Source organism: Schistocerca americana, chromosome 9 (genome assembly GCF_021461395.2).
Source record: "Schistocerca americana isolate TAMUIC-IGC-003095 chromosome 9, iqSchAmer2.1, whole genome shotgun sequence".
In the NCBI taxonomy this organism is placed as follows: domain Eukaryota; kingdom Metazoa; phylum Arthropoda; class Insecta; order Orthoptera; family Acrididae; genus Schistocerca; species Schistocerca americana.
In genome coordinates, this window is record NC_060127.1 from 142,979,267 (window position 1) to 143,051,355 (window position 72,089).

General features: G+C 44.4%; 1 protein-coding gene across 1 annotated transcript; it reads left to right on the top strand.

Annotated features, from left to right (window-relative positions):
- Window positions 1–8,172: 8,172 nt before the first annotated feature.
- LOC124550752 (proline-rich receptor-like protein kinase PERK13) lies at window positions 8,173–42,662 on the top strand. The gene is made up of 3 exons (XM_047125475.1): window positions 8,173–8,416; window positions 19,636–20,021; window positions 42,369–42,662. The coding sequence occupies exons 1-3, from the start codon at window positions 8,173–8,175 to the stop codon at window positions 42,660–42,662; spliced, it is 924 nt and encodes a 307-aa protein (XP_046981431.1).
- Window positions 42,663–72,089: the final 29,427 nt, after the last annotated feature.

A 72,089-nucleotide genomic window follows, 5' to 3' on the forward strand; every position in this document is an offset into this window, starting at 1 on the left:
CTCACCCCCCCCCCCCCCCCCCCCCGACTCCCTGCCATCTGTCGCCCACGCCGTCCGTTGAGGCCGAGCGGTTCTAGGCGCTTCAGTCTAGAAGCGCGGGGCACCGCTAAGGTCGCAGGCTCGAATATGGCCTCTGGCATGGATATGTGTGATGTTCTTAGGTTAGTTAGGTTTAAGTAGTTCTAAGTTCTAGGGGACTGATGACCTCAGCTGTTAAGTCCCATAGCGCTCAGAGGCATTTGAACCATCTGTTGCCCCCACCCTCGCTATCACATTACCACAACCTTAGAATCTAACTTAACTGTATAATGAAAGACTTTTCTTGAAACACTTTCCTTTTTAAAATTATGAAAGATGAATGGTATTTAACTGGTGTGTGTGTGGGGAGGGGGGCGGAGGGATGCTAGAATGTGAGACGAAGGAATTCATGGTGAATCGCTTTCCACAATTCCTCAGATGTTGTTGTTGTTGTGGTCCTCAGTCCAGAGACTGGTTTGATGCAGGTCTCCATGCTACTCTATCCTATGCAAGCTTCTTCATCTCCCAGTACCTACTGTAACCTACATCCTTCTGAATCTGCTTAGTGTATTCATCTCTTGGTCTCCCACTATGATTTTTACCCTCCACGCTACCCTCCAGTACTAAATTGGTGATCCCTTGATGCCTCAGAACATGCCCAACCAACCGATCCCTTCTTCTAGTCAAGTTGTGCCACAAACTTCTCTTCCCCCCAATCCTATTCAATACCTCCTCATTAGCTATATGATTTACCCATCTAATCTTCAGCATTCTTCTGTAGCACCGCATTTCGAAAGCTTCTATTCTCTTCTCGTCCAAACCAGTTATCGTCCATGTTTCACTTCCATACATGGCTACACTCCATACAAATACTTTCAGAAATGACCTCCTCACACTTAGATCTATACTCGATGTTAATAAATTTCTCTTCTTCAGAAACTCTTTCCTTGCCATTGCCAGTCTACATTTTATATCCTCTCTACTTCGACCATCATCAGTTATTTTGCTCCCGAAATAGCAAAACTCCTATAGTACTTTAAGTGTCTCGTTTCCTAATCTAATTCCCTCAGCATCACCCGATTTAATTCTACTACATTCCATTATCCTCGTTTTGCTTTTGTTGACGTTCATCTTATATCTTCTTTTCAAGACACTATCCATTCCGTTCAACTGCTCCTCCAAGTCCTTTGCTGTCTCTGACAGAATTACAATGTCATCGGCGAACCTCAAAATTTTTATTTCTTCTCCATGGATTTTAATACTTACTCCGAATTTTGTTTTGGTTTCTTTCACTGCTTGCTCCGTATACAGACTGAATAACATCGGGGACAAGCTACAAACCCTGTCTCACTCCCTTCCCAACCACTGCTTCCCTTTCATGTCCCTCGACTCTTATAACTGCCATCTGGTTTCTGTACAAATTGTAAATAGCCTTTCACTCCCTGTATTTTACCCCTGTCACCTTCAGAATTTGAAAGAGAGTATTCCAGTCAACGTTGTCAGAAGCTTTCTCTAAGTCTACAAATGCTAGAAACGTAGGTATGCCTTTCCTTAATGTAGCTTCTAAGATAAGTCGTAGGGTCAGTATTCTCAGATAAGAAAGCTAATTATCCCCAGTAAGGGTAGACACTTGTTACAAAAACGTACTTCCCTTACATTACTCCTCTCGACTGTGCCACTTGCTCAACCTGCAAACTGCAACACCATTTAAAATCAATTAAGTTAAAATGTGTGCACTCCACTTACTATTTGTAAACCAGTTGATTGCAGCACTCCACACTTCTGAACTGGCAGAAGTTGGAAGACTTCAGGTTGTTAATGCTTTATGGCCGACCACAGCCACTAATAGTAATAATAATAATAGTAATAATAATACCGTGCACAGCTCTATATGTAGTTTCTGCTGTTTCGTGCTGTCCATTAATTAATTAATCTGAGATACTTAGCATTTGCTACGAATATGTCTCACTTCGATTATCAGCGATGTACGGGTCAAAGCACAACATGCACTACGTGATCAAAAGTATCCAGACACCCCCAAAAACATACGTTTCTCATATTAGCTGTATTGTGCTGACACCTACAGCCTGGTACTCCATATCAGCGACCTCAGTAGTCATTACATATCGTGAGACAGCAGAACGGGGCGCTCCGAATTCCGAACGTGGTCAGGTGATTGTATGTACTTGCGTCATACGTATGTACGCTACATTTCCACATTCCTAAACATCCTTAGGTTCACTTTTCCGATGTGTAAGTGAAGTGGAAACGTGAAGGGACACGTACACCACAAAAGCCTACAGCTCGACCTCGTCTGTTGAGTGACAGAGACCGCCGACGGTTGAAGAGGGTCGTAATGTGTAATAGGCAGACATCTATCCACACCATAACACAGGAATTCCAAACTGCATCAGGATTCACTGCAAGTACTATGACAGTTAGGCGGGAGGTGAAAATACTTGAATTTCATGGTCCAGCGGCTGCTCATAAGCCATATATCACGTAGGTAAATACCAAACGACGCCCCACTTGATGTAAGGAGTGTAACATTGGACGATTGAACAGCGGAAAAACGTTATGTGGAGTGGCGAATCACGGCACACAATGTGGCGATCCGGTGGCTGGGTGTGGGTATGGCGAATACCCGGTGAACGTCATCTGCCAGCGTGTGTAGTGCCAACAGTAAACTTCAGAGGCGGTGGTGTTATGGTGTGGGTGTATTTTTCAAAGAAAGGTCTTCTACCCCTTGTTGTTTTGCATGGCATCATCGCAGCACAGGTCTACACTGATGTTTTAAGCACCTTCCTGCTTCCCATTGTTGAAGAGCAATTCAGGGATGGCGATTGCATCTTTCAACACGATCGAGCACCTGTTATAATGCACGGGCTGTGGCGGAGTGGTGACAAGACAGTAACATCCCTGTAATGGACTGGCCTGCACAGTCCTGACCTGAATCCTATATAATACCTTTGGGATGTTTTGGAACGCTGTGCCAGGCCTCATCGACCGACATCGATACCTCTTCTCAGTGCAGCACTCCATGAAGAATAGGCTGCCATACCCCAAGAAACTTTCCAGCAACTGATTGAAAGTATGCCTGCGAGAGTGGAAGCTCTCATCAAGACTAAGGGTGGGCCATCACCATACTGAATTCCAGCATTACCGATGGAGATCGCAATGAACTTTTAAGTCATTTTCGGCAAGGTGTCCGGATAATTTTGATGAGGATCCTGTGTAGTGGATGGGCTGTGTGGGGAACCTGTAACCTCCATTAAGGAAAGGTAACTATTGACAACTTGTATAATCAGTATTAAAGTCTTACAAAATTGCGATAATAGTAATGACCTTTAGAAGAATAAGTTAGTTTCGTGAATGAGAGTCGAATCGTTTAGTTTTTACCCATCAGAAAATTTCATTCTATCCCTCAGGGGGTAATTACCTCCAGGGCAGGAACTACTCTACTAGAAGATTCTCTGCTGGGGGTTGACTGTCTGGGAAGGAATAGCTCTGGGTAGTCGTCTGACCTTGATAGCTCTTGAGGTCCGCTCGCCGTGTTTGGATGGCGTATTTTTACTTTGGGGTGCGTGCATATGCCTTGCGGTAGTGGTCCATACTTTGGGCTATACGAACGTTTCCTGCTGCCATGGTTGGCGGACGTGGATACTTGAAGCGTCCTTAGTTCGCCAGGTCTGATGCGGGAGTCACGGTTGAGAACCGTTTCTGCTCTGCAGTGAAATGTCCGCCGCGATTCGTGAGAGCTGCCCTCCTTTGCCACTGAAATTCGTTTGATGTTATTGCCGTAAACTGATTTGGCTTGTACTGCTGGCCCTTGCTTTGCACGAAGCCCTTACCGGTAACAAGGGCCTGCCTGAGCTAAACATTCGTTCGATTTTTATTTGATTTATCAAGGACTTGCTCTTACCTACACTAGCGGCGCGTGTTGTATTGTGTGATGTCCTTGATCTTTGCCTCCACTATTCGTGTTCTTGATTTCTAACTTTAGGACCCTTTGAAATATTATGTCAGTTGGCTTTGATTTAAAAGATTTGTCTTTACCCGCATTTCTGGTGTGTGCATATTCCGTAAATACGACGGTGTACTGAAAAGTAATGCCTCCGAATATTTGATTCCGTTCCCAATATCCGTCGATGTATTACAAGACATGCACATTACTCGGTCGAATTTCCCGCTTCGTTGACACAAGCTGAATCCTCCGAAATGTAGCGTTTGACATGGATATGTGTGATGTACCTATGTAGGTGTGTGAGATACAGCTCAGAAAACTGAAATGACGAGTTCGGAGTGTTCGTCCACACTTGGAGCACACTCTCCTTCAGCAGACTACACGTGCTGTGCGACAGCTACTACATTCAATAAATAAAATCACAGCAGCCGTATCATCAAACAAAATTTATGTCAAGCGACTAGTTTCGGCACAACACTTACGCCATCTTCAGGTGCACTATAAACCAAAAGTGTACTTCCATTCCTTGACCCACGCATTGTAGAGCCCACGTAATATTATTAGTCGCGGACTGCACACATCAGGTGTGTATACTCTACAAAGTGTTTTCGCCAATAGTAACAATCTACGACAACTAGTATTACATTATGATGATACGGCTTTATTCATATCATCAGCCGCTGTCTCACGTCCGTGAGAGCGATGTCCTTCCACAACACCGCTACAATCCGATGCCTTGGAATCACTGTCATCGATCATCCTCCATACGGCGCCGACTTGGTCAAATCCGATTTTCATCTGTTTACAGAACTTAAAGAACACCTTCTAGGACTTCACTTTGATAGCAATTAAGCGGTGTAAGCAGAGGTGAGGTTGTAACTCCGTCAACAAAGTCAAACAGTGACAGTATCAACAAACGACCTCTGTTTGGGAGAAATGTTTTCATTACCAGGGTGACCACGTTGAGAAATAAATGCGTAGACACGAAGAATAAAGATGCAGAACTTTAATAACGTTTATTTTATTTAAAAAGCTTTAAGAATTTTCGTATTAAGAATTCGGAGGCACAACTTTTCAGCAGGCCCTTGTATCTTTAATATTTTTCACTGTCGGTTAAGGTTTAAAAGTCCCTGCGTGTGTCGTTATTTATTTAGATATATAGGCCTAATTCTACTCTGTTTGAGGCTCAAACGGTCTCATTTCTCTGCCCTCATTTCCGCTGTAGTTTTTGGGGGCCCACGAGCTATTTTTGTCATCTAAACTTAATGTACCTGTTTTCTGTGTGTGCGTTTTAGAATCTGAACTGAATCGATCGTCCGTTTCGGGCGTGGGCTGTGCTCATGCCGGTCACCGTTCATTGATTAATCCGTGGATTTCAGTCTACAGGAAAATTTGTTATCGTGTATATTCTGTTGTGTTGAACGGTATTGTAAGCACATTGTGGGCTTTGTTATATCGATTTCGGAGTGGGCGAACCTATTGTGAGTACCCACGAGATTATGTTCTAATGCTATACTGTCCAATGACTCTTTTTTTTGCTTTTAAATTCTCTATATTGTTATACAAACTATTGTTTTCTTTCTGCTCAGCATCCTACCGTTTCCAGATCTTATATCCCTACCACTTCACTACAACGCATATTTCATCGAGCTGTGTTACTTGGGAGTGTTACGTCATACGAAAGCTACTTTCCTCCTCATGTTTTAGACACCAAAGTACGATCTGCCAGAGAGGGTGAGTAGCAACCTGTGACTGTTGCTAGTCGCGCGGGATTAGCCGAGCGGTCTCGGGCGCTGCAGTCATGGACTGCGCGGCTGGTCCCGGCGGAGGTTCGAGTCCTCCCTCGGGCATGGGTGTGTGTCTTTGTCCTCAGGATAAATTAGGTTAAGCAGTGTGTAAGCTTAGGGACTGATGACCTTAGCAGTTAAGTCCCGTAAGATTTCACGCACATTTGAACATTTGTGACTGCTGATGACGCTGTAATTTACGTGAAAATCTCTTCACTGAATAGCTGAAGTGTGACATGGACAGAATTTCTATTCTGTGTCATGAATGGCAGCTTGTTCTAAATGTAGGGGAGTAGTAAAAAAATCCCATAAGTTCGAATTCAGTATTAGTGGGGTGCCGCTTGATACAGCCACGTCGATTAAATATCTAGGTATAACATTGCAAAATGATATGAAATGGGATGAGCACATAAGGACGGTAGTAGGAAATGCGAATGGTCGATCTCAGTTTCTTGGGAGAATTCGAAGGGAGTGTAGATCATCTACAATGGAGATCACGTATAAACTGCTAGTGCGATATATTCTTGAGTAATATTCGAATGTGTGGGATCCCCACCAGGTCAGATGGAAGGAAGGCATGGTGCATAGACTGATATCCTATATCAGCTCGGTTTGAAGGTCTGTCTCTCTACTTCTTAGTCGGTTTTAGTGCCATAATCCACGATTCCGCAATATACTTGTTCGAAGCAGGCATTTTCTCAAGATAGGTCTATGTTCTTCCAAACCGCGATTGTTAGCAAATAGACCAAAATCAGGTTCACTGTCATGATAATCTTCATCTGAATCTTCCTCCTCGTGGTACGCCATTATCTGGCAAAGCTCATCATTGCTTTCAGTCATTGCAGAAAAATCGTCATTTTCAATATCAGGTACATTACTCTTTCCCAGAACTTATAAAAATCTCTTCCACACTGAGATTTTTCTTTGTAATACCTAATCATTATTTAAATAATTCCAAGTAATTATTGGCAACAAGCTATTCCAAAAATCAGACCATACACTCAGAACGAACATACAAGGAAAACGTGGATTGTTCTAGCTTCCATCCATCGCTCACTGATCAGTCTGACTGACAGTTAGAGATAGCAAAATGAAAGCCAAAGTTTTAAATTCCGGGTTACAGAAACCGCTCACGCAACCATACAAACATTGCAAGGTAGTCTACGGTGCCGACAGTTCTCTGTCTGCCAACAACTAAAAAGTCGTGACCACCACAACCAAGAAGTGCCGCGGCTATCAACAGCGCAAAGAAATCTTACTAGTGGCCCCATCTATGGATCACCCCTGAGTTGGCTAACTTGACATAACATTAATTTAATTCCTTCCAACGCATAAAAAAAATACGTGACATCGTAGGTAATGAGAATGGGTGTCACTGAAAAATTAATAACAAGAACCTACGGCATTACATAGAGCTTTATTAACTAATATCAAGGTCAAGTGAGAACAAACATATAAAGAGAAAATTAAACTGCGTAACATTTCATTAATACGAACTCAGGTTTGCTGGTATCCTAACTGGAATTTACGTCAAAATGAAACTGAGTACTGTGGGTGGAAGGATGCCAATCTTGGAAAGCACACTCTATTGTATCGTTCCATTGATTGGTCTCTCGTGTCAAAATAAGCATGCATTGGACAATGGGACTGACTACTGCGAGTGCAAGGTTGCTATGAAGAAAAGATGGTCGTGAAAACGATTGATAGGCTACTGAATTTGCCGAAGCTAAGCATCGTTACCGAGATAGCCGTTGAAAGACGAGACGCTGTCGTCTGCGTGCAGGCGCTACCGAAACGTCGTACTTCGGTAGGTGACCCAACGTCCGCCGGTGATTGTCTCACGTCCGCGAATACATAAGTTTCGCCTAGACAAGGAAGCAGACAATTATATTATGTAATATACGTCACTTAAATAAATGATGACAAGAAACTGTCACTGGCATTTGTGCATACAACAAAAATGAAATACATTTTCTTGTTTGGTTTATGGGATAAGTTATGGATGGTAGCGTCCTTGAGCTCCACCTATTTCGTGTAGGTGACGACAGAATTTTTTTACACAAGACACTACGTAACACAGGTGACAGCACGGTAGTCTTGGTGAGAGCTGTGGGCGGTCTTACAGACTAGACCCAGGTGTGGGTCAGTGGATGTGGGCTGTAGTTGCCATGTCGCACGTCACGCCCTTGCAATGCCGCTGGCCACTGCGGGGTGTGGGCGGTACACACAGACCAGATCCTACACGAGGACCAACTGCACCCATGACAGCCACTTTTTGTCGCAATGCGGTACACTTCACGTCTCCCTCCAGCTGGGGCGCCGACAAGAGGTGGTACGTCTTTTAGAGCTGCGAGGTGCAGGTGGCCGGAACAGACTGCCGGTGGTCACGCGAACCACGCCCACATGTGGACCAACTCTCTGGCATCATGTACGAGCCCTCAAGGACATCCCGCGGCTGATGGAAACGCCCCTCCTAGGGCATTGTTCACGGGTAGCCGTGTTGACAGCAGCGCGTCCCTGGAGCCCCTACTCAAACAGCAGTTCGGCGGGACCACCAGCTGGCTTCGGCTCTTCCCACAGAAAGTCCGCGCTCGGGGATTCCCCAAGGTCACTTCTCTAATGTCACCAGTCAGCGAAACCAAGCGTGGTGCGTGGCGGTCCATTGTTCTCATCTACCGGCAGGGATAGTCCAGGTCGTCCGCCTGTCACAGCGTTGTGCCTGACAGGTTACACCACCTGTTTCTCTTCAATGGCCCTGGCCTCGTCCCGTGCCGGCCGCTTTCTCGTCCGACCTCCTTGTATCTCCCCGTACCTCCATGAAGAGTGCCTGCACAGTCCTCACCGAGACACTATCTACACCTTTTACAAAATCTTGTACATGGTTACAGTAGTGCATCAGATTCAGACTCACAAACAAAACTACAATATTTACAATCTAGATGATACTAAAAACACAAAAAAGATTAAAGTATTTATTCAACGATTACTACTGTATATATAGAGAAAACAAAATACAAAAATGTGGCACTCAGCAACTGACATGAAAAAGTCACAAAAATTACTCTAATATCTAACAGTAGACAGGGGTACCCCTTACTAATTACCTTATATGTAAATTCCCGTCCCTTATACTCTAATTGCACTTAAAAACTAACCTCCAACAACTTTCATATCCTAAACATTCAGGCATTCACAGTGGTAAACACAAACCGAGACCAAACCTGAATGATGAAGCCCAACACGCAACAGTAAGCCTAAAAACGTAGTATTCCTACGTGGTGGCGGCGTCTGGGAGATCTGTGAACATTTTAAAGACAAGCACAGGGGTCCACAGTAAGAAAACAAAGGGGCAACGCAAAAGAGACAGTGAAGACCGGCAGTGCAACCAGCATGAAGGGAAATAAAATTTCGATACTTACGTGTCCATCTGGCCCGACTTGCGACAACCGAGTCGCTAGATGCCGTCTTCCCCGTCTCGCTGAAATACTGATGTTTCGACGGCAGTTCTTCTCCGAATCTCCAGGTTTCTATGTTTTTGATTAGGTATTCCTGTGATCTCGGGAACGAATTGCCCAGCAGACTCTGAATTTTGACGAGGAAAGTCGGGCAAACGTCCAGACGTGTGCAGTTCTACCGAGAGCCAAGAAACACAAGCAATAAAACTATCGCTACAGTGGGACGTAACTGATATGCATGGGAAATACGTAGTCCTATTCCGTGTCTTGGTTTTGTTGTTGGGGTGCGAATAACTATTCCCCACTATCTTTTCTCCACGATGGGGCTGCACTCTCTCTCTCTCTCTCTCTCTCTCTCTCTCTCTCTCTCACACACACACACACACACACACACACACACACAATGACACAATGTATTTAAACGTGGAGGAGAGTTGAACCTCTCACTATACGGAAGTATGACCAAACGCACAGCAGCGAGGGAGGGCTCGGTGGCCTCCTTAGCATTTCACGAATCCGAATTCAGCACACCCAACTCAAGTGTGGCTAAGCGCACTCGAAGAAACACCACAAAGAACTGCCGCAACGCTCAAGGGCGTGCCGTTCTTACTCGAAACTGATCAGGTGCAACGCAACGAGTTCGTGCCCCACTCACTGTCATAAGCATTCGTAAGAGTGGTAAGCACCCCGCAACACCACCAGACCGGTCCAGCTTTCACACATGCCAGATGACGGTACCCCCATCAAGAAGTCAAAGGCCAACATCACACATATATCATTCATGACCCCAAACTCCGATAAGTACCACTTAGAATTATGGCGTTCAGATTCCAGATCAGTGCTCCATGAGAAAAGCAGTCACGGAAAAAAATAAAATAAAAAGCGATTAAGATGGGTGTGACACTGAAAAAGGACAAAGAAAAAAATGCAGTAGTCAGACACAAATGCCCCTTACAACCTTGTTTTCACTCAACCCATATAACCAAAAATAAGTAAATAAGTAAACCCTTTACAACACCTGATGTTTACACAGTCACATTTACAGTACATACAACAAACCATACCTGAACTTCTACTACTAAACAGATGTGTGATACATTACGAAGAGCCTATTCTATGAAGTGCTTCAACGAGATGAAGGCCGCTCGACCTTTTTGTCTTCAATGATTCCAATTCAGGGGCGTCCTCGTGAGTGATTTTGCGTATTTGGAGATTGCGAACCTCTTTCGTGTACCCCTGGCGTCAATTTCGTGGAGGGCTACGGTTACGCGTGTTGCGAGATGGATTGGATGTGAAATATTACTGTATCTCATTGCTACCTATCAGAACCCCTCGGAGAGCTTTAAACCCCAGGCCTAATTGACCAATTGTAAAGTGACCCGTTTCCAAATTACATACAAAAATAACCACTATTTCAGTATACATATAATTCGAAAATGATGCTTTGCTGATTAACATTGTTCTTATGTGAAAAACACAATATAAATGTGAAATTAATACTGTAACTAATCGAAAGAAATGTAGCACATGGTCAGGATGTACCAGTAAACCTATCATTATAAAATTACTACAGCAAATTAAATAGAACATATAAATAAAGCATGTTAATTGAATTTCCGATATATGTTAGCACTAACATTCACGCACTAGTTGATTTGTTATAAACAAATTTAGAAATGAAATTGTTACCTGTAACATAATTAGTCAGAAAAAGTTATATTATCTCGTAACTAAGTTGAAAATAGGTTCACCTTGTTCAGCTCTGAGATTGTAAATTTTTAGCAATGTGTATCTCATATTCGGTTTAACTTTTAACTGTGATTTTACATAAAATTGTAATTTTCATTGTAGGTAATTGTTAACAAAAGTATAAATAGAGGTCACGCAGGTGCCTTGGGGCACTCGTTTTCTGGCTACGGTTGCGAGCAAATGCACTGTAGGCTCACTCTTTTGTTGATTGTTGTGAACTCTGTGTCGTTTGATGTCAACTTTGGGTAGATGTGATGTAACCGGTACAGTTCACCAGGCTCGGACACCAGAGTCCTGGAAATGTATTGGTGTTAAAACTGCACTGTACTTTGGAATTTATTTGGGAGTTTTCCGCAACCCTTTTCATAGGCTGCACAGCGACGAGACGAATCCAGGAATCTTACAAGACCCAGAGAACTAAACAACTCTCACTGTTGGTAGAATTGACGTGAAAACAACAGCACATCGACTGGGCATTTCACTCAAATGTCAAAACATTTGCAACGCGGAGGTGGGGAAATATAAACATCTCAGGTGTACGAATCTCAACCGCATATCCTACCTGCCGATTCCTGTCTGGACCGCGCCAACCTCCAGTCGCTTTCTGGTTCTGTTCCCGCTCGCGCCAGTTTCGAACGTCGTGCCGCACATTATCCGCTGCTCGGCTCTGGTACCCGTAATCTGTGCGGTCGGGTTGCGGTGCTCTCTCCTCTGTCTCTCCCTGTGCACCGTGGCGCGCAGTGCGCCAACCCTTGTTCTTACGCAGTTGCTGGTTGTTGCTGTCATTGTTTCTGCGTTTCTCCCTTACATTGTGCCTCTCATATATCCATTCAAGCTCGCTGAGTAGACATTTGAAAGTTTCAGTGTCGTCTCCGCACATACCGACAAGTGCCTGTCGGTACTGCGTTTGGAGCTTCTATTAACAGAAACGCATAATTTCCTACGGGCTGCAGGATGCGTCCAAGAACTCGTTATTCTTTAATAACGCTTCGAACATTTACCGGTCCTTTGTCTCCTGAAGATTCGAGTTCAGGCCACATCGTATTCCCCTGTTTTGCTCTATCCTGCATTTCTCGTTACCGGTAGGTAGCGAGAAATACTTCTTTGAACTCTTCTAATGTGCTGCGCTTTGCCGCGACATCTCGCATTTTTTCGGCGGCCATTCCCGTGAAAGGTTCCCTCTACTACTTCAGTTTAAGACTACGCGCAACGGATTTATTTGCGGGACCTTTGCATAAATGCCCTAACTTGAAAGCTATGTCAAATCTGCTTGGTCCAATGATTGACATTCAAACATATACTAAAATGATTAAATAATTTTTTTAAACAGATATTAAATAAAATAATGAAAGGTTTGTCTACTCTTATAAAAAGCATGTTCCGACTCAAATTTGAATTTTATATAACGGTTTATTCATTAAACATTTCAGATAATTACACTACTGACCATTGAAATTGCTACACCAAGAAGAAAAGCAGATGATAAACGGGTATTAATTGGACAAATATATTATACTGGAACTGACATATGATTACATTTTCACGCAATTTGGGTGCATAGATCCTGAGAAATCAGTACCCAGTACAGACACCTCTGGCCGTAATAACGGCTTTGATACGCCTGGGCATTGAGTCAAACAGAGCTTGGATGGCGTGTACAGGTACAGCTGCCCATGCAGCTTCAACACGATACCACAGTTCATCAATAGTAGTGACTGCCGTATTGTGACGAGCCAGTTGCTCGGCCACCATTGACCAGAAATTTTCAGTTGGTGAGAGATGTGGAGAATGTGCTGGCCAGGGCAGCAGTCGAATATTGTATGTGTCCAGAAACGCCCGTACAGGACCTGCAACATGCGGTCGTGCATTATCCTGCTGAAATGTAGGGTTTCGCAGGGATCGAATGAAGGATGAACCACGGGTCGTAACACATCTGAACTGTAACGTCCACTGTTCAAAGTGACGTCGATGCGAACAAGAGGTAACCAATGGCACCCCATACCATCACGCAGGATGATACGCCAGTATGGCGATGACGAATACACGCTTCCAATGTGCGTTCACCGCGATGTCGCCAAACACGGGTGTGACCATCATGATGCTGTAAACAGAACATGGATTCATCCGAAAAAATGACGTTTTGCCATTCGTGCACCCAGATTCGTCGTTGAGTACACCATCGCAGGCGCTCCTGTCTGTGATGCAGCGTCAAGGGTATCCGCAGTCATGGTCTCCGAGCTGATTGTCCATGCTGCTCCAAACGTCGTCGAACTGTTCGTGCAGATGATTGTTGTCTTGCAAACGTATCCATCTGTTGACTCAGGGATCGAGACGTGGCTGCACGATTCGTTACAGCCATGCGGATAAGATGCCTGTCATCTCGACTGCTAGTGGTATGAGGCAGTTGGAATCTAGCACGGCATTCCGTATTACCGTCCTGAGCCCACCGATCCCATATTCTGCTAGCAGTCATTGGATCTCGACCAACGCGAGCAGCAATGTCGCGATACGATAAACCGCAATCGCGACAGGCTACAATCCGACCTAAGTCGGAAACGTGATGGTACGCATTTCTCCTCCTTACACGAGGCATGACAACAACGTTTCACCAGGCAACGCCGGTCAACTGTTGTTTGTGTATGAGAAATCGGTTGGAATCTTTCCTCATGTCAGCACGTTGTAGGTGTCGCCACCGGCGCCAACCTTGTGTGAATGCTCCGAAAAGCTAATCATTTGCATTTCGCAACATCTTCTTCCTGTCGGTTAAATTTCGCGTCTGTAGCACGTCATCTTCGTGGTGTAGCAATTTTAATGGCCAGTAGTGTATAAGACCAAAAAAATCACTTCTTTATACAAATCTTAACGCATCTGATCTTTACACAGCATGAAATTTGCAACAGATTCCACAATATAAATTCAGCTCATTTCACTTTCTTATTAACAATGTAAAATTTGACGTATCTGACTTTGTATTTAGATTTATCGTTAACGCATCTGAAATTTCTACTAAAACTATGGTCTCCTACAGAATGGTATCTCTTATTACCACAAATCCCCACTTTTGGAACGGAAGAAAAGGATATTTCACAACTGTATCCATTAATCAAGATGCACACACAATTACTGCACCAACTTATGCACAGGAGAAACGTAAGGATCGAGTCGTTAGCAGTCCCGATATTCACCATTCAGTAACTGTCTCTACTCAGTATTATTCCAACGAAAACCAAAATTATCACATACAAATTCCGCGCCTATTTGATTGTTCACTTTAATAGCCACTATTGTACTGCTGCCTTCTGCCGACAGAACTTCACCCACTGAAATATGAAAACCTTTCCAAAATCACACATACAAAATACGCACACTCAAGTTGAACTACTTACTTTGTTGCAACCAAAGTTCATGGCTACGTTATCAGTTTACTAATCTCTTTCCCCGCTTCGCAATATTAATTATTCAGAAAATATCCCCCCCCCCTCCCCCGTGACTCTACATTCCAATAACCATGAATGAGTAAGCATTATCTGCACCTGGTTTGCTGAAATTCGACATACGCCTTCACACGAGAGACCACGTATCCTTAACAAAGGATCCACATTGCTAAATCTTTCAGGATTGCAGATATGTAAGAAAATTGAAAAATTATAGCAGTACTTAATTCCACACGCATATTTTGTGTAACACTTCTTACTTACATGCACTCGTGCCTCCACTAGATTCTTGATCAGCCCCACGTGGTGTGTTCCACGTGTAAAACTAAATAAATTGCCACACGCACTTAAACATTTCATTTTTCCTAATGAACCTGCTTGCTCAACAAATTAAGATTAAATTATTCACCGCGAAATTGTTATAAAACCCCAAAATTGCCAATTACTATTGTTATATCCTAGCCAGTAATGCCACCCGAGCCCGCTGCCAAAAAGGTTGGCAGCATCAAAGTCCGGACGCCGTCCGCATAAGCAGCGCCAGCGAGACAGGAAATCGCCGCAAGTCTGCGCGCGCCACCGCTGGCTTCTGGGTTCTTAAGCGCTGGAGTCGCGAGCGCTAGGACAGTTCTGTATTCGCCGCTCAGTTGTATACTCGCCACCGAATTGTGTACTTGCTAGTCAGTTGTGTGTTCATCGCAGCAGAGTTGTTGTTTGTCGTCAGCCGACGCTGACCTAGCCGCTCCGACTCGAACTAGACAGATTTCTGTAGACACGGAGTTCTCTACTGTGTTGCTGTATCTTCGTTAATAAAGATAAGTACCGACTTTTATTTAATCAGAGTGTTTGGGTTTTCCTCTTTCTGTTCCCTGTTCCAGTGGACCGGTCGGCCCGCTATTAAAAGTGTGGCGGTGACTTCGTAAGCCGTTTCTACAGCGAATTGCTTGTCGCTACGAACGCCGCCACAAAACTGGCGACGAGGACTTCCGAACTCGTGTGCAGGGCTGGTTCAACTTGTTTCTGGTTATACTAATTATAGCGATAAAATTTTGGGGGCTGGTTTAATTTGTGTTCACTATGTCTGCCGAATTACAACAGTTGATCTTGTTACAGAATCAGCAAATACAAAGTCTGGTGGAAGCAATCGCCAAACAAGCGGCTAATCCTCCAACACAAAAGGAACAAGCACAGGCAATCGCCAAACAAGCGGCTAATCCTCCAACACAAAAGGAACAAGCACAGGCACCTTTCCGTGCTTTTGATGCATCAAGAGAAGAATGGCGAGAATATTTCGCGCAGTTGCAGGCGCACATGACAGTCTACAAAATCACGGGTACTGAGCGGCAGCTTTATTTAATTTCCACTGCAGGCGTGGAAGTCTATCGACTACTTTGTAAGTTGTTCCCGGAATCCAAGCCAGAAGCTTTAGACTATGGCGTTGTTGTTAACAAGCTTGCTGAGTATTTCGAGTCGCGAGTTCATGTGGCAGCGGCCAGATTCAAGTTCTTCAGATTAAAGAAACTGCCACATCAATCTAATAAACAGTGGTTAACAGATTTACGGGGCCTCACCCGTCAGTGCCGATTTAATTGTGTGTGTGGAGCTTCCTACAGTGATGTCATGTTACGAGACGCTATTACTCAAAACATTGCAGATTCTCGTATTCGTGCTGCTATCTTAAAGTTGCCTGACCCGTCATTAGAGACTGTGATGAACATCATTGAAGCCCAAGATACTTTTGACTATGCTGAGTGTGAGTTAGATCAGCCATGTATTTCTCAAATTGCCTGTGCTAAGCAAGTTATGTCACGCCCGCGGCCCCACCGGCAGAGTCAGACTGTAAACACTAGCCGGCAGCGTCATGTTAAACACATTCGTCAGCCGCGTGTGCAAACTGATAGAGTTAAGTCTTGCCCTAAGTGTGTTCTTGCTCATCCTCGTGAACGTTGCCCGTTAAGAAACGCGGTTTGTCACTTTTGTCAAAGGAAAGGACACATCCAGACTGTTTGTTTGCGTAAACGCAAGAACAATTCTAGTGCTCCCCAGCCCATGGATATTCATGTTCTTCAAAGCCAGCCCGCCCAGAAGGTCGCGTTTAGAGACTCTTCCACGGTTCGTGTGGGTAATAAACTTGTTCGCAATAAGCCACCCACCCAGCCCTCCGCTATGCGACCCAAGCGTAATTCAAACGCTGTAAAACGTAATGTACAGACTGCAAGTGAAGCGGGAGTTGTTGTTGCACCCGCCCAACCCACGAGTTGTCGTAAGCAGCGAACACGCGCTAAACGCGCTGATTTTGTGTCTTCCGCCTCCACTGCACCGATCCAGAGACAGTGTAATAAACTATTTGTGAAGATACGGATCCATGATAAGACCTTCAATTTTCAATTAGACACTGGTGCGTCTGTGACTCTCATAAATAGTGCTACGTATGCGGCTATCGGCCGCCCTAAACTTTCAGCGGCAAAACATTCTTTGGCTACTTATAGTGGAGAACAAATTCCTGTGTTAGGTGTATGTAGCGTGCCAGCCACATTCCGTGGCAATACAAAAACAGTTTCATTCACAGTGCTCCGCGCTACAGACAGTGTAAACATTTTCGGATTAGACTGTTTTGACTTGTTTGGCCTGTCTATCCAAGACAATGTGTTGCAAATTAATTCTGTTGTTGTTCCTCACGACAGCATAACCGATTTGTGTAAACAATACAGTAACATATTTAAAGACGAACTAGATAGTGCTGCGAACTTTGCCGCTCATATTACGTTAAAAGATAATGCTCAGCCTCGATTTTTTCGTGCTCGTCCAGTGCCTCACGCCCTCCGGGCACCTGTAGCAGATGAACTTGGTCGTTGGCAAAACAACGGTGTTATTCAACCCGTTTCAGCGAGCCAGTGGGCTTCTCCGTTAGTTATTATAAAGAAACCGTCTGGCAAGTTACGTTTGTGTGCTGATTTTAAGTCGACAGTTAATCCTCAGACTGTCATTGATTCTTTTCCTTTGCCTAGACCGGATGAGCTGATGGATAAGTTAGGGGAAGCTCGCTTCTTTTCCAAAATTGATTTCCGTGAAGCATATTTGCAATTGCCCCTCGACGAGCAATCACAACAGTATTTTGTCATAAACACGTCGTTGGGGTTGTTCCGTTTTCTGCGTTTGCCTTTTGGTTGTGCGTCGGCTCCAGCTGTTTTTCAGCGTTTTTTGTCACAACTTCTGGCTAATGTGTCATCGTGTTGCAACTATTTAGACGATATTGTTGTGTCCGGTCGGACGCCTGCTGAACATTTCCGTAATTTGGAGTGTTTGTTTACAGTGTTGTCTCAGGCAGGCCTACGTTGCAACATCGATAAATGTTCATTTTTCCTTACGGAGGTGGAGTATCTGGGACATGTTATTAATGCTCAAGGCATTCATCCCTCCCAGTCACATTTAGCAGCTATTCGTGATTTGCCCGCCCCTCGCAATCTGCATGAATTGCAAGCAGTTCTTGGCAAATTGACATATTATATTAGGTTTATACCTAATGCATCACAGATTGCTGCACCGTTGCATCGTCTCCGCCGTAAGACTGTTCCGTTTGTGTGGTCAGCTGATTGCCAATCAGCCTTTCAGCAGCTTTATTGAATGATCGTTGTCTGGTCCATTACGATCCTAACAAGCCTCTGGTGTTAGCTTGTGATGCCTCTTCTTTCGGCCTCGGTGCTGTATTGTCCCACCGAGTCGGTAACACCGAACGTCCTATTGCGTTCGCATCTAAATTGCTAAACAAAGCTCAGTGTAATTATAGCCAATTGGACAAGGAAGCGTTGGCTATTGTGTTCGGTGTCACAAAATTCCATCACTACCTCTATGGAAGACCATTCTATTTAGTAACAGATCACAAGCCCCTGACGACATTGTTTCATCCGTCTAAACCAGTTCCTCAGCGGACAGCTCAGAGACTACAACGTTGGGCTCTTTTGTTATCACAATACCAGTATGAGATACTGTATCGCCCTACAGCTCAGCATGCAAACGCTGACGCGCTTTCTAGATTGCCGATTGCTGCGGATGATGTCTTCGATTCCTCTGACGACTCTTGCCATCAGATAGACGCCGATGAGCATCAATCCCTCCGGGATTTTCCGATTGATTGTCGTCAGGTGGCACGTGAGACAGCTACGGATCCTCATCTGCGTTTACTATTACGTTTTGTTCAACGTGGTTGGCCGTCCAAGGCAAAGGACATATCGGATCCTGTGGTTCGTCGATATTATCCGCAACGTCATCTGTTGTCTGTTTCGCACGGAGTTTTGCTGTTACGCACCGAGAATGACCAGCTTCGTGTAGTGGTTCCCCAAGTGCTCCAATCCAAGGTCCTCGACTTGTTGCATCAAGGTCATTGGGGAGTGGTCCGCACCAAGCAGCTTGCCCGCCGTCATTGTACATGGATCGGCGTTGATAAGCAGATTACGCAGATGTCTACAGATTGTTCGACGTGTGCCGAACACCAAGCTGCTCCGCCTCAACGCTATTTTGCGTGGGCACGCCCTGCCGGTCCCTGGCAGCGAGTACGTATTGATTTCGCTGGTCCATATTGGAATTCTCGTTGGCTCATCGTGATAGATGCATTTAGTAATTTTCCGTTTGTTGTGCCCATGCAGTCTACAACGTCTGCACAAACTATACAGGCGTTGACTTCAATTTTTTGTATTGAGGGTCTTCCAGAAGTTTTAGTGTCTGAGAATGGTCCACAATTTACCTCTGCTGAATTTGAAAGTTTTTGCTCTGCCAATGGCATTCGCCATGTTCTTACTCCGCCGTTCCACCCTCAGTCGAATGGTGCAGCGGAACGTTTTGTACGCACATTCAAGGATCATATGGACCGCCTTCGTGCTACGCACTCTCCTCAGCAGGCCCTCATCACGTTCCTGTCGTCGTACCGGACCACGCCACGCGACGGCCCTTCGCCTGCGGAGCTTCTCCACGGCCGTCGTCATCGCACCCTACTCCGGTTGTTGCACCCCCCGGATCGACCCGCCTCTTCTGAGCATCGCATGCGTTTTCAGCGCAACGACGCCGTTTTTTCAGAGTTTATCACGGTCGCCGTCGTTGGGAACGTGGTACCGTGATAAGTGTCCAGGGTCGCGGTTTTTATACTGTTCAAGGTGCTACTGGGGTGCACAGGAGGCATCAGAACCAGTTGCGCCGCGCTGGCCGCCCGGATTCTGCCGCTCGTTCTTTGTCCACAGATTTGGTCCGCGGCGGGTTCCAGCCGCGCCTTCCGACTTCGCTGCCGCCCCCAGGGCAGCAGCAGCAGCCGTCGCCGCTACCACGCCGACAGCCCGTCCCGTTGATGCCTCCCGCGCAGCTTCTTCCGGGAGCGCCCCAGGTGGCCGCTCCGGCGCCTGCGGTCCCTCTTCAGTCGCCACCGCCTTCGGAGCTGATGGACGTCGACCCCTCAGCCGGGCCGCCTTCCCAAGCGGTGGCTGTGCAGCCTGTCCTGCAGCCGCTTTCCTTGGGCACCCCCAAGGAGTCTGACACCGCAGCGCCTTGTCCGGCGCCCACTCAGCAGCCGTCGACGCAGCGTCAGGAGACGCTGCCTCTCTTCGTGGGTCCCGACGCCCCGTTCCGTCCAGTACCAGAAGCTGCGCCTGTGGTCACAGGCGTGCACCCTGACCTCGGTTTTCAGTCGGTGTTTCCCGAGGCCCCGCGCAGCCAATGCTGGGGTGTAGACCGGGGACTGCCACCGACAACAGTCTCCGCCCCGGTCTCGTCCGCTGCGCCTGCGGCCAGACCCCTCCCCCGCCGTCGACGCTCGCCACGTCATTATTCAACGACGGTGCGGCGATTTGGGGGGAGGAGTGTTATATCCTAGCCAGTAATGTCACCCGACCCCTCTGCCAAAAAGGTTGGCAGCATCAAAGTCCGGACGCCGTCCGCATAAGCAGCGCCAGCGAGACAGGAAATCGCCGCAAGTCTGCGCGCGCCACCGCTAGCTTCTGGGTTCTTAAGCGCTGGAGTCGCGAGCGCTAGGACAGTTCTGTATTCGCCGCTCAGTTGTATACTCGCCACCGAATTGTGTACTTACTAGTCAGTTGTGTGTTCATCGCAGCAGAGTTGTTGTTTGTCGTCAGCCGACGCTGACCTAGCCGCTCCGACTCGAACTAGACAGATTTCTGTAGACACGGAGTTCTCTACTGTGTTGCTGTATCTTCGTTAATAAAGATAAGTACCGACTTTTATTTAATCAGAGTGTTTGGGTTTTCCTCTTTCTGTTCCCTGTTCCAGCGGACCGGTCGGCCCGCTATTAAAAGTGTGGCGGTGACTTCGTAAGCCGTTTCTACAGTGAATTGCTTGTCGCTACGAACGCCGCCACAAAAACTATCACAAAGCAAAGCAACCTTTCTACATCACCTAATATTGCACATTATCTACCTAAATAAATTTCGTTCCCCAAGACTACTAATGTGGTGTTGGCAGAAGAGCCAACACCGTGTTACTACTGGAGGCCGAAATGCACGCGTTTTAGCTCACGCAGGCTGGCGTGAGGAGGGAAGGACTATACTGACGTGAGGTCTGGAACATGATAAGGAATTAGAATTCAGAAAGCGGACGTAATTAGTTTGATACTTAACTTTAATCCATTAATGTTGAACGTCGCTCTTGACGGTACGTGAGTCACAATATTATCTGTTCAGAACACATTCTTGAATATAGTAAGTATAGTAACTGAGTATGGCGCCCTTCTAGGTCGTAGCAAATGACGTAGCTGAAGGCTATGCTAAACTGTCGTCTCTGCAAATGAGAGCGTATGTAGTCAGTGAACCATCGCTAGCAAAGTCGGCTGTACAACTGGGGCGAGTGCTAGGGAGTCTCTCTAGACTAGACCTGCCGTGTGGTGGCGCTCGGTCTGCAATCACTGATAGTGACGACACGCGGGTCCGACGTATACTAACGGACCGCGGTCGATTTAAAGGCTACCACCTAGCAAGTGTGGTGTCTGGTGGTGACACCACAATTAATATTACTTTACGTCTAGCTGCAAAAAGAAGGTTGTTCACCTAATGTGAAACCACTAATCATAAAAATAGCACATCTCCCACACTTAAATCGAGAATCGCTCGACCCATCTCAGAAAAGCGTCCTCTCTCGTCCAAGTCTTCAGCAGCAGCCCACGACTCGGACCCACGCTACAGTTCTGCTCGCCTGACCGGTCATGGTCGGGGCGGCTCCCAACCACCATGAGCTCAGAATTTCCCCGGTTTAAAGTTGCAGGTCAAACCTCCCTTCTACACAATGGGAAAGCTCACGCGCTTTGCCTCCCAAAGACTGAAACGTAAGTTTTGCAGACTATCCAACTTTCCTACACCTCGCTACAGCCAAAGGCTGGTTTCAGAGCTTCCATAATCGCTGCCTTTCGACTAGTTGTTCCCTGTCGTACACCCACAATCGCTAAATGTCTTTCGATCCTTATTCTCTCCTCAAACATACTTCCTGCAATTATTTTCATACAGTCATTTCTTTCTTCCTCCTGAGATAAGGAAATATAAGAAGCAGTTGGCATTCTTAAGTTATTTGTGAGCGTGTGGGTGCTATTCTGTCATTCTGCGCAACGGATTAATCTGAGATGTACCCTTTACCCTGTGGCTCGTGCAAGTTGCAATTTCCACCCCCACACTAATACAGAAGTCAGACAGACGCTCCTAACGTTCTAAAGGGAAATGCCTGAAAAACTTTCAGCAATAAATATCTTCTGGAGTCGTCCGCTGTAAGGAAATGGCACAAAAATTCTCAAAATTTCTTACGTAACTAGTGGGATACTTGATTACTGGAGTAGTGCTAGTTAGTGTAAGAAAAACGTGAAGCTAACGAAAATTATTATTTATTTTGCTAAAATTCTGAGAAACCACAATGGCACTTTTAGTTATGAACTGAACAAGTTATTTCTGGGTTCTTTTCGGAATGTGAAGTTACTTCTTAAGGACAGGATTCGGTAATGAAATTTCTATACAAAGTTTAAGATTGTTTTTGACTTGGCAGAATGGCTGAGAGCCGCGCCTACTCAACTTGAATAATTATCCGTTAGAATGTTGCTAGGTATGGTTGAGGCTGTCGCGTGTGAAATGCAGTGAAGTAGCGCACAATACCGTAAGCTGCGATGACTGCTGTCTGCGCCACTTGCTGCTGACAAATAAGATAACTCTCGTTCTATCTGGATTGACCTCCGCCAATCAAACTCTCTCTACGCCTTGATGAAGTCAAGGACTCCTATTCGCCCCTATTCTATTGGCGTGGTACACCGGTCAGATGACCAGTCAAAAATTCGCTCGCAGGCGTTTAACTATAACTCTGTCCGTTCACATCGCACAATAAGTGTGGTGGCCAACATAGAGCCGCACTCCGATTCGCTCTCAACAGAGGTGCTCTCCCAGTGAAGTATTGAGGAGAGACTTGTTCCTCGCTCTTTGAGTACACATACAAGCACACAAGCTCTCGTGACGTGTTCTCGCTCCAAGAGCGACAACGGAACGGCCCCTCTCCATGCCAGACATGAAGGGGTATATCTTTTGGTTTTTCAGCTCAAGGCGTCAGGAATATCGTCTGCCAATCAGCATTGCTCTTCTAAAACGGGAGAATGACGTTTTGTTTAAGGCGACCAATCCGAAAAACTGTAGCATTGGCGTTTGGCGTTTGCTGTCTCCCTGTGAAAACCTCTGAAACTGCGTGCTATGTTTGTAAAGAAAGCGTAGGCTGGGCGCTACCACACAATGTAGCGGAATTTGCTTTTAAGCCAAACATGGGATCATTCTCCCTTTCACTCGGGCAAACACTGTCTGCTCTATGGGCGGTCGCCAGCTGACGTAGTTAGGTTGACTCGTCCTCTGAAGGGACCGGCCCCCCGGCATGAGGTTTGCCTCTCCCAAACTAAAAGCCCCTGCGATCATCGTGTCTTGAATGTGTGTGTGTACGCCAGCCTCGAGTATTTCAATCTCGGTGCGCACTTCCGAGTTACTAGATATTTGCATATCGTTTACATGAATTCATACAACATTGACTTTATCCTATCGAGTTTTGGTTCGAATGAAGCGTCTTGATGTGCGGAATATGATTGTGAGGGCATAATATGTAAGCAATGAAGATCAGGAGACCACGATGTCTTACGTAATCAATCAATAAAAACAGTTCGATTCCTCTGGTCATACTTTATAACTTGATGTTGGTTTGCAGACACCGACAGTAAGGCTCTGCTAAGTAGATTAAATGATGTTATTACGATGAAAAATGATATTATTACTATCAAACTCGTGTTCTCAGAAGAACACGACGATGAATTGCATTAAATTTTGTTACATTACTAGAAATATAACTGAGAGTTGCGATTGCCGAAACAATGGCTCCCTTTCACCCTCAATATGCGCGCAGATAAATTTCAGCTTCGAACTGTGTGGCCATGAAGATGGTTACGACCGGGTGATTTGTCCGATACAAATTTTAGGATGTAAGCCGCCGCCATTTTCCGTAAAATCTTGAAATTTTAGGACGGACAGAAAATGTGTCTGGTCGAACGTAGGATAAATTCCGACGCTAGAGAATCTGTCAGATTCCGTCACGGGGATTGGGTCCAGATGATAGGACACCTCACGTTCTCTGCGGCCGTCACATATACCACAATTCCCCGGCAACTTGTCCGGCGTATTCCTACCCATCGGCTGAGAGGTATCACGTGACGTATCGCGTGAGTGCGCACGGCACTCGGCAGAAGACGTGACTTGCGTCACACTGCTCGGTGAACCACCCGATGGCATCACTTGTTCCACAGCTACGTAAATGTTCCACCGCGCAACGTCCCGAAGTCTTTGTCTGCAACTTTTCCTCTACTTGAGCTACTCGACCGTTTACTTTGGCAATATTCCCCGTGTTGGCGATCACTGCCTTATATCCCTGCGCAAAGACTTTCGAACTTTTGATTGCCATGGAGCTCGCTTGTTTTGCTCGGATGTCAGCAGCAAGCGCGATCTTCTTCGCACCTGCTTGTAAGGGAAGCGTCGTTCTTCGCCTCCGTCCCGAGTTTGCGTACATTAGAAAGTTTTGCCCCAAATTGTCCATGCGTGTGCTAATCTGCTCCTTTAATGCGATCGCCTCACACTCTCTTTTTTGTTCTAATTCTTCTGCCTCCTCCCTTTCTTTTTCTTTCAAGTTCTTCTGCTTCTTGCTTTGGTTTCCTTTCTAATTCTTCTGCCTTATCCCTTCGTATTCTCCCACATTCTTCAGCCTCCAACTTTCGTTTTCTTTCTAATTCTTCTACCTCCTGCTTTCGTTTTCTCTCTAATTCTTCTTACTATTTATCCATCTGCCACTGGTGAAGCAACTCGTGAATCCCGACCGTTGCTGCATTGGCGTCGTACTGTGTGTCTGCCTTCTATATTACTTTCCGAATTTCTACTCGTGACTAATACGTCTAAATGGCCACGGTCGTCTCCATCATAAAGATTCTCCACCACTGTTAATTCCCTGTTCCCATCCCGCATCATCTGTCGCTACCGAATACCTATCATATGTGTTTGGACCTGACTGCTCCATGGGAAACCCGTCTGGCATGTCACCAGAACATTTGACGTCACCTTTATTAGCGTGTTACATCGTATTTCCCGAGTCTATTAGACTTTGGACACGAAGTAACTTCGCTTTACCCCTTGTCAACAATAACGACAACAGAAGATAAAAAAATACATATATTTTGCATTACCAAAAAAGAGCACAAAAAAAAACAGAACAAAAAACAATAAATATCTGGCTCTCAAATACACTAAACAAAACCACACAATTACCCCACCAAAAAGTTTTTTGCAACGCAGGTAAGCAACGCTGAACATCCAAATTCGTGGATGTGATAGACAACCCACAAAACCAAAACATGAACAGAAATAAATATGTTACATAGTAAGAGAGAATTTTTTTTCACATTCACGCCAGCTTTAAAGAACTACCACGGAACTAAAATAGGATTGAAGGAATGAAAAAGCATGTATGTAATTAAATACTATTGTTATCATAGGAAACCAAGGGGAAAATTCGATCTCTGGAGGGTCGCCAATATGCAAGCTTGCAGATATTGGTGGCAGTTGTCTGTCTTCCAAATGACTAAAAAGTCGTAACCACCACAACCAACAGGTGCTACGTTTATCAATAACGCAAGGAAATCTGAGTAGTGGCCCCAGTGTTGATCACACCTGAGTTGGCTAACTTCACATAAAATTAATTGAATTCCTTCAAACCAATAACAAAATAAATGACATTTAGGGAATGAGAAAGAGTGTCGTTGAAAAAGTAATAACAAGGACCTACGGTACCACAAAGAGATTTATTAACGAATGTCAAGGTCAAGTGAGAACAAACATATGAACAGAAAGTTCAACTGTGTAACATTTCATTAACATGAACTCAGGTTGGTTGGCAATAGACTCGGAGATCCCAACTGGAATTTACGTGTAAATGGCTACTGTGAGTGGAAGGATGCCAATCTAGGCAAGCACACTCTGCTGTATCGTTCGACTGACTGGTCTCTCACATCAAAACATAACTAAGCATGCATTGAACAATGGGAGTGACTACTGCGAGTACAAGGCTGCTATGAAGAAAAGATGGTCGTGAAAACGATTGATAGCCTTCTGAATTTGGCGAAGCTAAGCAACGTTACCGAGATAGCCGGTGAAAGACAAGGCGCTGTCGTCTGCGTTCGGGCGCTGCTGAAGCGTCTTACTGCGGGGGATGACCCAGCGTCCACCGGCGATTGTCTCACGTCCGCGAATATGTAAGGTTTCGCCCGGGTGTCCGGACGTCTTTACACCTAACTGCTCTCTCTGTAGAAACGGAAGAGCTCTAGCGACTGTACTCCGCGATGGTCAAGAAGCAAGTCCCTGTCTCTCCCTTTCGTTCAAATCCTTCCAAAAAACAGCCGTTCCCCCCGAGCTCTGGAATAAACCTATAATGGCCCAGCATTGGTTACCGTGTTCGAATCCTGCCACGGGCATGGATGTGTGTGATGTCCTTAGGTTAGTTAGGTTCAAGTAGTTCTAAGTTCCAGGGGACTGATGACTCAGATGTTGTCCCATAGTGCTCAGAGCCATTTGAACCGTTTTCAACCGCGTCAATCAAGTTTTCTAGGAAGGAGACCCGTTCATCGTCAACCAATCACTGCAGTGCAGTACACATTCTGTTCCCCAAAAAGAAACAGCACACAATGCCTGGAGATTCTGCAGCCAAACCGCCGGCGCATTTCACAAGATGTGGCAAGCTTCCTAGTGAAAACAAGGTTCGTCTCGTCCATAAAACGATTTAGCGGGCGCCGTTTTGGCGTGTCGCGGCGGATTCTAAGAAACGCGACATGCAGCGACATTCGTCGTCCCGTCTCACTATGTATGGAGTAGGGTTACAGTAGGGTTCTGGAACACCTACTGTATTCGAACATTATGAAGTACCTCGAAGAAAACGATTTATTGATACATAGCAAGGATTCAGAAAATATCGTTCTTGCGAAACACAAAAAGCTCTTTATACTCATTAAATAATGAGTGCTATGGGCAGGGGATGTCAAATTGATTCTATATTTTTCGTTTTCCAGAAGGTTTTAGACACAGTTCCTCACAAGCGTCTTCTAACCAAACTGCGTGCCTATGGAATATTGCCCCAGTTGTGCGACTGGATTCGTGATTTCCTGTCAGAAAGGTCACAGTTCGTAGTAATAGGCGGAAAGTCATCGAGTAAAACAGAAGTAATATGCGGCGTTCCCCAAGGAAGTGTTATAGGCCTCTATTGTTCCTGATCTATATTAACGAGATAGGACACAATCTGAGTACCCATCTTAAATTGTTTGCCGATGATGCTGTCATTTACTATCTTGTAAAGTCATCAGATGACCAAAACGAATTGCAAAATGATTTAGATCTGTGTGGTGCGAAAAGTGGCAGTTGATCCTGAATAAAGAAAGTGTGAAGTTATTCACATGAGTGCTAAAAGAAATCCACTTAATTTCTATTACGCGATAAGTCACACAAATCTGAAGGCTGAAAATTCAATTAAATACTTATGGATTACATATAACCTAAATGGGAACGATGCCATAGATAATACTGTGGGCAGAGCAAATCAAAGACTGCCGTTCTTTGGCAGAACACTCAGAAGGTGCAACAAATCTGCTAAAGAGACTGCTTACACCACACTTGTCCGCCCTATTCTGGAGTACTGCTGTGCGGTGTGGGGTCCGCATCAGGTCGGACTCACGGACGACATCTAAAGAGTTCAAAGAAGGGCGGCTCGTTTTGTATTATAGCGAAATAAAGGAGATATTGCCACAGACGTGATGCGTGAATTGGAGTGGCAATCATTAAAACAAAGGCTTTTTTCGTTGCCACGCCGGACATTTGCAACGAGTTTACCTGCTCCGAAGGGTTGTCTCCCCCTCTCCCTCTTCCTCCTCCTCCTCCTCCTCCTCGTCCTATATTATGTTTGCAGCTGTTCTCATTTCGAATTCTGGAATATTTACTTCGTCTTCTTTGGTGCATGTAGTAACTCCACTTTAGTGGCACTGTCATCAGTAACATTGCCGTAGCTGTCGCGCAGTAAAGATACTTATTGAGCCTTTCCGCTGGTTTGCTTAACATAGGATCAGAATCTCTTTGCATTTTCCACCACATTTATAGAGAGAGTTTCGTTGTGGACACTATTAAACGCATCTCGCACTGAAATCCGCACCAAATTTCGAGCCTCAGTAAAACTTCGCCAATCTTGGAGATTTTGCGTTCGTCTAAATTATACGTGCCTTTTTCGGTGCTCCTGCAGCAGCTCTCTGTAGTGTTTTGTGTACCATGGGGGATCAGTTCCGTCTTTTATTAATTTATTTGGTATGAATCTCCCGGGTGCTGTTGATATTATTTCTTTGAACTTAAGCCACATATGGTCTTCACTTACATAATTTGGATGGATTGGAGACTGTCTCTTAGACAGACGTCAAGAATTTTTAGCTGCTTTTATAAATAGATATATTTCGCGTTTAGTTTTGGTGAATTTCTTTGTTACGGAATTTAGCCTCGCTACGATTGTGTGCTCACTAATCCATGTATCCGTCGTGATGCACAGGATTATTTGTGGCTAAGAGATCAAGTGTGTTTTCGTAACCATTTACAATTTGAATGGCCTCGTGAACTAATTGTGCAAAATATTTTTTAAAAAAACCATTTAGAACAATTACGAAAGTTGTTTTCTATCTACAATAGGGTCTGAAAATGTATTTTTGTCAGCGTACGGAAGGCAGATTGAAGTCGCTGCCAACTATAATTGTATGAGTAGGGTACCTATTTGTGATGAGACTTAAGTTTTCTTTGAACTGTTCAGCAACTGTTTCATCCCAGACAGCGGGTAGGTAAAAGGAGCCAGTTATTAATTTATTCCGGTTGTCGAATATAACCTCTGCCCATACTAAGTCACAGGAACTACCTGCTTCAATGTCGCTTGTGAACTGGAACACACTTTACATTTTTTTCCTTAAGTTGTGCTTCTTGTTTCTGTTGTAGTGCAGATCATTACAATTACGGCTTTTCCCTGCAAAACCTATGATGCTTTCTCTGTGACCCTGTAAGTACCAGAGCTAAAAAATGTAGACCAACAACGTCCGTTACAAGCATAGCATTCTGTATTACTTCACTTCCTTATTTCTAACATTTTAAAATTCTACGTCGACTTTAGATGACATGTCAATCATTGATGCTTTTATCTCTATTTAGTGAACGTTTTTTCAGTCATGTTTTGAACATTGTCCCGCTACACTTTATTAACTAATGTTTCGCCGCAAGGGGTATCGGATTTTAGAGAGTAAGTTAATATGGGTCATGTCGTTCTTCTTTTTAAACATTCACATACCCATTTCTTCGTTCCTTATTGTCTTTTGGGCATGCAGTTGTAGTAATTAAAGTAGACACAAATGCAGTGATCAAAAAGAAATGATTAGCGTACATTCGCATTCTCTTTACATCGTTCCTTTCTTGTTACTCCCATGGCGATGGACCGTTTCTATCGGAATCAGTAAGCGTGAAAGGAAGCTAATGTACAGACAGACGGATCTATATTTATACTTGGCAGAACTAATTACGTACTGACATAATGATCGGAATTGCTTTCGTTTCCCAAAAGATATAAATATTTCGATTTCGGAAAAGAAGCTCTGTATTTCGCCAAGATGTCGAAGAAGGAGGTCACTTACGTACTGGTTGTATCGAGTAAGATGTGGAGACGGCGGTTTGAAAGCGGACAGAAGTAGTACGAGGAAGGGCGTCCCTTACCTGAGGGATCGCAACTCAAGCTACCTGGCGAAGGGGCAAGCGTGGCAAATGTCCGGCGTGGCAAATGTCCGGCATTCGGTTCACTGAACCCTCTGCCAGGCACTTTATTCTGAGTAGCACAGTAATCACGCTGTTCTTGTAATAAACACATTAGCCTGGCGACGACCCGACGCCGCTTTACCGGGACCTGCAAACGGCATAAGGAGACCTGACTCCCACTCAACGTCCACTCGCTAATAAAGGGGTTAGGCGTCGGCAGGATGCCCGGCGCCGCCAGTTTCTAAAAAAGCGTCGTTTCGCACTCAGCCACGACGTTCCCATCCTCATGGTTGGCCGCTAGCAGAACAAGGCCGGCCGCCATAAACCACTGCCCTGCCGGGCCCATGGCCCACTTCACTGGCTACAAAGGAACCCCTGAACACGCTTGCTGCTCGGGGAAAGTTCTAAGGCCGTCCCTAAAGCAATGGTCACCTCCAGCGTCCAAAGATATGTCTCTATGGGCGAGTTTAATTCTACTGCTGCTCCTCAAGTCAGGTACTGTGAGATCAATCAGTGGTTTACCCTAACCGTAATAGTCCAACAGATCAGTCGGGGATAATTTGGATACACCAAACTTGAATGAAATTGTGTGATAATCACCGATACAAAATGAAAGGGGAGGTGCCTGACCGGTATTACCACGGCAGTAGCCTGCCTGGAAGGTACCGTCACCATTCAACATACCGGAGTTTGACCATCGGGCAGAGTCCAGTATGGATGACATTGTAACAAGCATCCCTGGCATAGAGAAATATCTGAAAGAGTGGAGAATTCATAAGTCGCTGCGTCCAGATGGAATCCCAGTTTGATTATACAAAGAGTACTCTACCGCGTTATCCTATTACATTTATCGAGAAACTCTCGTCCTTCGCGAAGTCCTAAGTGACCGGAAGAAAGCGCAGATGACTTCCTTATATAAGAAAGCTAAAAGAAGAACGGACCCACAAAATTAGACATCAGTATTATTAACATAGGTGAACCGTGAATTTTACTTCCAAAATCTTTTCTTAAAGAATTTTCTTTATTTACTAGCGATTTACCAAGAACATTACACATTTGATCACACTAGGTGTGCGTGGAAGCAGTTGCCAGGACGTAACTGATGGAAAACAAAATTACCTTTAACAAATGAGAACTTTATTCCTAAAAGCCTTTTTGAAAACAGATTTAAATTTACAATCAGAAAGCACCCTCTAAATATCAATTTACAATTAGATAGAGACAGAACGGCATTTTTTTTTTTTTATTTTTTTTTTATTTTTATTTTTTTTTTTTTTATTACCGTAGGAGCCTTCGGGCTGAGAAGCTTGCCGCTCCCGTTCAACACGGCCGTAGTCACGACCGCTCACAACGACCTCTGAAAGACTACACTGGTGCAAATCTGCAACACACCAGATTACTTTAAACTAAAAATTTTAACAACTCACACAAACACGTTAACTATGCACCCAGTAAGAGGGAGGGAAATGGTACAAAACACTCACACTAATAAATTATTTGCGACTAAAAGTGCAATTTGTTTTTAAAAGGGCTCTTACGGTGGAAGGGTGGCAACTTTATAAAAATGACCATTTAAATAAAACCCATGAAATTCAGACCTACATAAAATGTACAGCATACTCTACATTACACATATACCGCCTCGTATGATGATAGGCAAGATAAAAACTTATTTGAAGAATTCTGCCTTTACACCTTCATTCTATAAATTCGTTAACACCGAATCCGACAAACATGACAAAGGCAGCTATTAACGTACAGCAGACCGACAGACAGACAGATGCTAACTGCCTAACAAATGCGGACGAAAGATAGACAAGCAAGCTGGGGACGAGAAACTGACCAAGAAAACAAGCAGAATTTAACAAGTAAATGAAACAACATATCACTAATCATTTAACTTCTAATAAACTGCGATGTCTGGCGAAGACCTGGTGCAGCACCCCAAACCGCTCTCCCGAACCGTCCGCTGCCAGCCGCTTCAAGGGACGCAGGAAGGCCCGCCGATCTCCCGTCTCACGGCGTCGCAGCTCGCTCCGGCCAGACCGATGTCGTGAGTTGACTCCTGTTGCTCTCGTGTCGGCCGCGAAGTCACTACCCCTCGCTATACGGCGCGACCACTGGACTCACGTGGCGACCTCACATGCGCCGACGCTCCAGGCGGACAAGCCATCTTGTGTCTCAGTGCGCGACCGACCAACCGATCGATCCAACCGCCAACGCCCATTGCCTCAAGAAACTCGAGCAGACTGGCGGCCTAACACATACTAGCACTCCGGACGACAGACAGACACTGACTCCAGAATGAGATTTTCACTCTGCAGCGGAGTGTGCGCTGATATGAAACTTCCTGGCAGATTAAAACTGTGTGTCCGACCGAGACTCGAACTCGGGACCTTGCCTTTCGCGGGCAAGTGCTCTACCATCTGAGCTACCGAAGCATGACTCACGCCCGGTACTCACAGCCTTACTTCTCCTACCTTCCTGTAGAACTTCTGTAAAGTTTGGAAGGTAGGAGACGAGATACTGGCAGAAGTAAGGCTGTGAGTATCGGGAGTGAGTCGTGCGTCGGTAGCTCAGATGGTAGAGCACTTGCCCGCGAAAGGCAAGGTCCCGAGTTCGAGTCTCGGTCGGGCACACAGTTTTAATCTTCCAGGAAGTTTCAGACACTGACTGCCCCACACTAACCCGGGTGACCAACTGACCAGACTCGCCGAGACTGACGGACTGCCCCCCGGCTGACCAACTGCCTCCGACTGACTGACTTACTGACCCCCTGACGAGCTCATAGCGCCCCTTAAATGCACGTCAACAAGCAACCTTTCCCCTTTCACACCAGTGGGAGACATCAAAGCTGCGATTGCCACAGCGGCGCCACCGCCAGAAACGGAAGGCGACTGCGGCGCGCTCTTCAAAACAGCAAATTTTACCACGGCTCAATAGGTTTTCTGCAGAATTCTAGCACATATTCTGAATGTAATAAATTCCCTAGAGATGGAAAACAAAGCATTTCCTCGTGTGAATGTCAGCTTGCCCTTTTCTCATATGATATACTGTGAACTATGGATGACGGGCAACAGGCTGATTCAATATTTCTGGATGTCCTAAAAGCACGTGACACAGTACCCCACTGCACACTGTTAACTAAGGTACGTCCATACGGAACAGGGTCCCAGATACGTGAGTAGCTAGCAGACTTCTCAAGTAGCAGAACCCAGCATGTTGACCTCGATGACGAGTGATCATCAGAGACAAGGGTAATTTCAACAGTGCTCCAGGGAAGTGTGATAGGACCACTGCTATTTTCTGTATACGTAAATGTCTGGTGAACGGGGCTATATACATAAATGTCAGGGGTGCAGAGTGGGTAGCTATCTACAATTGTTTGCAGATGATGCTGTTGTGTACGGGAAGGTGTAGAAGATAAATGACTGTAAGATGATACAAGATGATATAGGCTTAATTTCTAGTTGTTTTTATGAATGATAGGTGGCTCTAAATATAAAAAAAGATAAGTTAATGCGGATCAGTAGAAAAAAAGGAACCTGCAATGTTCGGATACAGCGTTAGTAGTGTACTGCTTCACACTGTCACGTCGTTTAAATATCTGAGCGTAACGTTGCAAAGCGGTATGAGATGGAAAGAGAATATGTGGATTGTGGTAGGGAAGGCAAATGGAAGACTTCAGTCTTTTGTGAGAATTTTTGAAAAGTGTGGTCAATCTGTAAAGGAGACTGCATGTAGGACGCTGTTGGAACCTATACCTGACTACTGCTCGAGTGTTTGGTGTGGTGTCACCGCCAGACACCACACTTGCTAGGTGGTAGCTTTAAATCGGCCGCGGTCCATTAGTACATGTCGGACCCGCGTGTCGCCACTCAGTGATCGCAGACCGAGCGCCACCACACGGCAGGTTTCGAGAGACTTACTAGCACTCGCCCAGTTGTACGGACGACGTAGCTAGCGATGCACACTGACGAAGCCTCGCTCCTTTGCCGAGCCAATAGTTAGAAATAGCCTTCAGCTAAGTCCATGGCTACGACCTAGCAAGGCGCCATTAGTAACATTGCATGTATCTATGGAGTCTCACTTATATCGTCAATAGCGATGTACCAAAGATGGAGTAAAGTATTCCAAAAGCTACGTACTTTTCTTTATAGCATTCATTACGTATCCTGTTACAGACCTATCTCTTGCCTGCGTGAACTAAACGCGTGCCTTTCGGCTACTTCCGTGGCGTGGCTGTCTTGCTACGCCACAACATTTGGGATCCGCACCAGGTCGGCTTAAAGAAGGAAATCGAAGGAATTTAGACATTGGCTGCTAGATGTTGCCCAGTAGGTCTCAAAAACACGCAAGTGTGACGGAGAGCTTCGGGAACTCAAGTGGGAATTCCTGGAAGGATAATGACGTTCTTTCCGAGGAACAATATTGAGAAAATGTAAAGAACCTCCATTTGAAGCTGACCGCTGTACTATTCTACTGCTGCCAACATTCATTGCGCCTAAGAATCACAAACATACGAGAAATTAGGGATCATACGGAGGTTTCCCCCTCGCTCAATTTGCAAGTGGAACAGGAAAGGAGACGACAAGTAGTGGTAGTGGGTACCTACCGCCACGCACCTTACGCTTTTTTTTTCTTTATTGAATTTCTATTCCGCCGCCCCTAGAGAGGGGGAGAGAGGGAGAGGGGGCGGGCTGCCAGCAGATTAATACGCCGCTCTACAGCCTACAGAGGAGTTAAAAACAGAATGAGACAAAAACAAACAATAAAAACAGGCAACAATACGGTGACTTTTTAAAAACTGTAAAATGGCAGAAAGTTGTGGAAGTTAAAATATAAAACACGGGGTTGCCGATGCTAATGAAGACGCACAGTAAGTAGACAGGCAAAATTAAAAAAAAAAAAAACATGGCAACACTTAAAAAAGGGGATGCACAGCACTGAACACTGCAAGAGGACCCAGTCAGATGAGGAGAAAAAGGGGGGAGGTGAGGAAAAAGCAAAAAGGGGGGGGGGAGCCGATGGAGAGACAGGTCACATATAAGAGGGACGCAGGGGAGACGCGAGAAGAAGTGCAGAAGGCAGGGGAGGGGAAAGCCAAAGGACTTGGGGGAGGGAATGGAGTCAAAAAGACGGTAGGTGGGGAAAAACAGGAGTGAAAGGGGGAAGAGGGAGCTCGGGAAAGGGACAGAGGTAGGGGGAGGTGGGGATCGGAGTTGATACGAGGGGCAAATGGAGGGGGAGAGAGCATCATCCGGGAGGGGGAGTTGACGAAGGATTATGGAGTGAACAAAGTAACTAAGTTTTTTTGCCACTTGTGCATCAAGATTGTAAGGTACAGGGTAGGTTACAGAAAATATTGGACTCCCTAAGGTACTGCATAAGTACATGGTCACACAAGCACTTGTCACGTTGCAGAGAGGATTTCTTTTTCTGACGCATCCACACCACTAGGCGTTATCTGTGAATGTATCGACCAAAACCGTATTTTTTGTATGCTGCGATGATGAAATCACTCCTGGCTGCTAATGAACGTTTAGCGTGCCCTATACCATACGCACGACAACCTAGTCTGCGTAAAGTGCCTCTAAAGATATAACCTATGAATAAAAACTAGTGTGATCTTACTTAAATATAAATAATTTTCCAACTATATACACATGTCAGAGTTCAAATACACTGTTGAGGTACGATTTGTAAACGTTATCTGAGGCAAACTTAACAACGTCTCTTTTTTTTTTAAAAAAAAAGTGTACAAGGTAAATTACAGGAAACTGACCGGTAGAGAAATTAGATAATGCCGAAACAAAGATAATTATTTACAGGTGGCGTTCATCTAGATGCTACGAGAATTCAACCGGAGGTGAGAAGCAACTAAGTTATACTAATGTCACTACGATTTACGACCGACATTATAAAAATATTACCAGGATCACTGAGGAGTACACTACCTGACGCTCAGTAACACCATAGATTTTTAATAATTTGTCTTTTCTTCGGCATGAAAGTACTAAGAATCTATGCTGACTTTAGAGGAACGCATACACTGTTTTTCTCTTTTGTTTATAATATTTTATCCAATATGAGCTGAAGATATTTGGTGGAAGAAATAAAGTAAGGAGTGACTAAGGTTGTGCACGTCCAAGTGATACAATGATGAACACACGAACATTAAAACGTGTACAAACACAGACATAGATTTAAGAAGCAGTATAGCGTACAGCAGCCGAGCGTCATTATCTATCGGTTGTTCGTATTACCTAGCATTTTAATTTTCCATTTATGTGTGAATTTAAGTGTATTGATTTGTTTATTTATGAGTTTTTATTTCATGCTACTTGTTTTTGATGCGTGTACCACGCGTTGTTACAATGTTGGGCGACGTAAAGATGAAATCCCGCCCCCCCCCCCTCCTCACCCCTACAGTAACTCGCGGGTAGTTAATGCACATATTTTGCCTCATTTGGAGACAATTTCTATAAGCATTTTTGGTTCATTCATTTTATGGTATAGTCGTTTCGATGTATAAGTGCATTTGTAGCACTATCTTAAGTTAGGGAAGTGCTGTTGTTCTCGAAAACATGTTCTCTTATGCACTGTGAGTAAGATAGTATCGCGATCCCGAACTGTAGTAGCAGAGGCACGTATTTTCTGAGACCACATTCAACTACAAACCTGGGTAATGAAATATTTTGAGCAGTAGGTACACAGATAAAGTTTTGAAAGATGATACAGGAGCAAATAACAAACGTGGGTGTGAACTACGAAAACCTAGCCAGTGGTAGCAGGAGATACAATTTTTTGAACGGTAAAAATGAACGAAACAGTGTATAGTTACTCAATGACAGTGAGTTATTCAATGACAGTGATTTATTCAGTGACATGTGAGTTATACGCATAGAGGCAAGTGTGAACAAGTTTTATACCACAACCCTTCTTCTTCGAAATAAATGAGACTTGGTGAATCGAGGAAGTCTGCTATGGTACGGGTATTTGTGCAATAGGACAGTGTGCCGTTGGCAAGCTAAACAATAAAGTACAGTACTTACCCTTGTGCAGTGAACGTAGGAGGTTCCCTGTGGTCTCTTTTCAGAGCCAACGTGTACGACGAAGCAGATGCAGTAGTTTCGTAAACGCTGCGAACGCTGCACTGAACACTTCATAAAGACTTCATAAAGACTGGCACGCGCAGCATCGCTTCCCTGCAGTGGGTGCACGGCTACTGGACTCCAAACGGTGAGTTGCCTGTTGCCAGACTAATTGTTGGGTGTGCGGTTACTTGTAACTGACGCCGTGATGCAAGAGGAAAATTGGAATGGGAAGTTTCAAATGGACACTCACTATAGCACAAAGTGATGTAGAGACACGATTTCCTGATCCTCTAAGTGAAGACTTACCTCTACGGCTATGATTTACGTCCCACGCTACGAAATAAAGACGACACCCATGTTCATCTAACAGCACCTATGTGTATGTATATGTTAGTGGTAAGTTAGACTAAGTACTAGTCTCTAAGAATTTTATTTGTTACACGTTTATCTTGTCCAGCATGAGACAACTATAAAACCCAGAAAGGAGATGGACGTATCAAATGGGTCCTGGTATAAAAGAGGGAGGCAGTGGGGAGTATAAATAACTATAAGGAAGAATTTATCATACTTACCACTCCAGATACCCTTGCTAACCTTGCAGCCTTGATCGACACACCGAATATAACACTTACTTATGAAACTTCTTTTCATTTTCAGGAAAAATGTAATTGTAGAGTTATAGAAAAGACTTGTGAAATGTAATTTGGTAGTCAACGTGCTACTGAAAAAGTTATCTGTTTGCACGAACCATGAAGCTGCAAACCATAATAAAGAACTGAACTATGGACTTGTATAAAATGTAATGTAATATTCATGTATTTGATGTAAAGAACGATGCAGTAATTTTTGTGTGTAGCATGTAAGTTAATGTATATTTTGTGTACCCTAGTGTATCTCTTTTGTTTTTAATGCTAAGGGCCAGGGCCGGTACCAGAAGTATATGAGATAAATCCCTTAAAGAGACGAAGAGTGCAGTTCAAGTACGTGTGTAAAGGGGTCAAAAGACTACCAGAGTGTAAAGAGGTTGGGCTCTTTGCCAAAATTTTACATTTCTTCTGACAAGTTAGTTAATAATTTTTTTCGTATTGATAAATGTATAGATAATTATTCGACTCTCATACCACAGATTCATTTGAAAAGTGTTTAACACTGACGGACAGAAGAAGATTTACGCTTTTCGTTTATTACTTTTAATAATAGTTAACCTCTTGTTGTTCTTATGTCCTGGTGATAAGACGTGCTGCGTAATTTTAAAGTGAAATTGTGTTATATAATGAAAGCAATTTATGAACGACGTGATTTTATCATTTACGAGACGTGGGTCCCAGCTCCTGTAACTCTGGAAGATTATTATTATTTTTATTTTGTATGGAGAATTTAGATGGAGACGACGATCTACAGTAGGGCGCTGTTCAACAACAGAGGTACGTGAATGTGTTCATCTCTTTACCTTCGCAGCCGCCAATGTCAATTTCAATATTTAGGTCATATTTGCCGCGACATTCAGAACCTGCAGTATTTCTTGTCATTTAATTAGGAAGTCAGATACTTTTCTTTCCTAGATGAACAAATACATTTTAGCCACAGTTCTTTTTCCCCAGGCCACCGATAATGATAGTACTTAGACCGTACGTACCTCTATCACGATCGTACGTTCACATACATTTCAGTGCGTACCAACGTAAATATACTTATGACCCATTTCCTCTACACTATTAATTCTAATTTTGAACTATTCACTCGCGAATGTACGTGCCCTCTTACTTTGTGTAGTCAGTCGGATGTATTCCTTAATAACATTACTTTTAATATTCAGTGGCTTAGTTTTCACAATTGACCTTTGCCTCTGTCGCAACAGCGCTTGAAATATTTGTTACGCGACAACAATATTAACTCTCATTTCAAAATTGCACACCGGATGAGTAAGTTTCTAACAATTTAACAGGGGCTGTTTCAGCACGGAAGCGTTTTGGGTGGTTCGGCACTACGAAAGTTGTTCTGACTGTAGTAATGTTACTTAAATTCCGTCTTGATTGCAATTTTTTTTTTTTTTATTATTCATATGACCGGTTTCGGTTCATTCAGAACCATCTTCAGATCTGATATTTCAGTTACAGAAGTAACCCGTCCAAATCCAGCAACTTTCACTTGCTACGTCACATCACTTGTGTTAGCGTCTGATGGCGTCGATGTTCAGATTTACTATTTAAAACTTGGCTCAAAAAAAAAAAAAAAAAAAAAAAAACGGTTCAAATGGCTCTGAGCACTATGCGACTTAACTTCTGAGGTCATCAGTCGCCTAGAACTTAGAACTAATTAAACCTAACTAACCTAAGGACATCACACACATCCATGCCCGAGGCAGGATTCGAACCTGCGACCGTAGTGGTCGCTCGGCTCCAGACTGTAGCGCCTAGAACCGCACGGCCACTTGTGCCGGCTTTTTAGCTCACTGTGTATTATTTCTTAATTTAGTGTTTAGTTGGTGTCACGAAGCGCTGTGTACAATTGAACAGATCGCTGCACCAATATATGGTCATTCCGCCAGATCTTTCTGCGAAGTCCATCATTTTGGTCCATACTCTGGTCCACCAAGGACGTATAATTATTGTAAGGCTAATTTATGATTTTATGCCTTTCCTTGAAGTAATGTCGTGTTAGTGTGATTTGAACTGCTTGTTTCAAATACCAGGGGTTAGAATTGATTCGGTTACTGCTTGGAGTCAGTGACCATTTGTTTAACGGGTTTTGGTGCTAATTTGATGTTGTTTTACCTAATATTGTTCCAAGTGTATCGCCTTGGGTTGATTATGGTACGATTATTAATTTAAGGAGTTGTAACATGTTCATTATCGTATTGGGACGAGTGATTTATTGGATCATTCGTGAGCTCAGCTGAAGCAATCAACATCTTCGATTAGGATTAAAGAATTGTTAAAGTCTCAGGCGAAAACGCATTTTTTAAAATGTAGCTCGTTGTACTTCAGCAGAAGAGTTTGTTAATTAGTGCATGAAGTAATAGTCAATAACAATTGTGAATGATCAAGCAGTCCTATGGTCAGTAATTATATCAAGTTAAGTAAATCTTTTGTAAGTAGACTTTAAGTTTTTATGTTGGTAACGCCACGTAGCGCTCTGTACGAGGCGAGGCTAGAAAAAAACCGGACTGATGATGGAAAAAACATTTATTTACAATTATTTACAATTTCATGTTATCTCCTTCAATGTACTCTCCTCCTCGGTCTCTACACCGCTCCATACGAATTTTCCACTGTTCATAGCAATGCTGCAGATCATTTTCGGTAAGTCCATACATTACTTCCGTCGCTTTTTCTTTTACTGCTTCAACAGTCTCAAATCTAGTTCCTTTCAAAGCTGACTTGACTTTAGGGAAAAGAAAAAAGTCACAGGGGGCCAAATCAGGTGAGTAGGGTGGATGATCTAAGATGGGAATGTTGTGTTTTGCCAAAAAGTCTTCACTGACAACGCACTGTGAGCTGGGGCATTGTCTTGGTGAAGGATCCATGACTTTTTTCTCCACAAATCGTTCCGTTTTCTCCGTACTCGCTCACGTAGGGTAGCCAGGACGCTAATGTAGTAATGCTGATTCACTGTTTGTCCCTCTGGCACCCAATCATTGTGCACAATCCCTTTGATGTCAAAAAAACCAATCATCATTGCCTTGAATCTCGATTTTGACATTCTTGCTTTTTTTTGTCGTGGAGAACCAGGAGTTTTCCAATGCATCGATTGGCGTTTAGTTTCGGGATCGTAAAAAAAAAAAAAAAACACGATTCATCGCAAGTAATAACATTTTGTAAGAAGGTGGGATCACTTTCAATGTTTTCCAGGATGTCAGAACAAATCATTCTTCGGCGTTCCTTCTGTTCAATTGTGAGACATTTTGGAACCATTTTTGAACACACTTTGTTCATGTTGAAACGTTCATGAAGAATCTGCCTAACACTTTCCTTGTCAACTCCTGTTAACTCAGACACTGCTCTGATTGTTAAACGGCGATCTTGTCGAACAAGTTTACCGATTTTTTCAATGTTTGCATCAGTTTTTGCTGACAATGGTCTGCCAGTGCGGGTGTCATCACTGGTGTCTTCGCGGCCATCTTTAAATCGTTTAAACCACTCAAACACTTGTGTTCGCGATAAACGATCATCGCCGTACACTTGTTGTAACATTACAAACGTTTCACTTGCAGATTTTCCTAGTTTGAAACAAAATTTGATGTTAACACGCTGTTCTTTCTGTACACTCAACATTTTCCGACGCACAGACAAAACGTCAACTACTTAAAACAGACGCCACGGGCAGACTGAGTGCAGGAGGCAGATGAAACTCGAGCAGTAGGCGGAGCGAGAGTCACGTGACAGGCCACGCGACTTTCAGCCTTATTGCATTCGTTTTATTGTTTCACCAGTACTAGTCCGGTTTTTTTCTAGCCACACCTCGTATGAAAATCACTGACTGTGGTGTGTGCAGTGTGTAGCTGATTGGTATTGTTGGAATATTCTCTATTGTAGTGGTGGACAGTTAGATGTGAACAGCGCGTAGCGTTGCGCAGTTGGAGGTGGGCCGCCAGCAGTGGTGGATGTGGGGAGAGAGATGGCGGAGTTTTGAGAGCAGACGATCTGGACGTGTGTCCGTCAGAAAAAGGAAATTTGTAAGACTGGATGTCATGAACTGCTATATATATTATTCCTTTTGAACACTAGTAAGGTAAATGCATTGTTTGTTCTCTATCAAAATCTTTCATTTGCTAACTATGCCTACCGGTAGTTAGTGCCTTCAGTAATTAGAATCTTTTATTTAACTGGTAGTAGTGGCACTCGCTGTATTGCAGTAGTTCCAGTACAGAAGATTTTTGTGACGTAAGTGATTCATGAAATGTATACATTATTGTTAGTCAGAGCCATTCTTTTGTGGGGATTATTGAAACTCAGATAGCGTTGCGCTAAAAATATTGTGTGTCAGTTGAGTGATGATCAGAATAAGTAAAGAGAGAAATGTCTGAGTACGTTCAGTTTTGCTCAGCTGTTTAAAAATCAAATAACGTAGAGGTTTTACAGCACTGTCATTTATAAATTTTTTCTAAGTGGATGTTTCACTTTTTGTTATTTATGTAACACACTGATATTTCATATTCTGTAGTTCCAATGAGACATCTCCCAGAGGAATCAAAGAACCCACAATTATGGCCAGACGACTGTAGTTTGTCTGGTCATAACAGTTTGTATAGAGTTCAGTTTTATGTTTATCTATGTTTCTTTGTTTAGTATTCCTAAGAACGCTGGTACAATACGTTTTGGTAAGTCACCAGTTATACGAAGAATCAGTAATCCGAACAACCTATTTTGGTTAATCGATGCTCCGAGGTGAAGAACACCATGTAAATTTTCGACGAAATACCACTTTTAATTCCATTGTAATTCCGGTAATTCTATTCATCTTTCTGCCAGTCAGTTGCTACAACTGAATATGTGACCCCACGTTTGGCAGTCGCGCCATCAGCGGGTACAGGTGACTGAAAACGCAGATGGTACCAGCGGCCTGCCCGTGGCCGCGCCGCCCCGTCTCACGCAACTGGTCCGCGCAGAGGAGGTGCGGCGCTGGCTGGCTTGGGCCCTGCAACGGTTTCCATTAGCCGGCCGGCGGAACCGACCCCCCATTCTCGCGATTAGCTCTGTAATTGGCTTTAGCTCGCCCGGCGGTTTCAGTTTCTCAGGCGCGCCGCGCGAGACGCTAGCCCGGCTAATTGTCTTCCGCTTCCCTACGTGCCTGCTTCCTTCTTAGTAGGCACCACTGCTGGTCGTGCACAGGGGTTGGACAAAACTATTGAAAACACAGAGAGCAATGCATGTTTTAACATATACTCGTCAGCCGGGACGTTGTAACTATCGACCTATCGATATAAGCCCATCCAGGCGACAGCAGCGTCACGGCTGCTAGTCAACACACGCACAGTGCATGTAGCATCAGTGACCGTTCTGTCCGTATGTAGAATGGGATCTAATTGAGGTTTACCGAGGGCAGATTGTGATGGCCCGGAGGCTCAGTATTAGCATTTCAGAAACTGGAAGACTTGTCGGGTGTATGAGAAGTGCCCTGGTGAGTGTCTGCAACCCGTGGCGAAGTCACATCCATACATCAGGGGGCTGGGCGGTCACCCATCATTGTAGATGTCGGACGGCGCAGGCTGGGCAGACTTTTGTCACGTCAGGTTAAACCTCCGCAATAATGTGACGTTGTACAATAACCATGGGACCATGGAATACCAAAATATGGTTGTCAAAATCATGATCGAATCCCCACCATTCTTCACTCTTCAGCCATATTTCGGCCATAAATTGGAATCAGTGGGAAACGAGAGTCATCTGACTAAAAGGCTTTCTTCCATTGCTCCACAGTGCACATTTTACAGCTTCGGCATCACTTTCTGCTGTTGCGACCATTTGAATCACTGGTGAGTGGTTTTGGAATTCCAGCACACTCTGCAATTCCCTGCTTATGGAGCTACCTTCGCGTTGACAGGGTTCGCGAATGCGACATTCAGTCGTGCAGTGACTTTTGTAGCTGTCGCCCTCTTATTTCTCCTCACAAACCTCTTGAATGACCGTGCGTCACGATCACTCACCACATATTTTCGTACGCATTCGATTTAGCAGATGGTGCTTCTCTGTTTTGCTGTAACGTTCTAAATCTTCGACACGGTGCCTCTTTAAACACAAAGTAATTCGGCCACACCGTACGAGCTCCATCAATTTGCTCATGTTCGAATTCGTTTAACTCCGATGTAATGCACTCGTAAAGTACACAGAACACTGTTGTGACCACGAGTGATACTTCCAAAGTATTGAGGCCATTTCTCAGATGTCGTACGTACATGGTCAAATACAACAGCGTCACCTGCAAGCTTGGAAAGGCCCTACGTTTACAATGAAAGGCTCTTCAACTTCGCTGCCGGATTCTAAAATCAATCGATACAATGTCTCGGCGAGTCAACTGTGAGCCGTGATAAAAACTGCGATTTGACGAGCTCGCCGCAGCGCGTAGAGTGAAGTTGTCGTCCTCCGTTTCTGGCGGTGGCGCCGCTGTGGCAATCGCAGCTTTGGTGTCTCCCTTTGGTGGTAAAGGTGAAAGGTTGCCTGCTCACGTGCGTTTAAGGGGTGCTATAAGCTCGCCAGAGGGTCAGTCTGGGTCAGTCTCTCGTCCCCAGCTTGCTAGTCTGTCGTCCGCATTTGTCAGGCAGTTAGTTTCTGTCTGTCGTTCGGAGTGCTAGTATGTCTCTAGATCGGATCAACCTTTAAAGCCGGCAAAATGAGAGTCTTTCCGCTCCGCCAGTAAGAGAACTAAGCGAGTTGTCGCCCGGTCGGGGCTTGGTTCCTGCATCTGAGTCTGCGCGTTAGGCCGCCAGTCTGCACGAGTTTGCTCAGGCAGTGGTCATCGGCGGTTGGATCGATCGGTTGGTCGGTCGCGCACTGCCACACAAGATGACTTGTCCGTCTTGGGCGTCGGCGCATGTGAGGTCGCCACATCAGTCCAGTGGGACAGGTGGCGAACTGTGGCAGAACTAACATCAGACTTCACTGCTAGCTACAGTACAAGTGGCCTGAGCGCAGTGCACCAGACACTATTAAATGGGCCTCCGTAGCCGACGACTCATGCATGTGACAATATTAACACCACGATATCGTCGGCAGCTCGTGACCTAGCGGCTAGTGTTTCTGCCTCTGGATCACGGGGTCCCGGGTTCGATTGCCGGCCGGGTCGGGGATTTTCTCCGCCTGGGGACTGGGCGTTTGTGTTGTCCCATCATCTCATCATCATTCGGGAGGTGGCGAGATTGGAACTGGAAAGCTGGGGAACTTGTACGGGTGCCGATGGCCATGATGTTGAGCGGCCCACAAACCAACATCATCATTATCATCACCAATATATCGGCATCTACGACTGAAATGTGCACGTGACCATAGGCACTGGATGTTGTGCTGTGGCACAACGTTGCATAGTCTGATGAATCCCGATACCTTCTTCATCACGCCGATGGGAGGGCTCGAATCTGTCGTCCTCCTGGGGAACAGCTCCTTGACACCTATCCTGCAGGACGGAGACAAGATTGCGATGGGTGCATTATTTTCTGGGGTACGTTCACATGAGCATCCATGAGAGCAGTGGAGCTCGTGGGAGGCACCATGACCATCAAGGAGTATAGTATATTGGTTGCAGACCACTTACACGCCCTTACTATATTCCCGTTTCCTGACGGCAGTGGCGTTTTTCAACAGGACAATGTGCCGTGTCACAAGGCAAGGAGTATGATGGAGTCGTTCGACAAACCTATTGGCGAGTTCCAATTGACGTGCTGTCGCACCAGCTGGCCAGATCGAACACGTCTGGAATGTGATTGAACGCAGCGTCATACCACATCGCCTCCTTCCCGGAATTTATCGGAATTAGGTAATTTGTGTATGCAGTGTAACACTTCTGTCAGTAAATGTAACTGGGTTTTCTCTTTTGATGCTAGTCACTTGTCAGGATGAGCATTACTGCATAGGCATTTGATTCTAAAGCATTATGTCAGGGTGGAAATACTAAATAAATTAATTTTTCTCTCTTAACAACATGTGGGCAGGGTGGGTTCTTCCTTGGCTCGGGTATGAGGTACAATGAAACAGCATTTTTACATAAGATAACTTTTATTGAAAGTTTTGTACAACTGTTTCCTTACTGGATGTTTTGGCTCGGAGAGTGGCAGCTGTGCCGTTTGCGAAGCCTTCTGCTGCGACAGCGGCGGCGTCTGATTACGCGTGGCAGTGTGTATCTCGTGTCGCCGTTTCGCCCAGTTGACTGGAGACGGGGCTCTTGCAGTGGCCCATTTAATTATTGAGAGCGAAGTCGTGCATCGGATGGTGATACCTTGGATGTGGCGTCCCAGTGTTTCTCTTCTCTAAGCGGCCGCGTGTGTTGCGCGTCGGCCAGCGGAGCGGCGCGGCGGGGGAAGGCTAGTGTCCCGCACTCCAACAACGGACTCCCGCTTGCCAGTCTTCGGCTGTCAGATCTTCATCCGAGCTCACAGGTGACTGCTGATGTGAGGCCGTCTCCTTCCCGTCCTCACGAGTCACCCGGGTATGTAACAATCAGTCTTCGAATGCCTTTTGTTTTCTGGCGCCGAGGCTGCTACTTTCTATTCCATTACAGCGGCGGACTTGGTGCGTCTGTGTATGATGTAGTCTCTTCTTGCATGACGGTGTTCAGCACCGAAACTGACTGAAAACTACTGCTACTCTTGTCGGACCCACTGCGTCTTGCGTATTAATTCACTTCACTGGAGGTGAACGACTTCACGGTCACTGCCTCTTCTGTCACGTTGAAAAGCTTCTCGAAGAATCTTCTTAACGTCGGTCATTGGCTTTTGGAATGCAGGCGAGGGCCTTTGATCACATGTGACAATTGAGAAACACGTGAGCCGGTCGGGCAATACCCTGACGACTGAATCGACAGTGTCCGCTTATGTGGGGAGGGTGATGGCTTCTCCTGAACTTGCTGACTTCATGGTCATTGGCTCTTCTGTCACTGCTGCTCTGCCCGCTGTTTGCCAGTGTGTAATTCTCCTAAACTAAATTAAGTTTTTTATTTATTTTCTAATTTCTACGTCATTCACATTCATTTCACTAATTTATTTACCTATCTTAAGTACCACTCAGCATTCCTCCACTCTTCGGAGAAATTCGCCCTCGAATTTACCACTCAACAACAGATGTAGTGCCAACTCCCTCCAGTGACCTGCCAAGGCCTCATTGCTTCCACGTCACGATGTCTCGCTGCTGTTACATGTGCCCAAGGCAGACATAATAGCTATTAGGTAGGTGGTCATAATTTTCTGGCTGATCAGTGTGAATGTAACTACATAGACGTTAAAAGTCTCTTCTGGTTTTGCTGCTATTTCGGCGATCCAACTGCTCGCCATCTTCAGGAGAATGCTGCTGCTCTGAGTCTGGCTGAGAACTGACGACTGAGAGGGACTAAGCAGCAGCAGCGTTCCCAGGAATGTGGCGAACAGTCTGAACCGTGATTTATTTTCAAAGAATATTCTTAAGAATTTATTTCATTTACTAGCGATTCATTAAGAATATTAACACATTTTATCACACTATGTAAGCATGGAAGTAGTTGCCAGGGAGTAACTGATGAAATCATAACCAAATTCCTTTTAACAATGGGAATTTTATTCACTTTCATAGTGCCTAAAAGCTTTTTTTTAAAGAAACAGATTTAAAATTATAATCAGAAAGCACCCTCTAAATATCAAGGTTACAATCTATTCAGAGGCAGAAAGAAACAAGTTTTGACTGTATGAGTTTTCGGGCATAGAACCTTGCCACTCCCTTTTGACAGGGCCGTAGTTACGACCGTTCACAACAGCCGCTGAAAGACTACACTGGTGTAAATCTGCAACACACCAGATTACCTTAAAGAAAAAGTTTTAACAATTCACACAAGCACACAAACTATGCACCCTGTAGAAGGGATGGAAATGGTACAAAACACTAAAATTAAAAGATTAACTTGCCACCGAAGGTGCAACTTGATTTTAACTTCTAAGAAAAGTCTTACAGTGAAAGGGTGGCAACTTAATATACTAAAATGATCATTTGAATAAAAGCCTATAAAACGCAATCTTATATAAAATTCTACAAGGTTGCCCAAACAAATTAAGATTCTCTACAGTACACAGATACCGTCTCTCAAGATGATAGGCAAGATAAAAACATATTTCAGGTTTTAGGCCGTTACACTCGAAGCATTAAAATCGTTAACACAGCAAATCCGACAAACATGACAGAGGCAGCTCCCAACGACAGACAAACACTAATTGCCTAACAAATGTGGACGAGGGACAGACGAACAAGCTGCGGACGAGAGACTGAACAAGAAAACAAGTACAATTACCGAGAGTGAATCACAGAACATATCACCAAACTTCTAATGAACTGTGATTTCTGAAGAAGACCTGGCGCAGTACCCCCAAATCGCTCTCCCAAACCGTCCGCTGCCAGCCGCTTCAACGGTCGCAGGAAGGCGTCTGTGCTGGTGCGCACCAACCGACCGGCTGCCCGCTGCTCCGTCCGCGACTGCTGCTCCGTCGCGACTGCACCGCTGGTGCGTCTCCCACTCACTTGCAGACACACGACGGCGGAAATACTGGCTCGGATCCAATCCTGCAGAGGAAACACGCCCACTGGCAAAACGACATCCCTGCACCAGGAAAGCACCGAGCCAAGCTCCTCAAGATGGTAACTGAAGGGGCCCAGAAGCACTCGGAGATCCAGTTACACCACGGCGTCGCAGCTCACTCCGGCCAGACTGATGTCGTGGGTTGACTTCTGTTGCTCTCGTGTCGACCGTGAAGCCACTACGCCTCGCTATACGCCGCGGCCGACTGGACTCACGTGGCGACCTCACATGCGCCGACGCTCCAGACGGACAAGTCATCTCGCGTCCCAGTGCGCGACCAACCAACCGATCGATCCAACCGCCAGTGACCATTGCCTGAGAAAACTCGAGCAGACTGGCGGCCTAACGTGCAGACTCAGATGCAGGAACCAAGCCCCGACCGGGCGACCACTCACTGAGCCCTCTTACTGGCGGAGTGGAAAGACTCTCATTTTGCAGGCTTTAAAGGTTGATCCGAACGACAGACATACTAGCACTCCGAACGACAGACAGACACTAACTGCTTGCCAAATGCGGACGAGAGACAGACTAGCAAGCTGGGGACGAGCTTATAGCGCCCCTTAAATGCACGTGAACAAGCAACCTTTCTCCTTTCCCACCAGAGGGAGACACCGAAGCTGCGATTGCCACAGCGGCGCCACCGCCAGAAACGGAGGGCGACTACTTCACACTACGCGCTGCGGCGCGCTCTTCAAAACCGCAATTTTTACCACGGTTCAACCTCCTCCCTTCAAACTGGAACAGGCGCGCGAACTCAGATACTTCACCTGGCTCAAATTGACTCGAAATTCCCTACCGGTCTGATCATGTCTGACTAATAGGATAACCGGCCCCAACACACGGAGCACCATGCATGGACCTATAAAGCGGGGTGTGAACTTCCCTACTCGGCCCCCCATTCTTTCTCGACCCTGAACATTCTTAATATAGACTTGATACCCCGGTTTTCCCTGATAAGGACGCCTATTGCGGTTGTACCGCACGGTTTGACGACCCTGGGCAGCCGCTATACTGAGACGAGCCCGATTCCAGTTCCTTCTAATTAACCCCGGGGATAGCCGCCCAGGAAGTAAGTCTTAGATGCGACATAAGTTAGACAAAGGCGAATTGATAGGATAGGCCAATAAGATAGAGGCCAGAGTAGTCTTCAATGCCTCATGAACCGCAGTGTTAAACGCAAAATTAATCCAGGGCAAGTCAGTATCCCACTTACTCGGTTTAACTTGATGGTAAATTATTAGGTTGCGATTCACACATTCAGCAAAGGACCCCTGAGGGTAATACGGTGTTGTGTTTATGCGCTTGATGCCATTCCCGAAACAAAAGGCCTTAAACTTATCTGACACAAAAGCAGGGGCATTATCACTAACCAAGCTCTTAGGAGGCCCAAAGATCAAAAAGATGTTAGTAAGGTGAATAATAGTTACGTTGGTAGTACTACTTCCACTGAGAATAAGCCAAGTAAAACGATAAAAGGCATCAATTACCACCAAAATATACATATTTACTCTACCGGAACGTGGCAACGGACCCTCATAATCGATATAAAGATCCATTGGATAATTTTCACGTTCCGAAGACAACAGACCTTGCTGCAGGCCACTACTAGGTTTCGCAGCCCGACACAAATGACAACCGTCTACTAAGTTCTTAATGTCGTGCTCCAGATGAGGCCAAGTCACATACTGCTTAATTTTGTGAATCATTTTATATGTCCCTAAGTGACCTCCCACCGAAGAGTAAAGAAAATACTGAAATATTGGCTGGATTTATGTTCGTGGCAGGCAAATTCGAGGGTGGCGCTCTCGGCCCACTGCTTTACATAGGATACCTTTCCTCAAGCTGTAATTTCCAATAACCTCACCTGACCTAATCCGCTGCTTGATGGGACCGACGTCCTCATCCTGTTCCTGGTTTTCTTCAAGATAACTAAACAACTGTGGTACCTCCCTCAAAACCAAAAGTTGACCCTGCAGTGGACCCTGATGCTGCTCCTTCGAACCATCAGATGGTGGGTCAAACATACGGCTGAGGGCATCAGCCACCACATTCTCAGAAGCTCTGATATGCTTAACCCTAAATTTAAAGGCTGAAATTCTCACGGCCCAACGGGCGATTCGACCGGTCTTGCGTGTCCTAGCCAAAACCCAACTTAAGGCTTGGTTATCCGTTTCCACCAAAAAAGATTTGTGCTCAAGGTAAAACAGTGAGAAAGGGAAGGAAGAGGAAATGGGGACAGGTACATCTACATCTACATGGATACTCTGCAAATCACATTTAAGTTCCCGGCAGAGGGTTCATCGAACCACCTTCACAATTCTCTACTATTCCAATCTCGTATTGCGCACGGAAAAATTAACAGTTGTATCTTTCCGTTCGAGCTCCCTTATTTTATCATGGTGAGCGTTCCTCCCTATGTAGTTCCGTGTCAACAAAATATTTTCGCATTCGGAGGAGAAAGTTGATGACTGGAATTTCGTCAGAAGATTCCGTCGCAACGAAAATCGCCTTTCTTTTAATGATGTCCAGCCCAAATCCTGTATCATTTTGGTGACACTCTCTCCCATATTTCGCGATAATACAAAACGTGCTGCCTTTCTTTGAACTTTTTCGATGTGTTCCGTTAGTCCTACCTGGTAAGGATCCCACACCGCGCAGCAGTATTCTAAAAGAGGACGGACAAGTGTAGTGTAGTCAGTCTCCTTAGTAGGTCTGTTACATTTTCTAAGTGTCCTGCCAATAAAAGGCAGCCTTTGGTTAGTCTTCCCCACAACATTTTCTATGTATTCCTTCTAATTTAAGTTGTTCGTAATTGTAATACCTAGGTATTTAGTTGAATTTACGGCTTATAGATTAGACTGATTTATCGTGTAACCGAAGTTTAACGAGTTCCTTTTAGTACTCATTTGGATGACCTCACACTTTTCATTATTTGGGGTCAACTGCCACTTTTCGCACCACTCAGATATTTTTCTAAATCGTTTTGCAGTTTGTTTTAATGTTCTGATGACTTTATTATTTGATAAACGACAGCGTCATCTGCAAACAACACAAAAGGCCTATAACACTGCCTTGGGGAACGCCTGAAATCACTACTGTTTTACTCGATGACTTTCCGTTAATTACTACGAACTGCAACCTCTCTGACAGGAAATAGCAAATTCAGTCACATAACAGACGATATTCCATAAGCAGACAATTTTACTACGAGCCCCTTGTGTGGTACAGTGTCAAAAGCCATCCGGAAATCCAGGAATACGGAATCGATCTGAAATACCTTGTCAATAGCACTCAGCACTTCATGTGAATAAAGAGATAGTTGTGTTTCACAGGAACGATGTTTTCTAAACCCATGTTGACTTTGTGTCAATAGACCGTTTTCTTCGAGGTAATTCATAACGTTCGAACATAATATATGTTCTAAAATCCTGCTGCATATCGACGTTAACGATATGGGCCTGTAATTTAGTGGATTACTCCTACTACCTTTGTTGAATATTGGTGTGCCCTGTGCAACTTTCCAGTCTTTGGGTACGGATCTTTCGTCGAGCGAACTTTTGTATATGATTTGATGCGGTACAGGTTGATATCATCGCCATGCATAACACATCAGTAGCCTGCATTACTGGATACGCAGATATGGTGTCAGCACTCCAACCACAACATATGGGAATCATGTGAAGGGCTTATTTCAATAGTGATACAAGCCCATTACCTCCACTTTTCTGCCTATAATTCTGCTGACATTATTGACCCAAATAAATAGATGGAAAGGTTCATCTCTAGCGAAAAGCCATATGCTTGAATATTTCTGGTACCTCAACCGCAGATTTTTCAGCACTCATTTAACTTTAGGATTCTGTATCTCAAAATGAACAAAACTGGACTTGAACCACTATTGGAATAAGCCCTTCATATCAAACAGAACGTCATCAGAAAGAGTCTGAAGATGACACAATGAAGCGTTGAAACTGGTAGCGACAAAATAAATAAAATCATAAGGACGGCTGTAAGTGTTTTTATTTTTTGTCGCCATAGTAAATGGCCTCCTGCTAAAAGGATGGATACACAGAAGCTTCATCAATTGTAGTGACAGACGAGGGGCTTTGTGCCAGCTTCTCTGCATCCCATGACAGGATATTTTCAACAGGTGAGAGATCTAAAGATGATTTTGAACGGAACTGCACTTCAGAAACGGTGAGAGGTCACGAAATAAATCCAAAGCAGCCAACTAGTTGTAACAAAATATTGTTTTATTCGATCTTTGAGCGTGGTTTCGATGGATGTTATTCATCTTCAGAAATGCATGTAACCCGAAGACAAGACAGTGTACCAGCACTACAAACCCGTAAATATACATGTCAAAATTACACGGCATACACACACTAGACCCCCCCCCCCCCCCAAAAAAAAACAAAAGATTGGGAGTAGCACATATATCATAAAACATAACCAAAAGCATGAAAACCTTTATTTACTAAAATTTCACATTGGGAAAACACCAATGAATCCATCAGACATTTGACTAACTGCCAGCGCACATCATTATATACATTATTAATTATGCTGGCCCATCAGGGCTAGTAAAGCCAGAATAAGTAAAATGCAGAAACAAAACTAATCAAATAGAATGTCAGGTCATGGTATGAGCTGTACGCCGACTGACAGGTAAAGGAGAGCGTAAACACCAGGGAAACAAGGCACGTGACGCATATTCGCAAGATCAAAGTACTTGAAACTGACTCGACTGGACTGTGTACAGATTGGGAATTTGTACAAGCGCTGATGACCTCGCAGCTGAGCGCCTTAAAGACCAAAGTACGCTTGAAGCATAAACAAATAATAAGTGAAAATACATTGAGGGTAGTGGGGAGGGGGCTTGGGATAGTGGAAGAGAGGTGAAAGAACAGTGAGTAACAAAGAATGTCAAAGGACGCTAATGTGAAGTAAAATATGCTGACTTACACAAAACATTTTTAAGATCACAATTACATTGTCATACGACCAGTAATAAAGTTAACGTGAGAACCCGCTGTGATAAATGTGCGTGACGATGAAAGAGATTAATGCATGGGTCCCCATGTAGTGTAAGACATACAGTAACGAGAGTAGATAAAATCAGTGTCTACACAAAGTATTAACAGGAGAAATGAACAAGCAAGCACATATAGTGTATATTAGAATTCTGAGGAATGAGCAACTTTCAGGGGCTACTGAAGATTTTTACACTGTTTAGATTTGAAGCTTTCAACAAATTGTCTGCAAGCAAGAAGCAGCTTGTCAATCAGTAAATTTCAGTCCTTGACCTCCAGATGTTTAAATACCGCTAGTTCTTCGCAGTTGTGTCAGTTTCACCTTTGTAATAGCAGGTACAATCATTAGAGGTCAGTTTATAGACGCCTGAATTCGAAACCAGTCACTAGTATTTTCCACTGTATGAAGAAGTTTTTTCTTTACACATTTCTATGTAGTTATAATTTTTCATTATCAGACGCTTAAACCTGTAAGAAAAATTTCAAGAGAATAGATTATGTATGAATTTGCCAACATCTTTGTTATTATTGGAAGAAGGATTATTGCTCAAAGTCAGCATTTTTGAGAGGTTTTACTACGGAAGATGTAATCTGCTATATCTGGCGTAGAATGCGAAGGATTTAATCCCATTTCACTCACTTAATTGACTGGCAGATGATAAAGGAGTGCTTACCGCAAGGGTACGGCGGAATGAAAAAATTCTAGTGTATTCGCTTTAGAATTGGTCGACGGGTGTGAAAGGACGAGTCACTCTCTCACTTACTTTCACATTTAAGGCTACTCTTCAATAATGTTACTATACCCTAGACATCATTTTTGTGCGATGACAGGAAGTTATCAACATGATACTGATGGGAGCATATACGTTATTAATGCATGGGGGATCTTTATGATGGCTCTATTTCGAATAGTATTTTCTGGGGTTTAGAACAAGCAGACAGTTAAATTATTTGGCTCTGAGCACAATGGGACTTAACATCTGAGGTCATCAGTCACCTAGACTTAGAACTACTTAAACCTAACGACATCACACACATCCATGCCCGAGGCAGGATTCGAACCTCCGACCGTAGCAGCAGCGCGGTTCCGGACTGAAGCGCCTAGAACCGCTCGGCCACAACAGCCGGCGTTAAATTATTTAATAGTAAATCATGCATTGAACATTTGTGGCTTAGAAGTCATATGCAGATATTCGGGAGAGGAACATCTCGAAGTGCTTTCTGGGGCCAGAATGCTGGCTGCAATAGTTAACCGCACCAGTGTGCAGACAATGTTTTCGGCTAAAAGGGCAGAAAAACAGCGTACCTGGATATACACCATGTGATCAGAAGTATCCGGACACCCCACCAAAAGCATACTTTCTCATAGTAGTTGCATTGTGCTGCCACCTACTGCCAGGAATTCCATATCAGCGACCTCAGTTGTTATTAGACATCGTAAGAAATCAGAATGGGGCGCTCTGTGTAACTCACGGACTTCGAACGTGATCAGGTGATTGGGTGTCATTTGTGTCATACGTCTGCACGCGAGATTTACACACTCCTAAACGCCCATGGGTCCACTGTTTCCGATGTGATAGTGAAGTGGAAACGTGAAGGGACACGTACAGCACAAAAGTGGACAGGCCGACCTCGTCTGTTGACTGATAGAGACAGTACAAGAGGGTCGTAATGTGTAATAGGTAGACATTTATCGAGACCATCACGCAGGAATTGCAAGATGCATCGTGATACACTGCAAGTACTATGTCAGTTAGGCGGGATTTGAGAAAACTTGAATTTCATGGTCGAGCGGCTGCTCGTAAGCCACACAACACGCCGGTAAATGGTGATTTTTATTCCTTTATATTTTTATTAAACTTGCTATTATATCTTTTGGTTTTATTTGGGTTCGAGGAAACGACACCTCGCTTGCTGTAAGGCGCGTAAACAATGGACGATTGAACAGTGGAGAAACGTTGTGTGGAGTGACGAATCGCGGTACGCAATGGGTCGATCCGATGGCAGGGTGTGGGTATGCCGAATTCCCGGTGAACGTCATCTGTCAGCGTGTGTGGTGCCAACAGTAAATTCGGAGGCAGTGGTGTTATGGTGTGGTTGTGTTTTCCTTGGAGAGGGCTTGCACCTCTTGTTGTTTTGCATGGCACTATCACAGTACAGGCCTACATTGATGTTTTAAGTACCTTCTTGCTTCCCAGTGTTGAAGAGCGATTCGGGAATGGCGATTGCATCTTTCAACACGATCAAGCATCTGTTCATAATGCACCGGCTGTGGCAGAGTGGTTACACGACAATAACATCCCTGTAATGGACTGGCCTTCACAGAATCCTGGCCTGAATCCTATAGAACACCTTTGGGATGTTTTGGAACGCCGACTTCGTGCCAGGCCTCACCGACCGACATCGATATCTCCCCTCAGTGTAGCACTCCGTGAAGGATGAGCTGCCATTCCCTAAGAAACCCTCCAGCATCTAACTGAACGTATGCCTGCGTGAGTGGAAGCCGTTATCAAAGCTAAGGGTAGGCCAACACCACATTTAATTCCAGCATTACCGATGGAGGGCGCCACAAACTTTTGGGCAGGTGTCCGAATGCTTTTGATCACATAGTTTACCTGCTAGGCGCCTCTGGCCACGGCAAGGACAGGGACGCAAGAGACAAGTAGATCGGCCGGCCAAGGCATTTCAACAGTGTCGTAAACGCACATTGTGTAAAAGGATGGCATTTATAGAAATTAATGTTTTTCCATGTCACGCTGGACCAGACACTATCGAGGGTTCAACAGGTAGTGTCGACCTTCTGCCTGCTGAGATTATTCGGAAGCCTCAGGCGTTTGGAAGAATTTAAGAATCTAATGACGTTTTTGGCGGCTCTGAAATGGTCTATGTGGGGACACAAAAGCACTTCTCTTACTTTAGCCGTGGTCCCTGGTCAGACAAGCGGTAATATTCGGCCTGTACAGATAATGATCTATGTGATAAATATTTTCTGAATTTTGGTCCAAAACATAGACTCAAAACACGCTAACTAAAGTGGCTGTGGGGAAAGCAAGTCGGGAGTATAACGTTTCCTTCTCCCTACATGGGATTTTACGAGTCACGCATTGGGTGCTTCTCCATCATTATTAACATTGGTTAGGAATGGCCAAAGGGTAAAGCAAACAAGTTAGATGGGAGACGTGTAGCTCATGGAGTCTTATGATTGGCACAGATCCCTTGTGGTGGCGGTTGTGTGAGTGCTGTTTTCGAGTTTACCAAGTTTTTACACGTAGGGAGGAGCAGGGAAACATGGTCTTCTGATTCAGACTCCGGTCTAGAGAGATGGTTGTGGTCTGGACTTTTGTTATGAGAGTGACTTCGCTCTGCCAATTGTCTGGAATGACGAACCTGTGGTGAAGTCTTAACTGTAACGACAAATTAGACACATCTCAGACAACCTACTGTGTCGAGGGCAATCTTATCCGTATCACGTCTGCTGCCTTGACGTTTGATTTCCTTGTGCGCACTTCCATATGAGTGAGTCAAATTGGTCGATGGTATAACCGGTGAACGGGAGTGTCACAAGCTGGAATCTGCCGAGATTTCAGAGCTCCATCAGACATTAATTGCGATCCATCTAACAGATCACCAGCCTGCGACTTCGGATATTTCATGCACACGATAACGATTTACAGGCTCCACACATCACTACTTTGCAGACGCTTGCACTATGACCTTCACCTGAGACAGTGCAACGCACCGAGAAAGGGATATAATATTGCTGCATTGGCTTATTATAGCAAACAGAATCACAGTCTCGTCACTTGTTCTCAGCCGGACCAACGTAATACAACTTCCGCCTAGAATAAACCCACCGAAGCCTATTAAGCGTTACATAATTCCAGATTGCGTTATCCTTGTGCTGAGCCAGAGTAAATATATTAAATAGCTATAATTCAGTCTTTGCTAGCCAATTGCCACCCAGTACACTGATGATTATTTGTTGCATCTGTTTGTGTTGGATAGAGTTCATGACTTAGTTGTCATCTCACTTGTGTATTTTATGATCAATAAACTTTTCCCTATTCTTTATAAAAGGTTAGTCTCATGTTGATATATTAATCTCCCATCAATGATTGAATACAATGATGTCAGGGTCACCATTTCTGTAAATTATTTCAGCATTCGAGTTTTATTTAAGATTCTGATAAAAGTGATAACCTCCAACACAAACTTGCAATAACAACCACTGTCAAAGGGCAGAATCAATTTAGGAGATCCATGGCCAGGTGGACAAGTGTTAGGGTAACTGCTGTCAGGCTATAAACTTTCAAAACAAACCGCTAGACCATTACAATCTTGCAGCCGATGGCATTGACTGAATATATATATCACGGAAGATGTTAAAACTAACAGAATCATTTTCTATAAACATTATTAAATGGAAAAAAACTGGGTTCGTATTTTTCATTTTGAACTTATTTCGTAAAGACCATTTCCTCATTTTTCAATTACAATTCAGGATTGCGTCAATAACGTCGTTTTCATGCTCGATATGTTGACGATATTGTCAATGTGTTCGACGGTAAAGATCATGTGTTAGATCTTCTTTCCAATACATTCAGCGACTTCCAAGGGAATGGAAGCATTCAGGCTGTGGGGCTACAGAATAATATTGAAGATTAGGTGAACTGATAAGGTAAGAAATGACGTTGTTCTCCATAGAATTGGCAAGGAAAGGAATAAATGGAAGGCACTGACAAGAAGAAGGGACAGGATGATAGGACGTTTGTTAATGACATCAGGGAATAACCTCCATCACTCTTGAGGAAGCTATAGAGGATAAAAGCTGTAGAGGAAGGCAGAGATTTGGATATATCCAGCATATAACTGAGTACGTAGGTCGCAATTGCTCTTCGGAGATGAAGAGAAATCGTCGCAGACCGCGTCAGCCAGTCAGAAGACTGACGATGAAGAAAGGGGAGGTTACTCTTTGGAAAACTGAATTGGGATTCCATCCGGACCTGGTGACTTATTTGCTCTCAAATCTTTCAGTTGCTTTTCTACGCCATGGATACTTGTTACGGTATCTTCGATACGGGACTCCAGTAACGGTCAAACGATGGTACGTTCGTACGATTCTTCTGCGTGAACGATTTCTTAAACGCGAAATTTAAAACTTCTCAGTTCGTTTTGCTATTTCTTATTCCCACACCAGCCTGGTCAACGAGTAACTGGAGGGAAGCTTTAGACATACTAAGTGATTTTACATAGAATCAGAATTTTCTCCAGTTTTCTGCACAGATCTTTTCGTAAGACATTGCGGTGGCAGCTGTTGTACGCTTCGTGCGTAGACTTTTTTACACACGTACGAACTTCTACTACCCTTTGTCTGGCAGCATTTGCGTTTTGTCTTTTGAACCAAGAGTGCAACAGCCTTTGCTTCCTCACCATTTCCTGAATTTCGCTGTTAACCACGGCATGTCTTTTCTGTCCTTAATCCACTTACTAGGCACTTACTTGTCCGAGAACAAATTACTGTATTTTTAAATGCCCGTAATTCCTCTTATGTCCATCATACTGCAACTGAATGATGCCAGTTCATTGTCTAAGTGAGATGCTAACAACTGCATACCTCCCTTTTCTAGCAGAAACACTCTCCTAGTCTTCTTGGCTAATTTATTAACTTTCGTAAAGATAGTCGCAATGATGGCATCATGATCATAATCCCCGACCCTATCCTGACACAGTCGATAAGGAGCGGCCTGTTTGTAGCTACAAGAACAAAGATTTTTTCCATTGTGCGTGGGCTGGGTTTTAACAATTTTATCTTACTACAGTAATGTGATTAACAAATGTTTCGAATATCAGTTGAAATTGTCGGTTTCACGTTATTCCGTGACGTCAGCTACAGTTTCTTCCGTGTAATCACGTTCATTAGCAGTAGAAATAAGTCATTAGTTTCTTCTTCCAGTTTTACATAACACTAAACAACCAACCGGTTCACATTATCTTGCGTCCAAACCAGACTAGTGATTGTTCGTTATATTTCCATAATTCACGTGAATAAATTATGTATACCGACTCTAACACGGCACACTATCCACAAACAAGTTCGTATTAGCAGCTTCATTATGTCCTAATGTGTTTCATTTCACTATGAGAAGTGAGAAGGAAATGATTTGAACTACCTGATACGGTCCTAACTAAACAGGCGTTAGATTTCAGAACCAATCTTCCCTCTTCTGGTGGAGTATCAAAACAAAAGTGTTCGTTGGCAAAATTCCTGCTGCGTAGCGTATAAATCTGCCAGTCATAGCATTATTTAGAAGGCGGTGGGCAGCAGCCCATCCATTACGAAGGCGGCGCGGGGTCGCGGAGTATCTGCAACGTCTCTGTTTGTGCGAAAGCGGGCGGCTCGTCCGGTAGCCTGTCGAAGTTGCCTGTAAGTGCTCGAGCGTGCGTAGGAACATTTGGTGTTAATCTTTCGAAGACATAAAACAATGCAACACAGTAGCAACATTCCCATTTACCTTATCGGTTGTCATTTGTTTGAGCGTAACTGACATGGATGTTATTTTAGCTTCATTCGGAATTGTGTATCGCAGATGCAGTTCTTAGAGGATAGTAGGAACTGTGTTTGTCTTATTTGCCTCTCACGTCTAGAGCGACACGCACTATGCTGTATCACTGAATACTGCAGTATTCCATCCCAATCAGCATGCAATAGAGATATCCATCAAACGAAATAAGTGCATTTTGGGTATAAATATTCATCATTCTTGCACTACACTGTCTGATCAAACGTATCCGAACACCTCCCAAAACATACGTTTTTCATATTAGGTGCATTGTGCTGCCACCTCCTGCCAGGTACTCCATATCAGCGACCTCAGTAGCCATTAGACATCGTGAGAGAGCAGAATGGGGCGCTCCGCGGAACTCACGGACTTCGAACGTGGTCAGGTGTTTGGGTGTCACTTGTGTCGTACGTCTTTACACGAGATTTCCACAACCCTAAACGTCCATAGGTCCAGTGTTTCCGATGTGACAGTGAAGCGGAAACGTTAAGGGACACGTAGAGCACAAAAGTGGACAGGCCGACGTCGTCTGTTGACTGACAGAGACCGCCGACAGATGAAGAGAGTCGTAATGTGTAATAGGCAGACATCTATCCAGACCATCACACAGGAATTCCAAACTGCATCAGGATCCACTGCGAGTACTACTACAGTTACGCGGGATGTGATACAACTTGGATTTCATGGTCGAGAGGCTGCTCGTAAGTCGCACATCACGCCGGTAAATTCCAAACGACACCTCGCATGCTGTAAGGAGCATAGACATTGGGCGATTGAACAATGGAAAAACGTTGTGTGGAGTGACGAATGACGGTACACAATGTGTGCCCGGTGAACGTCATCTGCCAGCGTGTGTAGTACCATCAGCGAAATTCGGAGGCGGTGGTGTTATTGTGTGGTGGTGTTTTTCATGGTGGGGACTTTCACCCCTTGTTTTTTTTGCATTCCACTATCACAGCACAGGCCTACATTAATGTTGTAAGCACTTTCTTGCTTTCCACTGTTTAAGAGCAATTCGGGGATGGCGACTGCATCTTTAAATAAGATCGTGCGCATGTTCATAAAGCGCGGCCTGTGGCGGAGTGATTACACGACAATAACATCCCTGTAATGGACTGGTCTGCACAGAGTCCTGACGTGAATTCTATAGAACGCCTTTGGGCTGTTTGGGAACGCCGACTTCGTGCCAGGCCTCAACGACCGACGTCGAAACCTCTCCTCAGTGAAGCACTCCGTGAAGAATGGGCTGCTATTCGTCAAGAAACCTTTCAGCATCTGACTGAACGTAAGACTGCGAGAGTGTAATTTTGCATCAAGGCTGAGCGTGGGCCAACATCATATTGAATTCCAGCATTACCGACGGAGGGCTCCACTAACTTGTAAGTCATTTTCAGCCAGGTGTCGGGATACATTTGGTCACACAGTGTATGTAATTGTCATTGGATAGAAACACTTAAAAAGAAATTGTGCGTTATTTTTCTTTCTTTTCTGCTTCCTGCTCGTTGTCTAAGAGCAGGTTTGTTGTGTGATGACTGAAACACATTTGTTCATCTTTTTCGTCAGGTGCTCACGACAAGAATTCTACAGGCAAGTGAGACAAATGGCAATCACGTTCAGATGAGTATCATAGTATCTTTTAAGTAGTGAGTTATTCAGAGATTTCTTGGCACACTATCTTTACAGGTGAAAATCTAAGGACAGACATCCAGAATTGACACGCATTGCCCAAATATATAATCTCTTATTTCCCGCAAGAGCTTTCTCAAAACACATTTTGTTTTTCAATGATTTAGTAATTAGCACACTAATTTTGGCTAAAGTATACATTTTAGAAAACCTGCGAATTAGGTTTACAAGAATATAGCATTAGTTATTCGGATCTCATTGAATTTGACAAATAAATATTCCAGTATGGGAAAGATTATTATAATCAATAGCTTTTAGAGGAAATTATGTTTGGAAAAAGAAAATTATTCTTTCGAAAGTGGAAGAGAGGAGGATTGTGATATGTCAAAGGTAATAAAAGTATCTTTCACTTGTGTATCTGCCGGCCGCGGTGGTCTAGCGGTTCTAGGCACTCAGTCCGGAACCGCGCGACTGCTACGGTCGCAGGTTCGAATCCTGCCTCGGGCATGGATGTGTGTGATGTCCTTAGGTTAGTTAGGTTTAAGTAGTTCTAAGTTCTAGGGGACTGATGACCACAGATGTTAAGTCCCATAGTGCTCAGAGCCATTTGAACCATTTGAACTTGTGTATATACCCAGAACGCAGATATCATTATTTTACATATTTCCTTAATATTTTATGTTTTATACATTTCTCTATCTAATTGTTTTAATGAAACTAACTACTATGTTTCAGTCAGACGGCTAATGATTGATCCAGAATGGTAAAGTTTAATGTGAAACATCTTTAATAAAATTTCATCAATTTCAGGAAATGTCGATTACGTATTACCTATTTAATAGTATAAAAGAATCATAAAGCATCATTAGGATACTTAGGTTCCCCTATTGTTTTTATTTGCTTCCTTTATTTTAAAATAAATTATTCTATGATAAACCTTTATCTGTATGCGTTAAAGATACATGTCGTGCTTGACTATAGCTCAGAAGAATTGTTTTTATTACTTACAACACATGCTAATTGAAATAATTTGTAAACATATGTATCCTGTTGTCAAAGGTAGTATCGAGACCTTTTATTGACATTGGTATTGACTACTAAAGTAATCGAAATTTACGTACTCCTCTCCTAGATACATTTCATTATGTAATTCACTGAGAAGAAAATGGAATATATGAGGGGTTTGATCACATTTCGCCACTATAAATAATTGCTACAAAGCGACAAGTCGATGCAATCAGAAATAAATCAAGTACAAATATGAGAAGGATACATCATAAATACTTTCACCCAGCAAAAAAATGATGACCTGCTAAGAAAAGTATGTGGAAGTAAATATTGTCTTCCTTCCCTTACTCAATGAGATTTATACAGCGCTCTGTATTCGGCCTGCGCTGCGAAATATTTTGATTATGTGAGCAGGCGCAAATCCATGTCATGATTCTTGTGCAGACGTTTGTCATGAATAACAAACATTTTCAGAAAAGCTTGTCTGTCATTAATTTGTGTTTCACGAAGAGAAAGTTTGAATACTTTCAAAAAGGTGAAGTAAGGAAATGTCAAATGTTCTGTGTGCCATTTTAGCACAAAATATGTTTAGAGTGCCGTTGCGTTCTCGGTGCTCTATTGCATTCCTTAGAATGTTCCAAAAGCGAATCTTGCGGAAATAGTTTGAAACGTTTATTAATGGATACCTGGTGATCTTTGTGACAAGTAGTCCTACCTTCTGGAGATCAAAGTACCATACATCAAGCTATCCTCCATGTAGCCTGGGATGATTTGAAGAGATAACGCACAAGATTTTGGTGAATGGGGACAGCTTTTTGAGTTGCGACAGAGATTTTGAAATTATGCGAAAATGAAGAAAAGTGAGCAAGGTATTTGTTCCGAAATGCTTACACAAGATTGTTGAGTCATCTTGGTCTATGAACCCTTTCCAAATAATTCCAGTGCATACAACTTTCTTTTATTTTCAAGATGCTGCTGAAACGTGGTGATCAAAGTGTCTCGAATTCATCCATCTCAAATAGCCATTAAAATTTTTTACTCTGATAGAGAATAATGGAAAAAGTCAGCCATATTGGTGACAACCTCAGAAAAGGGTGGGCACGCAAGTACGGTCTTTACTAACTCACTGTATGATACTTGTACACCGTTCTGTATTCAGTCCGCGCCGCGAGTTATTTTAAAAAATTTTACTCTGAACTAGAAAAACGGAAAAATGTCATTGTGTTTAGAAGATGTGTGCTAGGATGTACTTCTTCGGAAGGTCTTGTCAAGTTTATCAGCTGCAAACCTGAAAGACCCATTGACGATTTACATGAAATTTATTTGCAATTTCGAATGTGAATAACCATTAGCTGTATAATGAAACGACGACGATGAAAACTTTTCCCTGATCGGGACTCGAACCCATATTTCCCACTTGTCGCAAGCGGTCGCCTTACCATTTGGCAATCCGAGTTGTCCAAGTCAGCAACTGCGAAAACATTACATTTCATAAGGGCTGTAGTCACTACAGTGCCTGTTCCTTTGGACATGCATGGAAGTGCGTAACAACTTTGCATCGTAATTCGGAAAAACACAGCCACTGCAATGTCGTGCTGATGATGTTGCCATTTATTGTCCAATAGCAGAGGAAGTTCCACAGTAAACCTTGTAACTTCTGAATCTAAGAATGGAATTGTGTGCGAAATTGTGATTTTTTTCCTTGAATTTGTTTTTGTTACCATGTAAAAATTTTAAAAGGTATGGGACACGATTTTATTGTCTATGGTTAAACTAGTTACGTTTTTATTGTATATCGTTCCTAATGCACTGAAGAGCGAAAGAAACTCGTACACCTGCCTAATATCGTATAGGCCCCCGCGAACACGCAGCAGTGCCGTAACACGACGTGGCATGGAGTCGACTAATGTTGTAGTGCTGGAGCGTATTGACCCCATTAATCCTGCAGGGCTGTACATAAATCCATAAGAGTACGAAGGGGTGGAGGTCTGTTCTGAACAACGCATTGCAGGGCAGTCCAGATATGCTCAATAATGTTCTTGTCTAGGAAGTTTGGTGGGTATCGGGAGTGTTCAAACTCAGAAGAGCGTTCTTGGAGCCACGTTATAGCAATTCTGGCCGTGTTTGGTGTCGCATTGTTGTGCTGGAATTGCCCAAGTTCGTCGGTATGCACAATGGATATGAATGGGTGCAGGTAATCAGACAGGATGCTTGCGTACGTGACTCGTCCGACCAGGTAACAGTCCAATGTCGGTGTTGACGGGCCCATGCGAGGTGCAAAGATTTGTGTCGTGCAGTCATCAAGGGTACACCAGTGGGCCTTCGACTCTGAGAGCCCATATCGATGGTGTTTCGTTGTGTGGTTCCACAAGGTGACACTTGTGATGGCCTAGCACTGAAATCTGCAGCAATTTTCAGAACGGTTGCACATCTGTCACGTTCAACGATTCTCTTCAGTCTCTTTGGTCCCGTTCTTGCAGTATCTTCTTCCGGCCGCAGCGATGTCGGAGATTTGATGTTTTACCGAATTCCTGAAATTCACTGTACACTCGTGAAATGGTCGTACAGGAGAATTCACACTTCATCGCTACCTCGGAAATGTTGTATCCCATCGCTCGTGCGCCGACTGTAACACCACGGTCAAACTAACTTAAATCTTGATACCCTGCCATTGTAGCAGGATACTTATTGTCTTATATATGGGCTGCCGACCGCAGCGCCGTATTCTGCCTGTTCACATACCTCAGTGTTTGAATACGCATGCCTGTAGCAGTTTATTTGGCGCTTCGGTCTACAGTCTCGAATAAAATGGTTTCATGGAAAGAAAAAAAAAACATTCTTATTGGCACCTACTATCAATCAGTTACCTAGTTACCAAGCATCCAACTTAGAAGTTAAAATTCCGACCGAATAGGCGTCGGAAGACCCAACGGTACGTACCGAACGCCGTGTCATCCTTTGCCAATAGCAGTCTTTGGACGCGGATATGGAGGGGTACGCGGTCTGCTCTCCCGGCCGTTATCAGTTTTCGTGACTGGTTCCGCTACGTCTCAGTCAAGTAGCTCCTCAGTTGGCCTCACAAGGGCTGAATGCACCCCATTTGCCAAGAGCGCTCGGCAGGCACGGATAGTCACTCATCCAAGTGCCAGCCAAGTCCGAGAGCGAGTAACTTAGGTGATCTGACGGGAACTGGAATTAAAACTGCAACAAGGCCGTTGACCACTTAGCACTTACTCAACAAATTTTGTAATTTGTCTCATTATTGCTTGCAGTAATGAGGCAAGCAGCGTAACTCCGTGGTATCTGGGAAAGCACTCAGCTTTAAGCATACAGATAAGTTACGTACAAAAACAGATACTCATTTGTATCCATAGAATTGAGAATGTATTGTCACATTCCAAAATTGTGCTGTTTACGACATCACCGCAAAAAATAATGACAGAAATCGGTCGTGCGGCCCCTCCCTCTGGAAGTTCGAGCCCTCCCTTGGGCATGGGTGTGAGTGTTGTCCTTAGCGTTAGGTAGAGTGTAAGTCTAGGGACCGATGACCTCAGCAGTTTGGTCCATTAGGAATTCACACAGATTTGAACATTTTGAACAGAAATCGGTAAATAGAAACTATCAGGAATTTTCTGTCAACCGAGGAAACTGACTGGTTGTAGGCGCCAATAAGAAAATCTACGCAAGTTGAGTTTTGCGAAGAAGAATACAGCAACCAGTTATTTTTAGTAATGCTATTTATTTACGCAAATTACGCCGTTTACGAGGTGACTGGTTCATCTTCAGACGACTGTTTACGTTTTTAATACATTTGTTGTGGTTTACACTAGTTGTTGGCTCTTTTTTTACGGTTAGGTTCATCTTCAGAAAGTGGTTGAAGTTTATATTACATTTGTGGTTATCAGCCATTACTTCTTGACTATTTTTAGTAACTAGTGCACACAACAAAAAAATGTAATACAAATTTCAATAGCCGTCTGAAAATGAGTCTGTGGGTTTGAAACCTATAACGGCGGTATTTGTACAAAAATAGAATTATGAACAATGGTTGATTACAAGAAGGAATATGTGCACTACTGGCCATTAAAATTGCTACACCAAGAAGAAATGCAGATGATAAACGGGTATTCATTGGACAAATATATTACACTAGAACTGACAGGTGATTACATTTTCACGCAATTTGGGTGCATAGATTCTGAGAAATCAGTACCCAGAACAACCAACTCTGGCCGTAATGACGGCCTTGATACGCCTGGGCATTGAGTCAAACAGAGCTTGGATGGCGCGTACAGGTACAGCTGCCCACTGCAGCTTCAACACGATACCACTGTTCATCAAGAGTAGTGACTGGAGTATTGTGACGAGCCAGTTGCTCGGCCACCATTGGCCAGACGCTTTCAATTGGTGAGAGAACACTCTCTGTATCCAGAAAGGCCTGTACAGGACCTGCGACATGCGGTCGTGCATTATCCTGCTGAAATGTAGGGTTTCGTAGAGATCGAATGAAGGGTAGAGCCACGTGTCGTAACACATCTGAAATGTAACGTCCGCTGTTCAAAGTGCCGTCAACGCGAACAAGAAGTGACCGAGACGTGTAACCAATGGCACCCCATACCATCACGCCGGGTGATACGCCAGTATGTCGATGACGAATACACGCTTCCAATGTTCGTTCACCGCAATGTCGCCAAACACGGATGCGACCATCATGATGCTGTAAACAGAACCTGGATTCATCAGAAAAAATGACATTTTGCCATTCGTGCACCCAGGTTCGTCGTTGAGTACACCATCGCAGGCGCTCCTGTCTGTGATGCGCCGTCAAGGTTAACCGCCGCCATGGTCTCTGAGCTGATGGTAAATGCTGCTGCAAACGTCGTCGAACTGTTCGTGCAGATGGTTGTTGTCTTGCAAACGTCCCTATCTGTTGACTCAGGGATCGAGACGTGGCTGCACGATCCGTTACAGCCATGCGGATAAAATACCTGTCATCTCGACTGCTAGTGATACGAGACCGTTGGGATCCAGCACGGCGTTCCGTATTACCCTCCTGAACCCACCGATTGCATATTGTGCTAACAGTCATTGGATCTCGACCAACGCGATAAACCGCAATCGCGATAGGCCGCAATCCGACCTTTATCAAAGTCGGAAACGTGATGGTACGCATTTCTATTCCTTACACGAGGCATCACAACAACTTTTCACCAGGCAACGCTGGTCAACTGCTGTTTGTTTATGTGAAATCGGTTGGAAACTTTCCTCATGTCAGCACGATGTAGGTGTCGCCACCGGCGCCAACGTTGTGTGAATGCTCTGAAAAGCTAATCATTTGCATATCACAGCATCTTCTTCCTGTCGGTTAAATTTCGCGTCTGTAGCACGTCATCTTCGTGGAGTAGCAATTTTAGTGGCCAATTTTGCAGACAGCCACGGTCTCAAAAACGACAGTTTTAGAATAAAAGAAGAATGTTTATGATCCGATTTGCATTGATACTGAGGCACTATGTTTGGTTTGTGATAATACTACCGGAGTAGAGCATTAGATTTTTAACTACAAAACTGTACTCAACAAAAACCAGTCAGTGATGAGTTAGTGCACGTCTGACCCTTATACCAACTGTTATTCCGCTTCACATTGATTGAGTTGCTGTATGTCCTACTGAGGAATAGTGTGCCAAATTATGTCCGATTGGCGCGTTGTTTCGTCAATATCCCGATACGGTTGAAGTACCCAGCCCGTAATGCTTCAAACGTTCTCAACTGGGGAAAGATCCGGCAATCTTTCTGGCCAAGGTAGGGTTTAGCAAGGATGAATACAAACAGTAGACGCTGTCGCCTTGTGCGGGCGGCCGTCATCTTGCTGGAATGCAAGCCCAGGACAGCTTGCCATGTAGGGCAACAAAATGGAGTGTACAATATCGTCGGTGAAGCGCTGTGCTGCAAGGATGGCAACCAAATGGGTCTTGCTGTGGAAAAAAATAGCACCCCAGACTATCGCCTTTGGTTGTCGTGCCGTATGGTGGGCGACAGGGAGGTTGGTATCCTGTTGGTATCCGTGGCGTCTCCGGACACTTCTGCGGCGCCCAGTCTCATTGAAGGGAGTAGACGTGTCTTCAGTGATGGGTCCTGCATCGAATTAAGCCCAATGAGCAGTGGAGACGCGTCTGCAGACGCAGCAGTCAATGATGGGTTACCAATCTGATTGCCTCCTACCATACAGCCCGAAAACCAAGAATGATGAACTTCAGTGCCGTTTCTTTTCTTCGCAGAATCCCTTTGATTGTCATCCGCGGTACTCTTATTGCACGGCGATGCGTCGACGATTTTGTACGCCCCGCTTTGTTGCCCTTCATCGCAAGTTATACTGTGCTTACATTTCAGCAAGATGATGCCTGCCCGGACTTCATACTTGCCAAAGCGTACGTCGGCCTCGGGATACTGAAGATCTAACGCGCCAATTGGACAGAATTTGGCACTATTTCCCCAGGTGGACATCCAACAAGCCTATACATCAATGCCAAGCAGATTTATTGGTTAAAATGGCTCTGAGCACTATGCGACTTAACTTCTGAGGTCATCAGTCGCCTAGAACTTAGAACTAATTAAACGTAACTAACCTAAGGACATCACACACATCCATGCCCGAGGCAGGATTCGACCCTGCGACCGTAGCGGTCGTTCGGTTCCAGACTGTAGCGCCTAGAAACGCACGGCCACTCCGGCCGGCGCCGATTTATTACTTGCATGATAGAGGAGGGCCATAGACACGGGTTCCCAGGTAGATTCCGTGTTTCTTGACTTCCGCAAGGCGTTTAATACAGTTCCCCACAGTCGTTTAATGAACAAAGTAAGAGCATATGGACTATCAGACCAATTGTGTGATTGGATTCAAGAGTTTCTAGATAACAGAACGCAGCATGTCATTCTCAATGGAGAGAAGTAAGAGCGATTTCAGGTGTGCCGCAGGGAAGAGTCGTAGGACCGTTGCTATTCACAATATATATAAATGACCTTGTGGATAACATCGGAATTCACTGAGGCTTTTTACGGATGATGCTGTGGCATATCGAGAGGTTGTAACAATGGAAAATTGTACTGAAATGCAGGAGGATCAGCAGCGAATTGACGCATGGTGCACGAAATGGCAATTGGATATCAATGTAGACAAGTGTAATGTACTGCGAATAGAAAGAAAGACCCTTTATCATTTAGCTGCACTATAGCAGGTCAGCAACTGGAAGCAGTTAATTCCATAAATTATCTGGGAGTAGGCATTAGGAGTGATTTAAAATGGAGAGACCATATAAAATTAATCGTCGGTAAAGCAGATGCCAGACAGAGATTCATTGGAAGAATCCTAAGGAAATGTAATCCGAAAACAAAGGAAGTAGGTCACAGTACACTTGTTCGCCCACTGCTTGAATACTGCTCACTGGTGTGGCATCCTACCAGATAGGATTGATAGTAGAGATAGAAAAGATCCAACGGAGAGCAGCGCGCTTCGTTACAGGATCATTTAATAATCGCGAAAGCGTTACGGAGATGATAGATAAACTCTAGTGGAAGAATCTGCAAGACTGACGCTCAGTAGATCTGTACGGGGTTTTGTTGAAGTTTCGAGAACATACCTTCACCGAGGAGTCAAGCAGTATATTGCTCCCTCCTACGTATGTCTCGCAAAGAGACCATGAGGGTAAAATCAGAGGGATGAGAGCCCACACAGAGGCATACCGACAATCCTTCTTTCTACGAACAATACGAGACTGGAATAGAAGGGAGAACCGATAGAGGTACTCAAAGTGCCTTCAGCCACACACCGTCATGCGGCTTGCGGAGTATGGATGTAGATGTAGATGCTCACCAACGAGATAATGACTTTTTCAGTTTGTCAGTCTCTCTCTCGAATAACTCAACTATTTTTTCTGAAACTGTGATCATTTATCTTTCTGTGCATGTACAACGCCACGTACTAATGAATGTTTGACTTTCTCTATTGTCTGGCACCTGTATCAAGTCTACGACCATGCAGCAGCGTACCGAGAACAGAAGAGCACTGAAAAGGGGTTTTCGAGAAAGTGGCGGTCGAGAGGTTTTCTCATTTTCACTGTACATGCGTACAGTAGCTACACGAAAATATGAGATTTACTATTCCTCAGCACACGGTTCCATAACTACGAGGCGCACCACTGTAAGAAACAACGTAATCAGGCAGGAAAAATTCCTGTCAGATGCAGTATTCGACAGGCGCTGTCTATAGCTCGAGTAGCGTAAGCTGTTAGCATTGAAACCACCTCGCTGCAACGAATGGTCGGCTTTGGGAACTCGCCGACTTGGCCAATCGACTCCAGAGGCCGCCTGATACGGCAAGAGGACCAGACAGGGCGGGCGAGTAGGCGCTCGCTTTCTGAAGCCGCTGCTTCCCTTCCATTATGGAACAGGCTCGCCGTATCAGAAGCAGGCAGCAGCTGTAGTCAACAGCCGGACGGTGCTCCGCCTACCAAACCGGTTCACCGGGAAAGTAGCCACTCCACTGCTGGCGAGGAGTGGAGCGCGCTTCTGCACGCCCTCGCTTCAGACTGCGCTTGGCGTGCTGTTTGCAGACAAATCTATACGAGAAGCGTTCAGAAAGTAATGTAAGACTTTTTTTTCTGTGTCAATTTCGATTGAAAAAGACTGAATTTGTTATGCCACTTTGTGGAATTTTACCACTTCAGCCCCTATTGTTTTATGAAGTTCCGATATGTGGCGGCGCTATACGAAGCCTTCAAAATGACGTCTGTGTCGGAGATGTATCGCAAGTCATTCCTGTCACTGAGTTAAAAAAAATGGCTCCAAAGGCTCTCAGCACTATGGGACTTAACATCTGAGGTCATCAGTGTGGTGTCACCGCCAGACACCACACTTGCTAGGTGGTAGCTTAAATCGGCCGCGGTCCATTTAGTACATGTCGGACCCGCGTGTCGCCACTGTGTGATCGCAGACCGAGCGCCACCACAAGGCAGGTCTTGAGATACGGAATAGCACTCGCCCAGTTGTACGACGACTTTGCTAGCGACTACACTGACGAAGCCTTCTCTCATTTGCCGAGAGACCGTTAGAATAGCCTTCAGCTAAGTCCATGGCTACGACCTAGCAAGGCGCCATTGACCGTATCTGAAGATAGTCTTATTTGTATTATCAAGATCGATGTACCACAAGGATCGAATAAAGTTAAGTATTCGAGGAGCTGCATACTTTTCTTATTAGAATTCACTACTTATCCTGTTCCAGAATTCACGCCAGTCGGCGTGTGTGTACGCGTGCCTTTCTTTCGGCTACCTGTCACTGTGGACTGGCTGCCTTAGCAGTCCACAGTGTACGCCAATGTATTTTAGATATTTTCTTCCCCCTTCGTCTGCTATGTGTTTAACGTACATTTTAAATTTGAATTACTTCATGATTCACAAATGCACAAGAGTTATTTAGTGTTAATAACTCGCAAAACCAGTAATATTAAGTCTTCACGTGACACATGTAACATAGAGGGCGTGCCAAGCCCTGTCACACCGAGGTCTGCTGAACAAGTGCATGTAAACAGCGGCCTCAGTTTATGTGATCGCTGTAAGCTTGTTGACACCAGTGCCTACCAATTTAAATTATATATTACAGGTATGTTCCTACCAACTGTTATGTTCGTATGCAGATGTAGTTGTGATTTTCTGTTTTATACTCTCTGATCGTAATGTGATATAATTTTTAACTTCTAGCACTGG

Coding starts and splice junctions, on each gene's coding strand:
- LOC124550752 (XM_047125475.1), top strand. CDS start 8,173: ATGTGGACCAACTCTCTGGCATCATGTACGAGCCCTCAAGGACATCCC. Junction 8,417..19,635: donor AGTCAGCGAAACCAAGCGTG/GTGCGTGGCGGT, acceptor CTTTGTCCACAG/ATTTGGTCCGCGGCGGGTTC. Junction 20,022..42,368: donor CCGACGCCCCGTTCCGTCCA/GTACCAGAAGCT, acceptor CACGTTTGGCAG/TCGCGCCATCAGCGGGTACA.